This window comes from Arabidopsis lyrata, assembly GCF_000004255.2.
Source record: "Arabidopsis lyrata subsp. lyrata unplaced genomic scaffold ARALYscaffold_2, whole genome shotgun sequence".
Taxonomy (NCBI): Eukaryota; Viridiplantae; Streptophyta; class Magnoliopsida; order Brassicales; family Brassicaceae; genus Arabidopsis; species Arabidopsis lyrata.
In genome coordinates this window covers 3751527-3819966 of record NW_003302554.1, presented here as the reverse complement: position 1 = coordinate 3819966, position 68440 = coordinate 3751527, and the positions used below count along the sequence as shown (strand labels likewise).

Genomic DNA, 68440 nt, shown 5'->3' with positions numbered 1-68440 from the left:
GTAGAACCAATGAAACTTTCAGAAAAATTTGGCCGAATATCAACTATATAATTTGGAGGCCACAAGCAGATGCTTCATCTGCCTGTGTCAAGGGCCGGCTCTGTCTCTTTATAAGTTTTAGTTTCTTTGGTTTTGGCTTTTCTATTTGTGGATTTTTGCCTCTCTAACTAGTTTTGGATTCGGTCTCTTTCTTTTGGGATTAGTTTTCCAAAGATTTTACCACATTCCGCCGATCTTTTATAATTCTTTTCAAAACTTATTTTTTTGTGCTATTATATACCATATTTTTTTTTGACTTTTCAGCATGCTTGTGTTTTTCCGGTGTCAAATGGGTCAGCCTATATCTATTTGGGCCGGCCCGCAATGGTCACTTTTTATTTTTGGAGCGCAACGGACCAACTGTTAGGAACACAAGCGAAAAAGTAATATCTAGACTTGTCTCTCTAAATCCAAAGATTAGCAGACTAACATGCATGCTTAAATTATTTATTTTTAAAAGAATTGAAATTAATCTTTAGAAATTTAAATTAACAATTTTTAAATTTAAAATAGCTTTAATATTACTCTTTTTTTGTAAATGTTATAATTTTTATACATTACGTTTTTTTAATTTTATTTTATCACATATTTCATATATTTTATCACATTAAATTTCCTTATTAAATTTCTACATATTTATTCATTTTTGGTTAAATGTCGTATTTAATCAAAAAGGATAAAAGTTGACCCCAAAAATCATCTACTAATAAAGGATAAAAAAGTTGAGGCCAAAAAAAGAAATAAAATTGGAAAAAGAAAAGTAAAAAATCGTAAAACAATTAAAGAAACCGAAAAAAATAAATTCACGCGGGCGAACCGGGAGGAAATGAACCATAATTCGAGTCGGTCCAATCAATCCCAGTTTACAAACCGAGCGTTTGAAAGACGCTAAATTAACTTGAATACAACGTGAGCCGGTCGAACCGGCCAAATCAATTCCGGTTAACAAACCGAGCGTCGGAGAGACGCTACATTGACTTGAATACAACGCAGAAACTCCTTGTTTATATACTCAGCCTCCTCCTCCACTTTTCATTGTACGTTAAAAAAAAAACTTTGAGGCTTTTTGATTCCGGCGAGGTCTTTGCTTCTTCCTCCTCCTTCTCCGTCGTCTCCGTCGTCTCCACATTCGTGCTTCAGCCTTCAGGTTACATTCCTCAATTCCTCTCTCTGAGTCTACGACGAACGACACCGCTTTCGTTAACAGTTTCGGCGGTTTCTTCACTCCTGAACCCTAATTTTTCCGACTTCGGACAAACGAGTACGGAAATTTCCGGTTCTTTATCTTGTGTGACATTCGTGAGACGTAGTTTTAGGTTAGTTAGATTGATTTCCATCGGATTCATAGATACTATTTGTTGAAGTTTATGTTATCGAATAGTGTTGGTTTTGATTTTTCGTACTCTGTTTTCGAATTTGATGATTCCTAGTTATGAATTACACGACTTGTGATGTTGCCTTGTTCAATGTCAATCCGATTACGAGTAATTGTGTTGTTAATTGGTGTATTCATGACTATCTTTATCTCTGTTTTGGTTTCAAAATCGTTTTCTTCACGCATGAACCAATTTAATTGGCTGTATCATGTTCATGATTTGGAACTTGATAACTTCCATTATGGTGTTTGCTAATGTTCATGTTTTCTTTTTTGTTGTACCAGGCTAGAAGAAACAATTCCTTTGGCTGAGGTCAGAGTCGTGAATATATAGACGAAGATGTTTGGTTCTTCTAATAATCGTAAGTGATTTTTGTACCTTATTGTTTATTTACTATGGGTTTTGTAGTGCCCTGTTTAGTTTGCACGGATCTTTCCTTTGCTACTTAATCAAATTTGGATATTTGTAGCTTTTGCAATGCTGACATGACCCGTTTAATATGTTTTACAGCTTTTGGACAGTCATCTAACAGCAGTCCATTTGGGACCCAAACTCAATCTTTGTTTGGGCAGACCAATAACCCGAGTAATAATCCTTTTGCTCCGAAACCCTTTGGTACTTCTACTCCTTTTGGCGCACAGACAGGGAGTTCTATGTTTGGGGGCACTTCAACCGGTGTGTTTGGTGCACCTCAAACTTCTTCACCTTTTGGTGCTTCACCACAAGCGTTTGGGAGCTCTACTCCGGCCTTTGGAGCATCTTCTGCTCCTGCATTTGGTAGTTCAACGTCACCTTTTGGTGGTAAGTACCTTATATGTATTTTACTGCATTAACTATACCAGGCCTGGAATAAACTATATGTCTTCATATTATGGGATAGATACATTGATAAGCCTGATGGAATAGGATATCCTTTCTCTCAGTAGGACTTAGATTGTAAAAATACACTTTTGCTACTCGTTTCTGATTTCTTCAAGCGTTTGATTACCTGTTAGTTTCAGGGTAGCAATATCCAAGTTTTATGGTGTTCATGAGATTTGTTACTACTTCCAAAATTAGTAGTCTTTTGGGTTTTCATCGTGACAATACTAGCTCCTGATCTGGTCTAGTTTGTTTGTTTTCTTTAGCCTACAGGGTCTCATTAGTCTTTTAATATATCTCTTTTGTGCACCTTTTCTAACGAAGAATGATAAATCTTTTCTTACAGGCACTTCTACGTTTGGTCAGAAGTCTTTTGGCCTCTCAACACCTCAGTCAAGTCCTTTCGGAAGCACCACACAGCAATCACAGCCTGCCTTTGGAAACAGCACTTTTGGTTCGTCTACACCTTTTGGTACCTCTAGCACGCCTGCCTTTGGTGCCTCAAACACTTCCGCATTTGGCGCCTCAAACACTTCCGCATTTGGCGCCTCAAACACTTCCGCGTTTGGAGCCACAAGCACACCCGGGTTTGGTGCCACAAGCACACCCGGATTTGGTGCCACTAGCACACCTGGGTTTGGTGCATCAAGCACGTCTGCCTTTGGCTCCAATAACACACCTGCTTTTGGTGCTGCAACTACTCCTTCATTCGGCTCCTCGAGCTCACCTGCATTTGGCGTGTCACCTGCTCCAGCCTTTGGTAGCTCTGGCAATGCATTTGGTAACAATGCCTTCAGTTCTGGAGGTGCTTTTGGTGCATCAAGCACTCCTGCGTTTGGGGCATCTAACACTCCTGCCTTTGGGGCATCAAGCACTCCTGCGTTTGGGGCATCTAACACTCCTGCCTTTGGGGCATCAAGTACCCCATCTTTTAATTTCGGTTCTTCCCCAGCTTTTGGACAGTCTACCTCAGCATTTGGTAGCAGTTCCTTTGGTTCTACACAATCTACCTTTGGAGCCCAAGGTTTTCTAGCTAGTCCTATTCAATTACAGCTTAGAAGTGAAAGTTCCCACCCATTTAATGGTAACTAATTATGTTCACATGTTTTGTTTTGCAGGTGCACAGGCTTCGACCCCAACATTTGGGGGTCAATCAACTATTGGGGGTCAACAAGGGGGGAGTAGGGTCATGCCTTATGCACCTACAACTGAGCCAGCATCGGGCACTAGTAACCAGACTGAGAGGCTACAATCTATATCTGCCATGCCTGCATACAAAGAAAAAAACCAGGAGGAGCTTAGGTGGGAGGACTACCAGCGAGGAGATAAAGGTCATATGCCAAACAAATCCATGTTATGCGTTTGTCTTAAGGTTAGATGTTTGTACTTTATTTACCAAAATATTGATTCTCTTGCTGTTTAATTTTCAGGTGGACAACGTCCTGTTGGTCAATCTCTTGGAGGTACTGGATTTGGTGTAACAAATTCTCAGCCTATATTCTCTTCGTCATCAGCTTTTAGCCAGACACCTGCAAATCCAGCAAACCCTTTTTCAAGCTCAATAGCCACTAGCGGTTTTGCACAGACGACTCCAACAACTAACACAATTTTTCCCCCTTCCTTTGGTCATCCCACTACCCCATCCTTTGGTCAACCCACTACCCCATCCATGTTTGGGTCAACTGTATCAAATACTACATCCGTTTTTGGACCATCCCCTAGTTTTGCAACAAACACATCACAGCCAGTTGGTTCATCAATATTTGGTTCAGCTCCTGCACATGGGTCAACTCCAGCATTTAACAATGGTGGAAATTTTAACAACAGTCAGTCATCTCCGCTGTTTGGTTCAAACCCCTCATATGCACAGAATACCACTCCTGCATTCAGCCAGACTAGTTCTTTGTTTGCACAGAATACCACTCCTGCATTAGGACAGACTAGTCCTGCACTTGGACAGAGTAACTTTCTCAGTACACCTATCACTGGCTCTGCGAACATGTTTTCAAGCTCTGCATCCCTAACTACAAACATCTCTCCCTTTGGTCAAACAACAGTGAGTTTCTTTTTAACTAATTTAAATGCCAGTTCACTTCAGAGTTGATGTCCCTTTCACTGCCGTTTTGAGTTATGTAGGGATTTCTAATATTAGTTTATTTTTGCAGCCTGCTGTTACACCCTTTCAATCAGCTCAGCCAACTCAACCATTAGGTGCTTTTGGTTTCAACAACTTTGGTCAAACCCAAATAGGTATGTCAATCAATCAAAGCACCCTGAATATTATCGTCTTGAATACTAGAAGCTAAGTCTTTTATGTTTATGTTCTGAAGCTAATACCACTGACGTTACAGGTGGAATGGGAACTTTTAGCCAAGGCAACTTTAAGCAAGTGTATGGTCTTTCTGACATCAGTGTTTCGACTCTTATTTCTTCTTTTAGATAATTTATTAACCCAGTAGTTTTATTGTACTTAGGAAGTTGCATCTCTGGAGCTTCATTCTTTTTTTTTTTTGTTTTGCTTTGACAGGCCTGCGATGGGTAACTCTGCTGTTATGCAACCAACTCCTGTTACAAACCCATTTGGAACACTTCCTGCTTTGCCTCAGATTTCAATTGCTCAAGGTGGAAATTCACCTTCGATTCAGTATGGTATCTCCAGCATGCCTGTAAGTTATTTCTGCCTTTTTCAACACCCACACACCACCTTTTTTTCTTTATAACTTTTTTCCAAATTTGAAGCAAATAAAATACATCTCCTCTCATAGATACAATGATACAGAAACAAATGACTGCTCCATGGTATTAACCCGTATATTTTCCTTTCTTCATAGGTCGTTGATAAGCCTGCTCCAGTTAGAGTATTACCACTCCTAACTTCTCGACACTTTTTACAAAGACGGGTCAGGCTACCTACAAGAAAATACCGTCCCGGTGATGATGGTCCAAAGGCATGTTTTCTGTTTTCTGAATTTTGGCTTTGTCTTGAATATATCTGTCTTTAGTTTTGTTACTGAGGTTCTTTCTACCTGTTTGTTCAGGTTCCATTCTTCAGCGATGAAGAGGAGAATTCCAGTACACCAAAGGCTGATGCGTTTTTCATTCCAAGGGAAAACCCTAGAGCTCTATTTATACGCCCAGTTGAAAGGGTAAAATCAGAACGTCCAAAGGATAGCCCGACCCCACTGCAGGAGAACGGTAAGCTTACCTTTTTATTGGCTTATTTATTGCAAGATTAGAGCCTTCGTTCAATTGCAAAAAGAAGCTTTCCGTTGTCCCAATAGCCCCCTTTTTTTCTAGACATGGCTCCAATAGTTTCTCTTAGATAAGAAGTAAGAAGTTTCCACTTAGAACATCTTACTTGATGCTACCTCTATAGCTGAACTTTCTATGGATACTTGGGACTCGGGAAATGACCTGTTTGCATATTAATATAGTGGCTTAATTTGATCATATCTGACCTTATTTTACATGTAAATTTCAGGTAAGAAGTCGAATGGGGTTACTAATGGAGCCAACCATGAGAGTGAGTATTTAAAATATGCATATGTAACAAAATAGTGATTAACGTTTGTGCATTGGTGAGGCCCATTCACTGACTCTACTGTTAATATTTGCAGAAAAGGATAACGGTGAAATTCGTGAAGCTACCCCGGCCAAAGCCAATCAGAAAACAAAGGGGACACATGAAAATGAAATTCGTGAAGCTACCCCGGCCAAAGCCAATCAGAAAACAAACGGGACACATGAAAATCATGGAGGCAACAAAGAAGGTTCACACAGTTCACCAAGTGGAGCAGATATCGAGTCATTGATGCCGAAGTTGCATCACTCTGAATATTTCACAGAGCCTCGGATCCCAGAACTGGCTGCAAAAGAAAGGGTTGAACCGGGTTATTGCAAGCGGGTAAAGGACTTTGTTGTTGGGAGACACGGTTGCGGGAGTATAAAGTTTCTAGGAGAGACGGATGTGTGTAAACTCGACCTGGAAATGGTGGTTCAGTTCAAAAACCGAGAAGTGAATGTGTACATGGACGAGAGCAAAAAACCACCAGTGGGTCAAGGATTGAATAAGCCGGCGGTAGTAACTTTGCTGAACATAAAATGTATGGACAAGAAGACTGGTACGCAAGTGAAGGAAGGCGAGAGATTGGACAAGTACAAGGAAATGCTGAAGAGGAAAGCTGAGGAACAAGGAGCTCAGTTTGTGTCTTATGATCCTGTGAATGGCGAGTGGACTTTCAAGGTCGAACATTTCAGTTCCTACAAGCTTGGAGATGAAGATGATGTGTAGTAACTAGAAAGATCATATGTAGACTAGTGTCCCGTTTTTTTTTGGTTCTGTTTTTACTTTTTGGGGTTTGTCTATTGGTCTGTTTTTGCAATATAATGTCAAAATGATGTCTTTTGCAATATAATGTCAACCTCTCTTTTCTATCAGTTTTATTAGGAAAAATTTACTTAGTTCTTGGATTATAAAAATTTCAGAGACCAATGAATAAAGATGTGTATATATCATTAATGATCAACCGGTTGAGTTGAATTGTCAAATTTTAGAAAATTCATATTGACTAAGTCACTAAGAAGACAAAAGAAGAAGAAAAGAGCCGTGGAGGAATACAAAACTAGCCTCACCACTAATATCTTCTTGTTTCTTGGTCTATTTAAACGATTAATTACTGACCTAAACTAAAAATAATTTAGACAAAACAAAGATGGGAGAGGAAGAGGAAGTGAAACTGTTGGGAACATGGTACAGTCCGGTCGTGTTAAGAGCAAAGATAGCTCTTCGTCTCAAATCGGTTGATTATGATTACGTTGAAGAAGATTTGTTCGGATCAAAGAGTGAGCTTCTTCTCAAATCGAACCCGGTTTACAAGAAAGTCCCGGTTCTCATCCACAAAAGTAAACCGGTTTGCGAGTCTCTTAACATCGTAGAGTACATCGATGAGACGTGGAGCTCATCTGGACCGTCCATTCTTCCTTCTCACCCTCATGATCGAGCTCTTGCTCGCTTCTGGTCTGCCTTCGTTGATGACAAGGTCAGTTTTTGGTGTCTTTTATCTGAAGTCCATCAAATTTAATTTTTCTTTTGTTGGGATCCTCTTTCAGTCTTTTGTCAAGAATTTGTAATGCGTGACCATTAATTTTATGCGATGAACTTTTGATATTTTAGCGAGATACTAATTAAGTAATTATATCTTTCTTTTGTTGGGATCCTCTTAATTTTAGGGGGTGTTATTGGTTCCTAATTTTCAAGGAATTTTGATGACTTCAATCAAATCCTACAAAGTCAATAAATAAAAGATTCTAAACTATTGATAGAGAGTTTTTTATAATCTTGTTGATTAGTTTTTCATAATCTTGTAAAGTTTCTCAAACAATTTCTCTATTTTGATAATACTTTTCATGACTTTCTATGACTTTATTTTGTGAAGAAAAGTGTACAAAGTCATGAACCAATAACATAATAATTTAATTCATTAACAGTCAGAGATTCTTTTGTTTTAATTGAATAACACAAAATTTTTACTGACTTTATAAGAGTATGAATCTAATAACCCCAAATTTACGATGATTTTACATTACTTTTTACAAATCTTAAATGAATAACACAAAACTTTAACATACTTTAAAAAAATCTTGATTGAATAACAACATATTCTACATGACTCTTTAAGTCACTAAAACTCTTTTGAAATCATAAACCAATAACACCCCCTTATTGTTTAGGCAGTATCTAGATTGTTGAAAACTTGAAATTAAATGGACCATGCAATATGAATTGTGAATACTTGAAATCTAGTCCTTTTTTTCTTGTTGCAACAAAAACTGAACTATTTATTTATCACTCTAAATAATTTGATGGATGATTGAAATTGGTCCGAAATATTTTCAATGAGTTAAAACTTGATCATTAGGATGATTTTACCATGAAATAATCATTATTTATTAAGAAGAAAACCGTTAAGCTTAATTTGTTTAAGATTTATAACAAATTTGTATTACAATATTTTTGCTAATTTTCCATTTCAAGAATGCAGTGGTTTCCGGCTTTGATGACAGCGGTGGTCACTAAATCGGAAGACGCAAAAGCAAAAGGCATGGAAGAAATGGAAGAAGGGTTGTTGCAACTCGAGGATGCGTTTATTTCTCTTAGCAAAGGGAAATCTTTTTTCGGCGGTGAAACAATCGGGTTCATGGACATTTGTCTCGGAAGCTTTTTAGTTTTCTTTAAAGCTAGAGAAAAGCTTAAAAAAGAAAAGGTTTTAGACGAATTAAAAACTCCTTCTCTTTATAGATGGGCCAACCAGTTTTTGTCAGATGAAACGGTGATGAATGTGGTGCCGGAGATAGATAGAGTTGCCAAGTTTATAGTAGAACTTGAGGATAGAGCTCAATCCGTTGCTCCTTAGCTCCTAGATCGGAAGACTACCGTAGAAATGTATTGTAATGCAAGGGTGCATGTAAATGTAAGAAGAAAATAAGTTGAAGTTTTAAAGTTTTAATTTGTAAGATATACTTTTTTGGCATTTATAATATGATGTAATGTATGCAGTATATGCAGTCTATTGTTCAAATTGACTCTTGTGTATCTTCAATTTACTATGCCTAGGAATTTCAGGTTTTTAAAATAAACTTCATAAGCTAAAGGTAAAGAGTAGTCTCGCCTCAAACATATACTCCCTCCGTTTCATAAAGAGTGTCGTTTTAAGGTTTTATTTTTGTTTCACAAAGAGTGTCGTTTTAGGTTTTCAATGAAAATTTAATGATTTTTTATGTTTTATGACCATTAGTATTCTGCAGATTGCTTTACTATTGGGCTGGGCAGATTATGTTTAGGTATATAGTTAATGATGTTTTTGTTTAGAAAAAATAAAAAATTTAATGTTTTCTTAATCTGTGTGCAAAACTCTAAAATGACACTCTTTGTGAAACAGAGGGAGTAGTTTTCTTCTTGGTTATTTTTTTGAGATTCATCTAAGTTTTACATGAATTCAACAATAATATTTTCACTAAGAAATGGCAAACAAAATCTATTACCAGAGAAAAACTTACAACACAACTTATCCTATAAAATGCGATATTTTTTTTTTATCTTTCATCAAAACTATCATTGGCTTTTAACTTAATACCAAAATTTACTTACTACTGATTGCTCGAATAATTATCCGATACACTTAACCACAATGTTGTATATGCGGAGTTGATCCACAAAGACCAAAAATACTCTAAAGATTTTCGAGACTCGTTCTTAACTAAAACGACAATGGTTATTTGGTTTTTGGATTATCAAGCAAAACAAGAAAACAAACAATTACTAACCAATTGATTAAACAAACGACAAGTGTTGGGTCTTAAGAAAATTTTCAGGGATTGAATAATAAAAATTGAATATGTCAAAAAGAATATATATATATATATAAAGAATTGGTTGGAAAAGTAACACATTTTGGAAATTGAAAAAGATTTGTGACAAAAATGAAGGAAGAAATAGATTAAGATTAGTGAAGATATTTTTTCTCACCGCTAAGATAGAAAACAAACCACTTTGGTTTCATAAAAGTTTGGTTTTAGAAATGTAAAAGAACTTTCAATTTTGGGCCCTCAAAATTCATGGGCCCTTTCTTACGTGCTGGTCTTCCTCTTGCAAAGAGACACCGCTGTACTTTCACGACATTAGTTGAGATTCGAAACAAAAATCAATCAGCTCTAAATTCTCCCGAAGAGCGAAGACGGGTGAGTACTTTATGACATTTCACTTTCTTCTTCGGAATATTATCCAATAATTTCTAATTTTGGGATCTTCTGGTCAGTATGTATCGGGTTTTGTTCAAACGAATCTGGTAGGGACTTTAAGAGCTAAAATTTTTTGTTTGACATTTGACTTTGTTCTTGACTTTATGCATCCTTCTTGGGAAAATTCTTGAATAATTCCATATAGGGGTCCTTTGGTCTGCCTTGGTAATCTTTAGTATTTATTTTGTTCTATAGATTCTGATGGGGGCTTGGTAGTGACTTTAGGAGCTAAAAACAAATCTCTACTTTGAACCTTTAAGAGACTCTTTTTGGCTTGATAATACTACTTGTGCAGGAGACTTATGGCTGAGACACTTTTGTCGTTTGGAGTCGAGAAGCTTTGGGACCTCCTTGTCCGAGAATCTGAGCGATTCCTAAGAGTAAAAGAGCAATATAATGAAGTTAAAGAACATCTACAAAGGTTAAGGGGTTTTTTGAATGATGCAGATGCCAAGAAACATACAAGTGCAATTGTGAGAAAAACTGTGGAAGACATCAAAGAAATTGTTTATGACGCAGAAGATATAATCGAAACCTTTCTTCTAAAAGAAGAAGCTGGAAAGACAAGTGGCATTTGGAACCGTGTGAAAAGATTGGCCTTGGTTATAGTGGACCATAGGGAACTTGGTTCCGATCTAAGAGCCATAAGTAAGAGGATCGATAAAGTGATTCACGATATGCAGATTCTTGGCGTACAACAGGTCATGGTCAATGAAAGGTATACGCAGTCTCTACAGGACGGACAAAGAGAAATGCGACAAAAGTTGTCCAGCGATTATGAAGACCATCTTGTGGGGTTGGAGAAGACTGTTGAGCAATTGGTTGGCTATTTAGTGAAGGAAGATAGCAGCCAAGTGGTTTCTATAACTGGAATGGGCGGTATTGGTAAAACCACCCTCGCAAGAAAAGTTTTTAATCGTAAGACTATACAATGTCATTTTGCAGGACTCGCGTGGGTATTTGTTACACAAAAGTTTACAAGGAAGCATGTGTGGCAGATGATCTTGCGGAAACTAAGGCCAGAATACAAAGTGTTAGAGATGCTAGAAAACGAACTTCTAGAAAAACTCTTTCAAGTGTTGGAAACACAAAACACTTTGATTGTCCTTGATGATATATGGAGAGAAGAAGATTGGGACATAATTAAACCAATGTTTCCACGGAAAAAAGGTGACACTCTATCATACATACATGAATTTATTCTCCTTTTTAATATAAGTACAAAAAAAGAGAAAGGGCATGCAGAACGAGACACACATATTGGTCATAAAGCATTATGTTCTTTTCGGTTAAGGAGGTATATAAAAAATAGTTATATTTTGTTTAGGTTGGAAGGTACTTCTTACTTCTCGCAACGAGAGTGTGGGATTGCGAGCAGATCGAAGATGTGTCACCTTCAAACCAACACTCCTAACCCCTGAAGAAAGTTGGACAATGTTTCAAAGGATAGCATTTCCTAGAGAAAACTCTACCGGTAAGCTTTAGGACTGTTTAATTAATTTTTGTTTTCTATATCGATCATAATCGAGCACTTTTTACTTAGGATGATCACTGTCCGAATTTCCTAAATAATATTTCTCGAATAGACATCATGTAATTTCACCATATCTTGATGATGTCATGTGTAGAATATAAGATTGATGAAGAAATGGAAGAGCTGGGTAAGAAGATGATCGAACATTGTCACGGACTACCATTGGCCATCAAAGTGTTAGGAGGGTTGTTAGCTGTCCAACACACATTAAGTGAGTGGAAAAGGGTATGTGCGAATATTAAATCTCACTTCAATGACAGCAATAACACTCCTGTTGACCAAATATTGTCTCTGAGCTATGAAGAGCTGCCTATTTCTCTGAAGCACTGCTTCCTCTACCTTGCCCGTTTTCAAGAAGATTATGCAATAGATGTCAGAGAATTGTCCTATTATTGGGCCGCAGAAGGAATACCAAAGTCGAGGTATTATGATGAAGCGACCATTCGAGAGGTCGCAGATGAATACATAGAAGAATTGGTGAAGAGAAATATGGTTATTTCAGAACGAGACATTCATACTTCGAGATTTGAGACATGTTGCTTGCATGAGATGGTGAGAGAGATTTGTTTGTATAAAGCTAAAGAAGAGAATTTCCTACAAATTATTGATGCAAGTAGCATTACCTCAACTTCAGACTCTTGGTATCATAGTGAACCTCGCAGACTCGTCATACATTCGTGTGATCATACATTTCTTATAAAGAATCCAAAAGTTAGATCTCTCTCATTGCGAGGCTCAATGTGGATGGCATCAGGTTTATGCTTTACAAAGGTACATTTGATGAGGGTGTTAGATCTTTTTGGAGTGGAGTTTAAAGGAGGGAAGTTACCCTCTAGCATTGGAAAGCTCATCCACTTGAGATATTTGAGTTTATATATGGCGAAGGTATCTTATCTACCCTCTTCTCTGGAGAACCTAACGTTACTCCTCTATTTGAATCTGAAAGTAAAAGCGGGATCTCCACTGAATGTGCCTAATATCTTGAAAGAGATGAAAGAACTGAGATACCTTTGGTTACCGGATGAAATGCATGATAAGACAAAGTTGGAATTAGGTAATCTAATCAACTTGGAGACGTTGGAGAATTTCTCAACAAAGCATAGCAGCGTGAGGGATCTTCACTGTTTGACAAAGCTCGAGACTCTCTCAATCTTATTCAACGGCAAGGGGTGTACTAAGAAAACCCTATCTTCATCTCTAAGTGAACTTAGACACTTGGAAAATCTTACTATTGATGGTTACACGAGTGATGAGGAAGGATTAATTTTTGATTGTGTTCATCTTAAACACCTGCAGTTGAGCATATATATGCCAAAGTTACCTGATGTGCAATATTTTCCTTCTCACCTTACAACCATAAATCTGAAGATTTGTCATTTGGAGGAGGATCCGATGCCGATTCTAGAGAAGCTGCTTCACTTATCTCGGGTCAAATTATCATTTAAATCTTTTTGTGGGAAGAGAATGGTTTGTTCGGGCGGCGGGTTTCTTAAATTGCATATGCTTTCAATATGGGGACTACTGGAGTGGGAAGAGTGGATAGTAGAAGAAGGCTCCATGCCCCTTCTTCACACTCTGAATATTAGTGACTGTAAGAAATTAAAGGAGTTCCCTAATGGGCTGCAATTCATCTTTTCTTTAAAGGATCTGATTATGGGAAAGGAATGGAAGGAGAGACTGTCGAAAGGAGGAGTAGATTATTACAAAGTCCAGCACATCCCTTTTGTTAAATTTACTAGCGGGTGTACTACGGAAACTCTGTCTTCATCTCTAGGTGAACTGAGACACATAGAAAATCTTACTATAAGCGATCACAGGGCTGAGACAAGTGAAGTTTTTTTGGATAATGCCATGCGTGAGGCATTAGACACAAAACGGAAGGAAAATACTTTTCGCAGCCATGATTCTACGAAAGAGATGGCTCAACCAGAATGCGTATCAGTCTTTTCATGCAATGACAGCCATGATGTGGACGAGACACAGTTCATGGAAGCCATCTTAAAAGAGTTGCACGAGCGAGGGATCACACCTTTGACGTATAATCTTTCAGGAAGAGAGAACTTGAACGTAGAAATGTTAAACAGATCTAGTGTTGGTATTATGGTATTTTCAAATAGTTACGTTTGTTCTAAACAGTCCTTGGATCATCTTGTGGCAATCATGGAGCATTGGAAAGCGAAAGACATTGTAATTATCCCTATATATTTTAAAGTGACACTTCAACACATTTGTGGGTTGAAAGGCATGTCTGAAGCAGCATTTCTGCACCTTCAGAGTTCTGTCCAGGAAGACAGAGTTCAGAAATGGAAGATGGCTCTGGCTGAAATAGAATCCATTGATGGACATGAATGGACAAAAGGGTAACTTGATTTCTTTTAATTTTGCCTTTACTATTTGACAATTTTTGCAATGGGGAAACTGTTCCTTTGGAAACTTTTCTAGGATTCAATGTACTTATTAACACTTTCTAGTTTTTGTGTGCGTTTTGCAGGACTGAGGTTATGCTTGCTGAGGAAGTTGTTAGAAACGCATGCTTAAGGTTATATTCGAAAAATAGCAAGAATCTGGTCAGAATCTTAGCATTGTTAAATCAGTCCCATCCTTCAGATGCTGAAATTGTGGGAATTTGGGGTATGGCAGGAATAGGTAAGACATCTATTGCTAGAGAAATTTTTGGAATTCTAGCTCCACAATATGATATGTGTTACTTTCTGCAAGACTTTGATCTAACATGTCAAACAAAAGGGCTGAGGCAAATGCGTGATGATTTATTTTCTAAAATATTTGGGGAAGAAAAACTAAGTATAGGCGCTTCTGATATAAAAACGAGTTTCATGAGGGACTGGTTCCAGGAAAAAACGATTCTTCTTGTTCTCGATGACGTGAGTAATGCTAGAGATGCAGAAGCTGTAGTTGGAGGGTTTTGTTGGTTTTCTCATGGACACAGAATCATCTTAACCTCTAGGAGAAAACAAGTTCTTGTACAATGCAGGGTTAAAGAGCCATACGAGATCCAAAAGTTATGCGAGTTTGAATCTTCTCGTCTCTGCAAGCAATATTTGAATGGAGAAAATGTGGTCATCTCAGAGCTTATGAGCTGCAGTAGTGGTATTCCATTGGCTCTCAATGTTCTGGGTTCCTCTGTATCAAAGCAGCATAGAAGCAATATGAAGGAACATCTCCAAAGCTTGCGGAGAAATCCTCCAACTCAGATTCAAGACGAATTCCAGAAAAGCTTTGGTGGACTAGACGAAAACGAAAAGAACATATTTTTGGATCTTGCATGTTTTTTCACAGGGGAGAACAAAGATCATGTGGTGCAATTACTTGATGCTTGCGGGTTTCTTACATATTTGGGAATCTGTGATCTCATTGACGAGTCTCTCATTAGCGTTGTAGACGATAAAATCGAGATGCCTGTTCCTTTTCAAGATATTGGTCGATTTATAGTTCATGAAGAAGGCGAGGATCCATGCGAACGTAGCAGATTGTGGGACTCTAAAGACATCGCTAATGTATTGACACGCAATTCCGTAAGTTGACATTTGCTTAGTTCTTTTAACCTCCTGATACTTCATAATTATCCTTACTTTAGTTTTTATTGTCTTCGTCAGGGAACTGAAGCGATTGAAGGCATTTTCCTGGATGCTTCTGACTTGAACTATGAGCTTAGTCCTACTATGTTTAGTAAGATGTATAGACTAAGATTGCTGAAGCTCTATTTTTCCACCCCTGGGAACCAGTGCAAGCTAAGTCTATCTCAAGGCCTCTACACTTTGCCCGATGAGCTCAGGTTACTTCATTGGGAGAATTACCCTCTGGAATGCTTGCCTCAGAAATTTAATCCTGAGAACCTTGTAGAGGTAAACATGCCCTATAGCAACATGGAGAAGCTATGGGAAGGGAAGAAAGTAAGTATTGACATTATGGTGTTTTAAGATGCTTACATTAATTTATAAGCTTGCATTTGATGACTCATTTCGGTTATTGATGTTTTAAACAGAATCTCGAGAAGCTAAAGAGAATTAAACTGAGTCACTCCAGAAACTTAACTGACGTCATGGTGTTATCAGAAGCCTTGAACCTTGAACATATTGATCTCGAAGGATGTATTAGTCTGGTTGACGTTAGCACATCTATTCCTAGTTGTGGGAAGCTTGTTTCATTAAATTTGAAAGACTGTTCTCAGTTGCAAAGTCTGCCTGCCATGTTTGGGTTAATATCTCTCAAGCTTCTTCGTATGTCTGGCTGCTCAGAGTTCGAGGAGATTCAGGATTTTGCACCAAACTTGAAAGAGTTATATCTAGCTGGGACTGCCATAAAGGAACTTCCATTGTCAATCGAGAATCTCACTGAACTTATTACGCTTGATCTTGAGAACTGCACAAGGCTTCAGAAACTACCAAATGGAATAAGCAACTTGCGATCTATGGTGGAGCTTAAGCTGTCTGGCTGTACAAGTCTTGATCCCAGAAGCATGGAAGCTACATTGGACGACACATGATTCACGCATGGTAGGGGAGGTCTCTCATAACAAAACAAAAGGTGTTTCACTGTTGGTAATTTTGTATTGCATTTCACTTAGTATTAGGTTCGCGTAGCTAATGTGTTAAAACTCGTTGGTACACTTGTTCCATAAAGTTGCAGTGACCATCATGGTAGCTTCATTGGTTTATTATCCCATCACCAATTGATTTTTATTCGTACAAAAAAGTTGTTAGTAAAAATTCATGTTACATTATCATTAATCCATTATGCTAGCTGCATTGCTTTAGCATCTTATTACCAAATTGATTGTGATAATTAGAATGAAACTGTTAATCTCTAATTGTTAACCACAAGGAACTGATACATCGTATAGAAGAGTGAACCTTCATAGCACATCACTAGAAACTATAGAATGCATACTTTTATAATAGTTTTTCCTCTGTATTTATAGCTATTCAGCCCACTAATTCTGTTACATTTCTATTTCAACCCAATAATTTTCTTCAGCCACGCTTGTTACCCTCATGTGCGTAAACTAACCCATCTTCAGGTCCCACCAAAACTGAAGCTGGACCATTTTATTATATAAAGGTCTCACCTTAGTTTCCTTTTTTTTTTCTGAACCAATGCAAAAATAACAAGTGGCCAAAGGTTGCCTTGAAGACTTTCTGGCCAAAAGTAGGTGCTGACTTGGAGTCAACTCTTATCCTTAGAAAACAAACAGATCAGTTGATTGAGAAGCAAATTTCCGGAGGCGATTATTACTTTTCTCTCTTTAGTTTTGGTGGTGGAAGGTACTTCGATTTTTTTGTATTCCTTTTTTTTTTTTTTTATATCAGTATTGTTCATGTCTTTGTAGAAAGATCTGTTGATTAGATCCAACAAAACTAGTATAGTTATTCGGTAAATTTTGCAAAAGAATATATCTGAATTGTGAACTCATGGATCCTCTTCAAGTGATTATTGACTACTACTTTCATTGTTAAGCAGGAGACTAATTATGGCTGAGACACTTTTGTCGTTTGGAGTTGAGAAGCTTTGGGACCTCCTTGTCCGAGAATCTGAGCGATTTCAAGGAGTTAAAGAGCAATTTAATAGATTAAAAAGTGATTTGAATATGTTAAGGTGCTTTTTGGAAGATGCAGATGCCAAGAAACATACAAGTGCAATGGTGAGGAACACTGTCAAAGAGATAAAGGAAATTGTTTATGACGCTGAAGATATAATCGAAACCTTTCTTCTAAAGCAAGAATTGGGAAAAACAAATGGCATGATCAGGAACAGTGTGAGAAGGTTTTCTAAACGCATGGGGCTTGCTTTCGATATTAGAGCAATAAGCGAGAGGATCTCTAAGGTGATTCGGGATATGCAGAGTCTTGGCGTACAACAGGTCATTGTCAATGAAAGGGATACAAAATCTCTACAGGAAAGACAAAGGGAAATGCGACAAACGTTTTCTAGCGATGATGAAGATCATCTTGTGGGGCTGGAGAAGAGTGTTGAGCAATTGATTGGCTACTTGGTGGAGGAAGATAGTAGTCAAGTGGTTTCTATAACTGGAATGGGCGGTATCGGTAAAACAACCCTCGCAAGACAAGTTTTTAATCATGAGACAGTAAAAAGTCATTTTGCAGAACTCGCGTGGGTATGTGTTTCACAACAACTTTCAAGGAAGTATGTGTGGCAGTCGATCTTGCGGAAACTTGGGCCAGAGTATAAGGTGTTAAAGATGACAGAAGACGAACTTCAGGAAAAACTTATTGAAGTGTTGGAAACACAAAACACTTTGATAGTCCTTGATGATATATGGAGGGAAGAAGATTGGGACATAATTAAACCAATGTTTCCACGGAAAAAAGGTGACATTCTATCATACATAATTACATACATTAAATAATTCTCTCTTTAATATATGTAATTTTCACCTTCTGAGTAAAAAAAATATAAGGTCAGAACCAGACACACATATTGGTCATAAAGCAATATGTTATTTTCTGTTAGAAATTATATAAAAATTAGATATGTATAGGTTGGAAGGTACTACTTACTTCTCGTAACGAAGGCGTGGGATTGCGAGCAGATCCAAAATGTTTCACCGCTAAACCAAATTGTCTAGCTCTCGAACAATGTTGGACAATTTTCCAAAGGATAGTGTTTCCTAGAGAAAACTCCACCGGTAAGCTTTAAGACAGTTTTATTAATAAAACTCTACTAATTAAGATTATCACAATCTACTTTTCCTTAATAGTATCTCTCTAATACTTACGGGTATTCATGTAATGTCACCATATCTTGATGATGTCGTGTGTAGAATATAAGGTCGATGAAGAAATGGAAGAGATGGGTAAGCAGATGATCAAACATTGTGGAGGTCTACCGTTGGCTGTAAAAGTGTTAGGAGGGTTGTTATCTGCGCAATACACATTTCATGAGTGGAAAAGGGTATATGAGAATATTAAATCGCACATTGTTGGAGGAACTAGCTTCGACGACAGAAATATTAGTTCGGTTTATCATATATTGTCTCTGAGCTTTGAAGAGCTGCCTATTTATTTGAAGCAATGCTTCCTCTACCTTGCCCATTTTCCCGAAGATTTCCAAATAGATGTTGGGAAGCTGTCCTATTACTGGGCTGCAGAAGGAATACCAAAGCCGAGGTATTATGATGGAGCGACCATTGGAGAGGTCGCAGATGGATACTTAGCAGAATTGGTCAAGAGAAACATGGTAATTTCTGAAAGAGACGTTAGTACTTCAAGATTTGAAACATGTCAGTTGCATGACATGATGAGAGAAGTTTGTCTACATAAAGCAGAGGAAGAGAATTTCGTACAAATTGTTGATGCAAGAAGCTCAACTTCAATATCTCAATCTCCTTGTAAATCTCGCAGACTCGTCATACAATCGTCTTGTGATACAATTGATATGAATCAAAAGCTTAGATCTCTCTTGCAGCTCCATTGGATGGAAACAAAGCTATGTTTCACAAGGCTACAGTTGATGAGGGTGTTAGATCTCTCTGGAGCCGATTTTATGGGATATAAGTTACCGCCTAACATTGGAGAGCTCATTCACTTACGATACTTGAATTTAAACCAAGTAAGGGTAACTCATCTACCTTCTTCTATCCGGAATCTGAAGTTGCTCCTTTATTTGAATATAGATGTATCGCCTGTATTTCCAGTTTACATGTCCAATGTCTTGAATGAGTTGCGAGAATTGAGATACCTCGCTTTACCGAGTAAAATAAAAGGTGAGACAAAGTTGGAATTAGGTAATCTAATCAACTTGGAGAGACTTGGTAATTTCTCAACAAAGCATAGCAGTGTGGCGGATCTTCACCATATGACAAGGCTAAGGGGTCTCTCAATCATATTTAACGGCGAGGATTGTACTTTGGAAATTCTAGCTTCATCTCTTCGTGGATTGACACACCTCGAAAATCTTACTATTAGGTAAGATATAAAGGTGTTTCTAGTGAGAAATCTTCTTTAGCTATCATTTGGCATGTATAATCCAAAGGCTTTGTGTCAGAAATTGATTTTAATACGTCAGTATTAAGTTTGAGTTTAAATATATGTGAAAAAAGAAAAGAAACTTAGACTTTCATTCAGTTATATTAGCATAAAGGTAGTTATATCTAACCAACGAGGAAGGATACTGTCTCTTCTCCTCAAGGACAGTCCACTAGATCAAAACCATCTTCTACTCCTGAAAACTCAAACTCTCTGGGCCCTCCATGTTAATCTAAAAGAAGAACATGGTTCTATTTCTGATTTGCTAAATCTTTTCTAACTAATTAAAGAAAATTATGCTGAGACTTATCCAACAATATAACAAGTGGCTGTCACTATGCAGCAAAATAGTAAAGTCTCTTACTATACATGCTTCTTTCCTTCTTATAGTGGAAAAATCATTTTAACTTTTATAGAGTGAGAATATATGACATGCTTCTTCTTCTTTCTTCACTTATGTATTATCCTTAGTTAGCATGTTTATATTCTCTTCTCTTCGACATATCATCAATCAACATTCATGCCATTTTTCAAAGTAATCTAATTCCTAGAATCAATTAGATATAGGCACACCAAATCAATGATTGATCAAATAAAGATCGCAAAAAAAATCAAAGGACGAACATAGAGAGAATATATATATTAAGGGTCACAAGGGAAAACAAAGAAAACATTGATCGATGAAGGCTCTACTTCACAAAGACCCGAGACTCTCTATGTTATTAGGGTAAACATTCATGGTGTACATATACTCCTCAACAAGTCTAAATTCATCACCGACAGTTTCGACTTCTCTAATACTGTTTCTCCTGGAATCAAAATATAGGATATAAACCGATTTAGAAAACCCCCATGTTGCAAAAGTAAGCTCACCAGTATTACTAACACCTTTGAAGTGTAGCTTTTTCTTCTGTTTTGGTTTCATTTCAGAAAATGGTAAAACAAAGCGTTTATGCGTCCATTTGTGTCTATCTCCATCCATCAAAATCCACAGATCAATAGAAGAGAAAATCAGAGTATCAACTAAGGCTAATCTTCCCTCATACGATATCAAATACGAACACAAATGAGAACTACCCTCCGGATATTTGATCTGATTGAACTTTTCAGATCGGACATTAAAGCTCATTATACGGTGTTTAAAAACATCAACAAGGGCTCCATAGTACATGACTCCATTAATGCATCCACCATAACGTAGAGTAGGTTTATGCCTAGGGACACCGTTGGTTATTATTCTCCATGATCCTTGTCCTTGAGCTCCCAATGTAAGAATGCAAATCTTGGAGTCTACAAAAACACGTAGTACTATGTATTTCTTATCAATCTGATCATATCTCAAAATGCATCCTTTGTAGTATTCCCCTTCAGCCGCTTCAGGTTCAGGTAAAGTGAAGACCCGTTTCAGGTAGGGTTCCAAATCATGAGCTGTTTAGTACCTTCCAAGAAAAACAAGCCGTGCACGTAATAATAATCAAAGAGGTTACCAAAATTAGGTTTTGTAAATTGATAACTTCCCACACAAGAAAATTGACCGTCGGGACTATTCTTGTGTAGGGGAGACGAGAAAACGAACAGAATGTCGCCTTTTTGGACGGTTAGCAGTCCAGAAGGCCCCGATGCCAAGGACCGAGTCGCAAAGGAGTTGATGAAATATTGACTAGTGGTGATGGTGGACCAAAGCTTAGAGACGGAGCGAAATCTCCCAACCGATTTTGCAGGAAGTCTTGAGAGTATCTGGATGGTTAAATCCAGAGGAATATGTTCTGATTGAGATGTATCATTATCACGTGAGGGCCGGCCCTGAGGGTAGCGGAATGAAGCAAATGAATGGGGCCCCCAATTTTTTTAAAAAATTTTGCTAGAAAAAATATTTGTAAATAAGCCTCCAAAAAATATTATTTTTAAGAAAAGACCTCCAGATTTTATAACTGTTTATAATAACCCTAAACAATTATATTTTGTTGCTTTGACCCCCAAATTTCTAGGACCAGTCCTGTGTGAGGACCTTGTCGATGAATATTGTGTTCTTCTCCCCGTCTTCTCTTCCATGGCCGACCGCTCCACTCTTTCACTTTCTCAAAATCCTAATTGAGAATACTCATTTGATTCTTAATATAATATTACAATTTTTATATTATATTTTAAAAATTAGGGAACTTTTGTCGTAAATTTTTACGGAAGAAACTTATTAATTTTTGGAAACTTATCAATTTACATTATAACTATATTCAATTATTAATTATATGTATGTATATCTTCTATAATAGTAACAATAATTAAATAGTTAATATTAATATATAGGACTCCATGATAATAACAAAATATTTATTTGATAAATAAATTTATATTTATAGGAAACAGTCAAAACTCACAAGGAAACGATCGTGCCCTAACTTAACAATTTGTCTCCATATATCGAGAGAGAGAAAAGAGTGGACAAGCTTTGAAAGTGAAAAACTTAGGTTGAAACTTGTAAGAATAATGACGACAATGTCAGATCTTGCTGTGGATTTGATAGGGGAGATACTCTCTAGGGTTCCGCTAACATCTCTGAGCGCAGTACGATGTACTTGCAAATCGTGGAAAGCTTTATCTAAGCATCAGATTGTTGGTAAAGCAGAAGTAGCAGCAACAAAGCAGTTTTTGGGGTTCATGGTAGTGGGTTCTAGGGTTTGTTCCTATTGGAGTGTATATGTGTATATTAATGTATTGGTTTAGTAGCTAGATTAGATCCGGTTAAGTAAACCGAGATTGAGCAATTGTATATAAACCTCTTGGAAAGATTCTTCCTAATCTTAATGAGAAAATTATCTTCATATTAACTTTTCTCTCAACGTTTCTCTTCCGCTAACATGGTATCAGAGCCTTCAAGCTCAGATCTCTATTGATTTCGATCTGATTTCTTCGTTTTCTTTGCGCTAGATCCATCCTCTACAATGGTGAAAGCTGTCATAGCTCGGAAATCCGCTCGATCGAAGTCTGGAACAAGTTCTTCAGCTCGGAAAGTGTCACGATCTACCGGTGTTGCTGAATCTCCTCCGATCTCTCCTCCAGCTACTAGATCTCGTAGTTCTGGAGCATCGCGAGCAAATGCATCATCGGACTTCTCAAATCCATCGCACTCTCCGTTCTTTCTTCACAGCGCCGATCATCCAGGTTTGACTCTCGTTGCTTTTCGTTTAGATGGCACAAACTATGATGATTGGGAAGCTGCTATGCGTATTGCGTTAGATTCAAAAGGAAAATTAGGATTCATTGATGGTTCCTTAACTCGTCCTGCTGAATCTGATAAAAATTTTAGCATCTGGTCTAGATGTAACAGTATGATTAAGTCATGGCTTTTGAATTCGGTATCATCGGAGATCTATCGGAGCATTTTACGTATGAAAGATGCTTCTGATATTTGGTGTGATCTTCACAGTCGTTTTCATATGAGTAATTTGCCAAGAACTTTCAATCTTACTCAAGAGATACAAGACTTGCGCCAAGGAGCCATGTCTTTGTCAGAGTACTACACCAAACTGAAGACCTTATGGGGAAATCTGGAAAGCACAGAAGAACCAGATGATCCGTGTGTTTGTGGCAAGGCTACTAGTCTGCAATTGAAGGCAGAGAGGGCTAAGATTGTTAAGTTTTTGGCAGGACTTAATGATTCTTATTCTATCATACGGAGACAAATCATCATGAAGAAGGTTCTCCCTACATTGGCTGAAGTCTATAACAAACTCGACCAAGATGATAGTCAAAAGGGTTTCTCCAATGTAGTTGCTCCACCTGCTGCTTTTCAAGTATCTGCTATTGAGTCTTCTGGTCAGGATCCCACTGTGTGTTATGTGCAAAGTGGACCAAACAAAGGAAGACCTATTTATTCCTTTTGTAACAGGGTGGGACATATAGCTTAGGTGATGCTATAAGAAGCATGGATTTCCTCCTGGATTCACACCTAAGGGAAAGACACCTGATAAGAATGTTAAACCCCGTCCCATTGCTGCTCAGGTTACTTTGGCTTCACCTTCTCCTGATTCTGAGAATAACAGTCTAGATGCAGTCATTGGTAATCTTAGTAAGGATTAGATTCAACAGTTCATCGCTCTGTTTAGTTCTCAGCTTCAACCTCAGTCAAGTTTTGGTTCTCCTGCAGCTAGTACATCTCAGACTGATAACACTGGTATCTCGTTTTCCTCTTCTACATATTGTTTCATTGGTATATTGACAGTATCCAGAAATACTATTTCCCCTAAGACATGGGTTATAGATTCTGGAGCAATACATCATGTCTCACATGATAGAAGCTTGTTTCTTACTCTGGATACTGCTATTGTTAGCTGTGTAAACTTGCCTACAGGACCTACTGTTAAAATTAGTGGTGTAGGAACCATTAGGATCAACAAACACATTTTGCTCCAGAATGTGTTATTTATCCCGGAATTCAGGCTAAATCTCATCAGTATTAGTTCTCTCACTACTGATCTTGGTTTCCGAGTGGTGTTTGATCCCTATTCTTGTGAAATTTAGGATCTTACCAAGGAGTTGACCATTGGAAAGGGTAGAAGAGTGGAAAATCTATATGTTTTGGATATTAAGGAGACAGAGATTTCAGTGAATGCAGTGGTGGATGTTAGTATGTGGCACAAGAGACTGGGGCATCCTTCATTCAGCAGATTGGATGTTATTTCTGAGTCTTTAGGCACTACTAGACATAAGAATAAGGGTTTAGCTTACTGCCATATTTGTCATTTGGCTAAGCAGAAGAAGTTATCTTATCATTCTCAGAATAATATTTGTAATACAAACTTGGAGTTATTACATATTGACATCTGGGGACCATTTTTAGTTGAATCTATTGATGGATATCGATATTTTTTAACTATAGTGGATGATCTTTCAAGAGCAACCTGGGTATATTTGCTGAGGAACAAGTCAGAGGTTCTTACAGTTTTTCCAGCTTTTATCACTCTTGTTGAGAATCAGTTTAATCTCAAAGTTAAATCAGTTAGGTCAGACAACGCACCTGAATTGAACTTCACAAGTTACTATCAAGATAAAGGTATACAGTCCTTCCATTCCTGTCCAGAGACACCTGAACAGAACTCAGTAGTTGAGAGGAAGCATCAACATATCTTGAATGTAGCTCGTGCTCTCATGTTTCAATCTCAAGTTTCTCTGCCTTTCTGGGGTGACTGTATCTTGACCGCAGTATTTCTTATTAACAGAACTCCATCTCAAGTTCTATCTAATAAGACTCCTTTTGAAGTTCTTACAGGGAAAGCACCTGCATATGATCAATTAAGGACTTTTGGTTGTCTTTGTTATGGATCAACATCTCCTAAACAGAGAACTAAGTTCCAAGAAAGATCTAAAGCTTGTGTGTTCTTGGGTTACCCTGCAGGCTACAAAGGATATAGGTTGATGGACTTGGAGAGCAATAAAATTTTCATTTCCAGAAACGTCATATTTCATGAAGATGTGTTTCCTCTGGCAAAAGATAAGAAGTCTGATCACTCTTTGGATTTCTTTACATCAATGTCCTAAGGTAAGCTCACTATACCATCACAAATTTCTCCATCTTCTATCTCTCCATCACAAATTTCTCCATTAAAACACTCCACCACTAGAGCCAAGAAAACTCCGGCTTATCTCAAAGATTTTCATTGTTACTCACTTAACTCTGATGTTCAATATCCCATTTCATCAACTCTTTCTTATTCTAAACTTTCACCTTCTCATCTCATATATATCAACAACATCACAAAAATTCCTATTCCCCATACTTATTCTGAGGCACAGGAATCCAAAGAGTGGTGTGATGCAGTTGATGCAGAGATTGGTGCGATGGAATCTACTGATACTTGGGAAGTTACAACATTGCCTCCGGGAAAGAAACCTGTAGGTTGTAAGTGGGTTTTCACAGTGAAATTCTTGGCAGATGGTAGTCTTGAGAGGTATAAGGCTCGCTTGGTTGCAAAGGGGTATACACAGAGAGAAGGAGTTGATTTTACAGAAACTTTTTCACCAGTTGCTAAGATGGCTACTATCAAGTTGTTACTCAAGGTGTCTGCTTCCAAGAAATGGTCATTAACACAACTTGATATCTCTAATGCTTTTCTCAATGGTGAATTAGAGGAGGAAATTTTTATGAAGCTTCCTGAGGGGTATGCAAAACGCAAAGGTATTTGTTTACCTCCTAATGCTGTTTGTAAGCTTAAGAAATCAATCTATGGGCTTAAACAGGCATCTAGGCAATGGTTTAAGAAGTTTTCCAGTTCATTATTGCATATGGGATTTGTTAAAGGCCATGGGGATCATACTTTGTTTGTGAAGAGTTGTGGTTCAGATTTTCTAGTAGTATTGGTTTATGTTGATGATATTGTCATTGCAAGTACCTCTGAAGCTTTGGCTGGTTCATTAACACAAAATTTGAAGCAACAGTTTAAACTAAGGGATCTAGGAGAGTTGAAATATTTTTTGGGGTTGGAGATAGCCCGAAATTCAGATGGTATTTCACTTTGTCAGCGTAAGTATGCATTGGAGTTATTGACTGCTATTGGTATGCTTGCGTGTAAGCCATCCTCTGTTCCAATGATCCCTAATGTTAAGTTGCTGAAGACTGATGGGGATTTATTGGGTGATAAAGAAGAATACAGACGTATTGTTGGTAAGCTGATGTACTTGACAATCACTAGACCTGATATTACATACGCAGTGAATAAGCTTTGTCAGTTTACATCTGCTCCTCAAACTGCTCATCTCGCGGCAGTTTACAAAGTTCTCCAGTACATAAAGGGGACTGTAGGTCAGGGTTTGTTTTACTCTGCTTCTCCTGACCTTACTTTGAAGGGTTTTGCTGACTCTGATTGGGCATCATGTCCTGATAGTAGACGCTCCACTACTGGTTTCTCCATGTTTGTTGGGGATTCTCTGATTTCTTGGCGTTCTAAGAAGCAACCCATTGTTTCTAGGTCCTCTGCTAAGGCTGAGTATCGAGCATTGGCATTGGCAACTTGTGAGATCATTTGGCTGCATCGTCTTCTTCAAGATTTACAAGTTAAGTCTCCTGCAGCTCCTATTCTTTTCTCTGATAGTACTTGCTGCAATCTACATTGCTACTAATCCAGTCTTCCACGAAAGAACGAAGCACATTGAGATTGATTATCACACTGTACGTGAAAGACTGGATGATGGTTCTTTAAAGCTACTTCATGTTAGAACAAAGGATCAAGTGGCTGATATCCTCACCAAGCCTTTGTTTCCTCATTCATTTGAACGTCTCAAATCCAAGATGCACATTCTCAACATTTTCCAATGCACATCTTGAGGGGGCATATTGGAGTGTATATGTGTATATTAATGTATTGGTTTAGTAGCTAGATTAGATCCGGTTAAGTAAACCGAGATTGAGCAATTGTATATAAACCTCTTGGAAAGATTCTTCCTAATCTTAATGAGAAAATTATCTTCATAATAACTTTTCTCTCAACGTTTCTCTTCCGCTAACAGTTCCTTGAGATTCGATCTCCAAGGAATCCGCAACGATGATGACTTCGTTGATCCATCTATTGAAGGACTGCAAAAATCCGGTTTGAAAATAAGGAATAAAGTGTTTAAGAAAAATTACGGTAACGGACTTCACCAGAAAATTGACCGAAGCCACATTGTCGAAATTGTAGTTCCGACATTGATAAATTGATGAGAGTAAAGAACACAAAAGTGTTGTGGAAGAATTATAATAGACTCTCATAAGAATAATTGCATAAAATACATTCTCTTATATAGAGATGAGATTTCCTAATCTAAGATAAATATAAATGTAAATAATATATTTAGAGATAATGGTAAATATCATAAACTAAGATATTAACAAATATCATGATCTTCTGGATCCTTCTCGATATTTATGATTTTCTTATTTTTGTGCTTTTCATCTCGACCGTCGATCTCGGTCGATCTCCAGTTCCCTCAATACCCTCCGGCAAGCTCATACGTGGTAACACATGTGAGATTGGACAAATCTTCAAAATAACGGCTTTTATACCTGGCCGTCGGGTCATCATCGACGTTTATACCCGATCGAAGGGTTCAAAGCGGCTACAATACCCAGCCGTTAGGTCATCGACGTTTATACCCGATCGTAGGGTTCAAAGCGGCTACAAAACCCAGCCGTTCGGTCATCGACGTTTATACCCGATCGTAGGGTTCAAGTAATAGAAAATAACACCCGCGATTGCGAGATTCAGATGTAGCTCGCGATGACGAGACTAAAAAAAAAAGCCAACTCACGAGGGCGAGTAGTTTAATCAAAAGGAGAAGTTAAACTCGCGAGGGCGAGAAAACATCATTGTTCCCGAAACAAATTTTTTTTTTTTTTTTTTTTTCTTTGCGGAAGCTAACGTAACGGATCCAAAATCCACAGAAAGGATCTTGGCTCTGATACCATGATAAATTGATGAGAATAAAGAACACAAAAGTGTTGTGGAAGAATTATAATAGCCTCTCATAAGAATAATTGTATAAAATACATTCTCTTATATAGAGATGAGATTTCCTAATCTAAGATAAATATAAATGTAAATAATATATTTAGAGATAATGGTAAATATCATAAACTAAGATATTAACAAATATCATGATCTTCTGGATCCTTCTCGATCTTTATGATTTCCTTATTCTTGTGCTTTTCATCTCGACCGTCGATCTCGGTCGATCTCCGGTTCCGAAAGAAGCAAATATTTGAACTTAACCAAGTTGAAATATATGATGTCTTTCACTGTGACGGATTATTGCTATGCGTTACCAAGGACCGCTGGAGACTCGTGGTATGGAACCCGTATTTGGGGCAAATCAGATGGATTCAAGCCAGAAAACAATTCAGCTCATGTGACATGTTTACTCTGGGATACGACAACAGTAACCGCAAAATCATGAGGTTTCCTTATGTTAATGTCAAAACAGCATGTCCATACTTAGAAATATATGATTTTAACTCTAATTCATGGAGGGTTGTTGAATTCAATCCCCCATGGTTTTTACATACCTGGGGCGTGTCTTTGAAGGGAAATACTTACTTTTTTGCTCAAGATTTACTAAAGACAGAGAATGATGTGAATGTTAAGTTTGAAAATTATTTACTCTGTTTTGATTTTACATCAGAGAAATTTGGACCGCATCTTCCTCTGCCGTTTCACTCTTATGATAATGAGGATGGGGCTGTGACTCTATCTTGTGTCAGACAAGAGCAACTTGCTTTGTTATATCAGAACAGCGAGACAGTTGAGTCATTAGAGATTTGGATTACGAATCAGATTGATCCCAATGCGGTGTCGTGGAGCATATTTTTGAAAGTGGATATCGAACCGCTTATTGGTTTTCCAAAAAACTTTGAACCTGCGAGCTTCTTCATTGACGAAGAGAAGAAAGTCGCTGTGGTTTCCGAAGACGAATATTTATATTTTACCAATGAGACCTGTCGCTACCAAACACTTTACATCATTGGAGAAGATGGATACTTCAAATCTTTCAAAATTAGATGCTCTGACTCACCTGAATTCTCTTCTTATGCTCCCAGTTTAGTGCACATACAAACCAACCAACAAGGCAAAAGGGAAAGAAAAAGGAAGAACAAAAGAAGAAAGAGGCAGATTACTTCTTAGTTCCATTTGCAATACTTTATTTGTTATGTACTTTTTGCATCATCTCCTGTTCTCATTCATTGGCTTTCATTCATGTCCTTTTGATTTTTGAACAATTATTATTTTGTTTTTGCTATTTATCATCTAACAGAGAATTCATATTTTGCATGTTATAGCCCTTTTTTTTTCAATTGTTCATGTCACCTTTTTCAATATCAAACTAATTATATATCACAATGCAGATTCGTCTTGATGTTCTTTGCGATTCTGCATCGGAATCCGTCTCCTTTTAGTTGTATGAAAAAAGAATTCCTTTTGTCAGTTGTTCATGTTACTTGTTCAACGTTTTGTTTGTTGATGTGGCATTCTCTATTTATTTTTGTGGAAACATCGTAGTTTTAGATTAACGTAGGAGTTCATGTGGAAGTAGAGAGATGTGTTGAGAGAATCATTAATTTAGTGTGTTTGTTTATAAAAGAAGCTTCATGATAAGATAGCTCTAGTTGCTTTTCTTCACTTACATGGTTCATAGTCTTTCTTTTCTATTGATGTGCTCTGGTGAATCACAAAGATACCCATGAATTTGTCAATCCCAATTTTGGCATTTGTAAGTTTTTCATTTTTGTTTGCCTTTTAATCAAGGCATTGAATGAAAACAGAGAGAATTCAGAGCTAAAGTAAGCCTTTTTATTTTTTGTCAAAACAGATAAAAACCCTTTGCCTTTTGGGTCGTTTAATTGCTATATGATGCATCAAATCTTGTAAACAGAAGTAATTCCTAGAAACTGGAAGCATTTTTGCATGACAATGGCCGTTGATTCACAAAGTAGGAAACGGCTTGTTTCCTCTGCTGAACCATTGACATGTAAATGTAAATGTTATTAATATTTTGAGTGAAAGATTGATTCAAACAATGGTTGTTGATTATGCAGTCTAATGTCAAAATATTAGGCTAAATATATAAGTAGGAATTTGGGCATATACTCACTTGACAATTGGCTTAGAATTCGGTATAGTGTTCAGATAAATCATAGAGGTAACCGTCTGCAAATCGTTCACATGGATTGCTCAATTGTTCATCTTTTTACCAAGAAAAAGTAAGTGGAAATGTGAAATATAAAATAACTATCTTTTTCAACTCATCTATGTCTTTGCCAGACTTCTTGATGATTATATTTGCAAAAAAACATAAAAACTTCGAGGATCAAAGGAGATTGTTGGTCAATAATTGAGTTTCTAACTATATTAAGGTTTTATGTATTAAGTCATGATTCATATTAAGGTAGTTATTTGTCAAGAGGCACAAGTAGGAAGAGACACAACTCATTGTGTTGTAGTGTCTGTTTCTTTTATATTTAAACTCATTTTCTCGTCATGTAAATAGCAACAAGTTTCAGTTTTCATAATTATGATCCTCTCTCTTTCGTCAAGTCTCTCTGTCTTTTAATTATCAAAGTTCTTCAATAAACCAACAGAGATGACATGTTAGCTCTTCTTCTTCTCTTACATTCAATTCTTAATTAGAATCGTTTATATTCTCTTCTCCATATCGTCAACTAACATTCATGCCATTGTTCTATGAGATTTAGTCGCTGGCATCATTTCATATATATGCAATAGTATGTAGAGGCACACAGATAAAGGATTGATCAGCTAAAGATCGATCATTAGAAAAATCAAAGACATAAAGAGCATCATATAAAACAAATGTAATCGAAAGGGAAAAAGAAAAACAAAGAAAACATTGATAAGCATTGACCGATGAAGGCACTTCACAAAAACATGAGATTCTCTATGTGATTTGACACGCTTCTTCTTCTCTTATCCGTATCGTCGTCAACTAACATTCATTCCATTGTTATTTATTCAGCTAGCAACTAACATAAAAAAATCAAAGACATATAGAGAATCATATCAAAAGAAAGTGTAATTGAAAGGGAAAATATTCATAAGCATTGAATGATGAAAACGCTACTTCAAAAAGACATGAGACTCTCGATGTGATTTGGGTAAACCTTTATGCTGTTAATATAGTCTTTACTAAATCCATAGCGGCTTCAAAATTCATCACCCACAATTCCTTCAAACGAGACTTCTCTAATACTGTTTCTCCTCGGATCGAAATATAGAATATTAAACGATTCAGACAACATCCATGGTGCAAAAAAAAGCTCACCAGCATTACTAACACCACAAAAGCGTGGCTCTTTGCGTCGTATTGGGTCCATTTCAGAAAGAGGCAAATCAAAGCAATTATGCGTCCATTCGTGTCTATCTCCATTCGTCAAAATCCATATATCAATAGAAGGGAAGTTAAGAGTCTCAACTAAGGCTAACCTTCCCTCATAAGTTACCATATGATAATTCGCACTAGAACGACCCTCTGGAAATTTTATCTGGTTGAACTTTTCAGTTCTAACATCTAAGCACATTATATTGTGTTCTAATAAACCATCCCCAACATCAACTGTTGCTCCATAGTACATGACTCCATTAATACATTCCCCACAACGTATAATAGATCGATGCCTAGGGACACCGTTGGTTATTATTCTACATGATGTTTTTCCTTGAGCTCCCAATGTAAGAATGCAAATCTTCGAGTCTCTAAGAACGCGTAGTACTATGTATTTTCCATCAATCTGATCATATCCCAAAATCCCTCCTAGGTAGTTGCTATTATTGTCTTTGGTCCCTTCAGGTTCAGGTAAAGTGAGGAACCGATTGACGGTAGGGTTCCAAATCACGAGCTGTTTAGTACCTTGCAATAAAATCAAGCCGCGCAAGTAATCAAAACGACGGTAGCAACCATAATTCGGTTTGTATGTTGGTAACTTCCCACGCAAGTAACAGGACTATTCTTGTGTAGCGAGAAAACGAACAGAATGTTGCCTATATAGAAGGCTAGCAGTACAGAAGGCCGCGATGCCAAGGACCGAGTTGGAAAGGAGTTGATGAAATCTTGACTGGTGGTGATCGCCGACCAGAGCTTAGAGACGGAGCGAAATCTCCCAACCGATTTAGCAGGAAGTCTTGAGAGTATCTCAGTGGTTAAGTCCACAGGAATATGGTCTGATTGAGATGAATCATTATCATGTAAGGATCTTGCCGATGAAGATTGTGTTCTTCTCTGGATTTTTCCCGTCTTCTCTTCTGTTGGGGTCGGATTTCACCCATCCTTTGAGACCGAGCCAAACTTCAACACCTCGGGTTATCCTGATAGTCAGCTCGGGTACCCTGCCAGTCAATCTGCTAGTCAGCTCGGGTACCCTGCCAGTCAATCTGCCAGTCAGCTCGGGTACCCTGCCAGTCAGTCTACCAGTCAGCTCGGGTACCCTGCCAGTCAATCTGCCAGTCAGCTCGGGTACCCTGCCAGTCAGTCTACCAGTCAGCTCGGGTATCTTGCCAGTCAGTCTGCCAGTCAGCTCGGGTACCCTGCCAGTCAGTCTGCCAGTCAGCTCGGGTACCCTGCCAGTCAGTCTGCCAGTCAGCTCGGGTACCCTGCCAGTCAGTCTGCCAGTCAGCTCGGGTACCCTGCCAGTCAGTCTGCCAGTCAGCTCGGGTACCCTGCCAGTCAGTCTGCCAGTCAGCTCGGGTACCCTGCCAGTCAGTCTGCCAGTCAGCTCGAGTACCCTGCCAGTCAGTCTACCAGTCAGCTCGGGTACCCTGCAAGTCAGTCTGCCAGTCAGCTCGGGTACCCTGCCAGTCAGTCTGCCAGTCAGCTCGGGTACCCTGCCAGTCAGTCTGCCAGTCAGCTCGGGTACCCTGCCAGTCAGTCTGCCAGTCAGCTCGGGTACCCTGCAAGTCAGTCTGCCAGTCAGCTCGGGTACCCTGCCAGTCAATCTGCCAGTTAGCTCGGGGTACACAGTCAGCTCGGGGTACACTGCCGAGCCTTATACTACAGTTACCCCGAGGCAAAGTCTCAGTGCTACCCGAGGTAAAATGTGTATTGTTCCCGAGGCGAAGTCTGCAAAGTCACCCGAGGCGAAGTCTTCAGTGTCACCCGAGGCAAAGTCTACAGACTGACCCGAGGCGAAATCTGCAAAGTCACCCGAGGCGAAGTCTTCAGTGTCACCCGAGGTGAAGTCATCAGAGTCACCCGAGGTGAAGTGTTCAGAGTCACCCGAGACAAAGACTTGGTTAAAAATTCACTTCCATAGAATCACTTCCGAATAGAACGGCATCATTTCCGAAAAAGAGGGATCATTTTCGAAATGCCCGGAAATGATAAGGGAGAATCTCGAAGAATCAACTCAAATCAGGAAAACTTCCGAAAACCCCAAAGAATAAGGAAACTATCCTAATCCGCGATATTCTAAGCGGACTTCAAGATAAATGGAAATCTTCCGAGAATATCGCTAGAGAGACGGTTTACCATCCCTATATAAGAAGACTCAAGGCTCTCACAGAAGGGAAAGGAATATCGCTCTAGAATTTACACTACGCAAAGCTCTCACAGCACAAACATCTTTTCTTTTACGATCAAACTCTTGTACGATCAAAACAACTCTTTTCCTAAATTACAATTGATTCTGTTGTTCTTTGAGAATTCACATTTATCGTATCCCTAAATTAAAACTCTAGACAAATCTCGATTGTGTTAGTTTCGACTTCCACAGTTTGGCGCCGTCTGTGGGGATTACTTTAGAATTCTCTTACCCTAAGACGCAGAACTCGATTACCGAAAAGGACGATGAACAAAGACGGTCGTCAGACACCACCAGCTGGAGGAGGGAACCCGAACCCTCCGAACCCTCAGAATCCTCAAGCCGATCCGACGATCATAGCGACTCTAGCCGAACTGAAAGACCTGATGGTTAAATTCCGGAAGAAAGCTGACGACCAAGAGAAAGCTAACAAAACCTTGGCGCAGCGAGTCGACGAAATCGCAACACGTGGGCAACAAAAAACCACGCGTTTCCAGACTCGGCCGCCACGAGCTCGGAGGGACTTGCCTGGCATCAACCCAACAAGACTCACGTTTGCGACGCCAACCGACAACACCAAAGTCGCAACCCGAGCCGACCCTGCCAGACGCGAGAACCAAGATGATCCCACCGAGCCAGACGCAGTGGACTTGACGGACGAGCCAGATGATCTGCAAGATGAGCGTACACGAGCCAGAGCTAACTCCGCCGAGCGAACAGATCTCACTGACGATGAAGAAACTGAGGAGAACATAAGATGGGCCGAAGAATCCGAAAGGGAGGACGAGCTCAGCAAGATCCGAGCCTCCCTAGCTAAGGCGGAAGCTGATATGAAGCTCGTCAAAACCCAGATACATAGCGTTTCATCCTCTGCACCAAACATCGACCGAATTTTAGAAGAATCTCGGAATACGCCCTTCACCAAAAGAATTTCCGAAACGACGATGTCCAATCTGGGGAAGTTCAAAATCGACTCCTACAACGGGTCAACCGACCCGAAGTGTCACATTAAATCTTTCGTGATATCCGTAGCCCGAGCCAGGTTCAAGCCCGGGGAGAAGAATGCAGGTCTATGCTTGCTGTTCGTGGAACACCTCAAAGGACCCGCATTAGAGTGGTTTTCTAGATTGGAACGAAACTCGATTGACAGTTTCGACGAGCTGTCGACATTATTCCTCAAATAATACTCTGTCCTCATCGACCTCGGAACCTCCGACGCGGATCTGTGGTCCCTATCTCAACAGCCCGCCGAACCGTTGAGAGATTTCCTCACAACCTTCAAATCGACGCTAGCCAAGTTCGAAGGAATTACAGATGTAGCCGCTCTTTCGGCTTTGAAGAAAGCTCTCTGGTACAAGTCAGAATTCAGGAAAGAGTTGAACCTGTCTAAACCGACAACAATTCGCGACGCGCTGCATCGAGCCTCGGATTTCGTCGCCCACGAATAAGAGATGGCGCTGCTAGCAAAGAGGCATGAGCCAACGAAACAGGCGCCCCGAGCCGAGAAAACCGAGAAAGCCCAAACAGGGCCGCAGAGCCAGAAGAAGCCGGATCAGAGTGAAACGTACACGCACCACGAGGGGAACGTTTTCTCAAGAGCCCACAACTATCAAGACGACGTAGGCCGTGGGCGAGGAAGAGATTCATTCACTTGGACAAGATGTCAACCCCCAGGCGACGAAAAAGAATACTGCGAGCATCACAAGACCATCGGGCATCACACTTCCAGATGCAGGAGTCTCGGAGCAATATTAGCGGCCAAATTTCTAGCCGGAGAGCTTGGGACGAACATAACCCTCAAAGACCTACAGCCAGAACAAGTTCAGCCCGAACAGGTGGACACAGCAAGGGGTCCCGAGCCAAGGGAGCCAGAGGCTCCGAAGAGAACCCGGAGAACACCCGACGAGGAGCGTGACGAAACACGACAAAGAATCCACACGATAATGGGAGGATCAGCGTTTTTCCCCGATACCGTAGCCGCGATCAAAGCCTATCAGAGACGAGCCGAAGCACCCAGCAACTGGTTAAGGCCATTCGACCAACCTAACGATGTAATCATGTTCGAAGAAAGTGAGACAAATGGGCTCGACATGCCTCATAACGACCCTCTGGTCATCACGCTTGCCATCGGAGATCACGACGTATCAAGGGTGTTGATCGACACCGGCAGCACTATTGACGTAATTTTCCGCGAGACGCTTCGGCAAATGAACATCAGCATGTCGCAAGTAAACCAGACTCCTAGGCCAGTACTTGGATTCTCTGGAGAAACCCTAATGACACTCGGAACTATTCAGATGCCAGTTCAGGCCAGTGGAATAACGAAGATAGATGATTTTTCTGTCACAGATCAGCTGACCATCTACAACGCCATTATGGGCACCCCATGGTTAAACCTAATGCGAGCTGTCTCCTCGACATACCATCTCTGCTTGAAATTCCCGACGCCTAACGATGTGAAAACGATATGGGGAAGCCAAAAGAATTCCAGGATGTGCTTCATGGCAGCACATAAACTTCGAAACATCGTCGCCGAATCTAAAGTCGAGGTCAATCATAAAAAGGCGAAGATTGGCCGAAGCAAGGAGAAGTACCTTGCAGAAAAGAAGGCGGCCGTAGAGAAGAAAGCTCTGGAGGCCATTCTCGGAACTCTTGCTCCTCCCAAAGCGACCGATGAGCCTGAGGTGGAGATGACGAATCCTAACCCCACTGCCGTCACAACTGGTCCCGAGGAAGCCGAGACTATCCCAGTTGTGGAAACACCTCCGGAAATACTACCGCTAAAAATCTAAGGTACGCATAAGCTTGAACTACGGGGTGGCTTGATCCCCGAAAAGGGTACGAAGGCAGCTCGTCCTCGGACGAGTTCAGCTACCTCCCCTTATCAAAAAAGGGGGGGGAGAGTGGGGTCCGTATATCCATACTCCCACTCAAACTTTATCAATTATACGTTTCATATACTCCTATTCAAATTTTATCAAACTATATTTCTAAGTATACACTTCGGGTTTTTATCCGATCAAATCCACCTCGGTCTTTACCCCGAAACTCGCCTCGGGAAATCAACACGGTCTAAACTCCGTTCGGTTCGTTTGGGCGATGGCCACGCCCGCGAACTAAATTCATCTACACCTCCACGGTTACAGCGCGCTATATAAGCATTCGAGACAATCTGGTCGAAGATATCCGACCAAAGATGAAATTGTCTTCAGAAACCCCAGTAAAATCTTAACACTGGTGCCCCAGTTCGCTTCTAAGCACTGGTTATCGATTGAATCGAATCGGGTCGCGACCGTGAACGTTCAAATCTTTCTGCTAAAACCCAGTTTATCTTAACACTGGTACCTATCTTTCGCTCCGGCTACTAAAACCCAGTTTATCTTAACACTGGTATCTATCTTTCGCTCCGGCAACATAATACTTAGGACAAAAAGATGTTTCGATACGGAAACTATTCAAAATCATTGTATTCTCTTCGAAGACAAGGATCTTTGAAAATAGCGTTTGTATTTACTTTGCAAAAATACAACGACAAAGTCATCCATGCACAATCTTACACTACAACCAAAAAAGAAGAAAAAGGACGGTTCTAAGAGTGCCGCCTCAGGTTCACTGGCGACTCGAAGCAGAAGTTAACAGCTCGGTCTGCTCGTTCATGAAGCTCGTTACACTTGATCCCTAAGTCGGTGACACCTACTTCAACTGCGTTGCCTTTAATCGATCTATTTCCGAGGTTTTCGTGGACAGAGTCCGGAGACCCTGGGAAAACTTTCAGATCCTCCTGTAGCTCAAGAACCAAGTCTGATGTATTCAGCCTCAACATCGGCGTACTCCGCTTTTCCACTTCAGCACTTCTTCCTTCTCATCCTCAATCTTCTTGCCGCTCTCCAGCTCGGCGATCAACTCATCGTACGCTTTCTCCTGCATAAAGTGCATGTATCGGTCTCACACTTGGTCAAATAGAGCGACTTTCACCTTGGCCACCTTGACTTCCTGGGTAAATTCGGCGGCGACCTCCCTCTTCGCGGCCTTCTTCGCACAAGCCACCTCAGTCTCCCAAAGAGATGCGAACCGTCAGGGATGAAGCACCAAGAATGGTAAACGGCTCGGTCGACTCATTCATGAAGCTCGTCACACTTGCTCCCCAAGTCAACGAGCTGGGGGGCTAACTGTTGGGGTCGGATTTCACCCATCCTTTGAGACCGAGCCAAACTTCAACACCTCGGGTTATCCTGCTAGTCAGCTCGGGTACCCTGCCAGTCAATCTGCCAGTCAGCTCGGGTACCCTGCCAGTCAGTCTACCAGTCAGCTCGGGTACCCTGCCAGTCAATCTGCCAGTCAGCTCGGGTACCCTGCCAGTCAGTCTACCAGTCAGCTCGGGTACCCTGCCAGTCAGTCTGTCAGTCAGCTCGGGTACCCTGCCAGTCAGTCTGCCAGTCAGCTTGGGTACCCTGGAAGTCAGTCTGCCAGTCAGCTCGGGTACCCTGCCAGTCAGTCTGCCAGTCAGCTCGGGTACCCTGCCAGTCAGTCTGCCAGTCAGCTCGGGTACCCTGCCAGTCAGTCTGCTAGTCAGCTCGGTACCCTGCCAGTCAGTTTGCCAGTCAGCTCGGGTACCCTGCCAGTCAGTCTGCCAGTCAGCTCGGGTACCCTGCCAGTTAGTCTGCCAGTCAGCTCGGGTACCCTGCCAGTTAGTCTGCCAGTCAGTTCGGGGTACACAGTCAGCTCGGAGTACACTGCCGAGCCTTATACTGTAGTTACCCCGAGGCAAAGTCTCAGTGCTACCTGAGGTAAAATGTGTATTGTTCCCGTGGCGAAGTCTGCAAAGTCACCCGAGGCGAAGTCTTCTGTGTCACCCGAGGCAAAGTCTTCAGACTGACCCAAGGCGAAATCTGCAAAGTCACCCGAGGCGAAGTCTTCAGTGTCACCTGAGGTGAAGTCATCAGAGTCACCCGAGGTGAAGTGTTCAGAGTCACCCGAGACAAAGACTTGGTTAAAAATTCACTTCCATAGAATCACTTCCGAATATAACGGCATCATTTCCGAAAAAGAGGAATCATTTCCGAAATGTCCGGAAATGATAAGGGAGAATCTCGAAGGATCAACTCAAATCAGGAAAACTTCCGAAAACCCCAAAGAATAAGGAAACTATCCTAATCCGCGATATTCTAAGCGGACTTCAAGATAAATGGAAATCTTCCGAGAATATCGCTAGAGAGGCGGTTTACCATCCCTATATAAGAAGACTCAAGGCTCTCACAGAAGGGAAAGGAATATCGCTCTAGAATTTACACTACACAAAGCTCTCACAGCACAAACATCTTTTCTTTTACGATCAAACTCTTGTACGATCAAAACAACTCTTTTCATCAATAAGATCAAGAACACCATCTTTGGTTACAATTGTTTCTGTTGTTCTTTGAGAATTCACATTTATCGTATCCCTAAATTAAAACCCTAGACAAATCTCGATTGGGTTAGTTTCGACTTCCACATCTTCCATGGCCGACCGCTCCACTTTTCACTTTCTCTAAACTCTAATTTGTTATTAAACCCATTCCAATTTCTTTATCCCCGTTACTTTTTTTTCTTTTTCCCTAATGATTGAATTATATCTTCTTCTTTTTTTGGGGCTAAATTTAGTGAATTATATCTATAAAATCAAAATTAGAAGATCTCTTATTTATTCTCAAACCCATTATCGGTCTCTTAATTAAAATCGTTGTAATTGAAAACGAAATAAGGAAAGTTAATATAGGAAAATTTTAAATATTGATTAGGGAGTGATATATTCATAAATTAACGAGAAAGCCATTGGTATGGCTTCATCAATCATTGACAATACATTTACATCATGGATTGTCGTCTTAATCTTCTCCTTCTTGCCTTTTTGTGGACATATTTAGCTTCCACTTTTGATTAGATGCTTATAAAAAAACTGTCCTTTTAAGTCTTTAAGTTTGTTTGACAAAGACTCTACAATGAGTCTTTTATCCAAAAAAAATATAAAATAACAAAAAAAGTAAGAACGGGAATAAAATGAGTCTCTCAATAGAAAGACTTTGAGAATCTTGTGAGAGACTCATTTGACACATATCTCAACATAATTGGTTATGAGTTTGATTTATAGTTTAAATTTTAAATACAAAAGAAATCTACTTAAAAATTATTAAAATAATATATTTGAGAGACTAAAAGGGGTTCTCCCCACCGCACATGATCTTATGTTCTTGGACCGCATTGACCGGCACGTTAAGACTGTGAACTAAATATATGTCTGTACAATCTCCACAAAGTCCATCGAATAACGGGCCGGCCCGCGGACTTACAATGCATAATTTTTAACGAAAGTTTATTTTTGTTGTTATTATTTTAACTTATTAACTAGATTTTAACCCGCGATACACCGCAAGATGATTTAATTTTAAAGTTAGTATAAAAATATTTTGTAAATTGTATCTCCTTATAACATATTTATTTATATTATAGTTTACAATTGTTATTAAGTAACGGTATATCACGAGTCCACAAAACAATTTTTAATAAACTAAGGATTTAACTCGTACTAAAGCGGTATATAAATATTGATTCAAATTCGTTCGCCATATAAATCCTTTCCAAAATATAACCCGTTCCATAATTTCTTAACCCGTCCCGTGATTTGTTTTTATTTTAAAATTTAATGATTATTTATTATATATAAAAGTTTACAAATCATATCATTCTCTAAGATATTTATATTTTAATAAACTAAAAATTTAATATGTATTAAAGCGGCATGTTAATGATATTTTAAAATTTTATAAATATTGTTATTAAGTAACACTAGGTTATGAACCCCGCGATGTCGCGGGGGAACTCATTTTCAACAAATATATTTGATTTTGTTTATGTATTAAATTATTATGATAATATATTCAAATATATGAATTATTATATAAAATTAACTATGTTTTAAAGTTATATCATAAATATTTTCCAAAGATGTTAAAACAATTTATGAATAAAAATACAAAAAGAAGAATGATGATTAAAAACACATTTGAAATATTTTTTATGATTGTAAATTATTTATAAGTGAAAAAATACATAACGAAGAGTTATAATATAGAGATGAAAAATTATAGCAGGTCAAAACTCAAAAATTCGGATGGAGTTAGTACTCAGAATGACTTGTGGATGACTAAGAACTTCGCCAGAGAATTGGTATTTTTTTTATTGCCCACTGTTCTTTAAATATAAAGTTAATATTTATTTTATTATATATATTAGAGAAAATATAAAATTTGATGACGTAAATTACATCTATAACAAAAAAATAAATATTTACAAGATCTCATAAATTTGTATTTATATTGATAAATTAGCTGACTAAAAAACTTCTTCCTTGAATAACATTTGACGAATTGGAAGCATTGTTTTTTTCCTAATAATGTAAAAGATTTCTGGATTACCATACCATTTGAAACAGTTCATTTGACGCTTACCAAATTTAAAACGCCCAATCACAAGATCTCATATTCGGACTTTGTATTAGTGTTAACGCAACATCAATATTTCTTTTTATATAACCCATATATATTGCCTTAAAATAGAAAACATCATTGTTACTATATAAAGTAGTTAAATAAAAAAATTCACTATATAATCCGTCCAATTGTTGGTACTTCATTAGAATGTTATATGTAAAGTCGATTAAAACTTCTCCATTTTTATAATCATTCCAAAAAAACTTAAGTTAGATCAAGAATGTGAAGAATTTCTTTAATATTAAAATAATGTATGTTTAGAAATAGTTTAGAGAATAAAGAATTTGGAGTCATTTTACATATTATTTTTTTAAAATTCATCATAAAATAAATAATCTATGTTAAAGATCAAAAATTTGGGAACTACTTAGGAAGAAGGAAAAATATATAGAGTTCAAAAGTCATGAAAATTTAAATAGACAACTATTCATACAAAAAGTTGTGATGAAAAAATACAATGAAATATAGTGAAGAGACGTATTTAAATGAATAGATGCAACTATAAAGACACAACCGTAAACTGAAAAAATACGATTATAATTGACCAAATAGAACTATCCCAAAAAAATAACTGTCAATATTTTAACAAAAATATGCGATAAAAAGTTACAACTTAGAAAAAATAACTGTAAATATTTTAACGGAAATTTACGATAAAAAAAAAACACAGACGAAAAAAATAACCGTTAATATTTTCACAAAAAGTTACGATAAAAAGACACAAAAAAAAAAATAACCATCAATAAAAAATATAACCGTCAATATTTTAACAAAGAATTGCGATAAAAAGACACAACCGAGAAAAAATAACCGTCAATATTTTAACGGAAGGTTGCGATAAAAAAGATACAGCCGAAAAAATAACCGTCAACGAAAAAAGTAACTATCAATATTTTAACGGAAAATTGCGATAAAAGACCAAAACATAAAAAGTAACCGTTAATTTTTAACGGAAAGTTGCAATAAAAAGACATAGCTGAAAAAATAACCGTCAACGAAAAAAGTAACCGTCATTATTTTCACGAAGAGTTGCGATATAAAGACACAATCGAGAAAAAATAACTGCCAATATTGTATCGGAAAGTTGCGATAAAAAAACACCACAAAAAATAACCATCAACAAAAAAGTAACCGTCAATAATTTAACGAAGTGTTGCGATAAAAAACACAACTGCAAAAATAACGGTCAATATTTTAACGGAAAGTGAAGATAAAAAGACACAACCGAAAAAGTATTCGTCAACGAAAAAAGTAACCGTCAATATTTTAACAAAGAGTTGCGATAAAAAGATACAACTAAGAAAAAATAACCTTCAATATTTTAACAAAGGGTTGCAATAAAAGGACACAACCGAGAAAAAATAACCGTCAATATTTTAAAGAAGAGTTGCGATAAAAGATACAACTGAGAAAAAATAGCTTTCAATATTTTAACAGAAAGTTGCGATAAAAAGATATGGCCGAAAAAAAAATAACCGTGGATATTTTTACCGAAAGTTGCGATAAAATACACAAACGAAAAAAGTAACATCAATATTTTAACGGAAAGTTACGATAAAAAGACACAACTGAGAAAAAATAATTGTCAATATTTTAGCGAAGAGTTGCAATAAAAAGACACAACTGAGAAAAAATAATTGTCAATATTTTAACAGAAAGTTACGATAAAAAGACACAACTGAGAAAATTAACCATCAATATTTTAACGAAAAATTGCGATAAAAGACAGAAACGAAAAAAGTAACCGCCAATATTTATCGGAAAGTTGCGATAAAAAAGACACAACTGAAAAATAACCGTAAACAAAAAAAGTAACTGTCAATATTTGTAACGAAGAGTTACGATAAAAAACCCAACCGAAAAAATAACCTCTAATATTTTAAAGAAAAGTTATGATAAAAAGACGCAACCGTTGAAATGTGCAAATGACATTTATTGAGATTGCTATTATATTTGTTTTCCCATGATATCACGTAAATGTTAAATGAATGATATAATTAAGGAGGTTATACTACTAAATATATCCATATGTAAACTATGAAATAAAACCAATTTTATATGTAGTTTATTGGTTTACGTAAGAAGAAATTCAATAAAACAACATGACCGTACAAAAATAACTGTAAGAAAAACAACCATAAATATTTAAACGAAAGATTGCAATAAAAAGACGCAACCGTTCAGATGTGCAAATGGTATTTATTGGAAACGACATAACCGTAAAAAAAATAACCGATTAAAACGAAAATTGCGATAAAAAGACGCAACCAAAATAACCGTAAAAAAATAACCGATTTAAACGAAATGTTGCGATAAAAAGACGCAACCGTTCAGATGTGCAAATGGTATTTATTAGATTGCTATTATATATAGATTATACCACGGGACAATTTTTGGTTTTATACAATCTTTTCTAAATAAGACTGATTTAATATGTCTAATATTTGTGGTATTACAAAAAAAAGGATTTAATCCGTATTGAAGCGGCGGATTAATGATATTTTAATCTTTTTATTATTGTTGATTCAAAAATCCGTCCCGCCAAACCCGTCCGGCCAAAAAACTCATTTATTTTATTAATGTTCTTATTTATGATATGATTCTGAATCATTGTCTAAATATTTTAATCGATGTAGAACGTTGAACACACATTTTCGTCAATTGGATAATATATGTCCGTTTTTAAAATTTCGAATTACAGTATATGGAGAAAAAAAATTGATTTTTTATTTTATTTTATGTATTATATGATGATTAAAAATAGTTAAAAACAAATCAAACAAAGATGATAGGAGAATCATAATTATAAATCATAATCAAATTTTCTAAATATCTAAATTATTAAATATGGAATATCTGGTATATGAGTTGAGTTAAATATAACCCGACCCAACAAATTTTTTTGTGAAGAATTTTTACCCATCTATCACTAAATTATGATATCCGATTAACCCACTGGCATTTTTACTCATCCGTCACCAAAGTGTTGCGAAAATACTAGTATAGATTAGAAAACGAAAAAAAAATGTGTATAGCTTAGTTAGAAATGTATGTAAATTATTAAAAGCTGACCCGGATCACTGCTGCGGAAACCTCCTAGTTAACAATAATTGAAAACCTCCTAGCATCATTTCGACCCTTGCAATAATATTGTGGTGACAAGCAACATTTCCGTATAGAAACCAACAAAAAAAAAAAGAAGAAAAACGAGCCGTGGAGGATTCTTCATTCTTCTTTAACCTCTTCTTTACTGATTAATTAGAACAAAAAAAAAAAAGAAAACGTCTGTACACAAAAAAAATAAAAATAAAATGGGAGAGAGAGAGGAAGTAAAACTATTGGGAGTATGGTACAGTCCATACGCCATAAGACCAAAGATCGCTCTTCGTCTCAAATCAATCGATTATGATTACGTTGAAGAAGATTTGTTTGGATCAAAGAGTGAGCTAGCTTCTTCTCAAATCGAACCCGGTGACACATCAACTTAGGTCAAACGAATCCAGTAACTACTTTTATGTCTTGGTTTACATCAGGTAATTACTTCCTATACTAACATAAGTTTATTCTGGTATTTATACATGCATGTTAGTTTATTCTTAATTAAATAGCATAAGCATGTTCTAACTCTTATCCATAAATTTAATTAAGAATCATCATGCTTAATCTGCCTATGAGGAGGCCCGGTCCTGTAATAGTTGTGGCCCAATGCAAAATAAAAAATTGGGGCCTCTACATATAAAATAATACTGTAAAATTTGCCAAAAACAAAAAATTTCCAAAAATTGGGGCCTCTATATAAAACATCCGGGCCTCTAAAATGCTTTCTTCTAACTAATTCATTTGTTGTCTTTAATAAACATTACAAAAAAAAAAAAAGTTAAAAATGGGCTTATATATGTTGAGGCCCCATACACATGTATCTCAAGAATGTGTAAAGGGCCGGGCCTGCCTATGAGGCTGACACTAAGACCACAATTGTTTATTTCCGTCTTCGTTTGCGTTTCTATGCTATAGTGAAGAGGATATTACAATATAGGGACGCGCGCAAAGCAAACGTAAATAAGCAATTGCAGCTTATATGTTATTCCTAAACTCCTGTTTTAAGAATGCAGTGGTTTCCGGCTTTGAGAGTGGCTGCGATCACCAAATCAGAAGACACAAAAGCGAAAGCCATGGAAGAAGTGGAAGAAGGATTGTTGCAACTCGAGGATGCGTTTGTTTCTCTAAGCAAAGGGAAACCCTTTTTTGGTGGTGAAGCAATCGGGTATATGGACATTTGCTTTGGAAGCTTGGTGGTTCTCTTGAAGGCTAGAGAGAAGTTTAAAGCAGAAAAGCTTTTAGACGAAACAAAAACTCATTCTCTTTGTAAATGGGCCGACCAGTTCTTATCCGATGAAACAGTGAAGAATGTGGTGCCGGAGATCGATAAAGTAGCTGAGTTTCTACAAGATCTTGAAGTTAGAGCTCAATCAGCAGCTTCAAGATCTTAAGATTCTCTTAGAAATGTATTGCAATGCGTACATGTAAAATGAAATAAGCTGAAGTTTGCTAGGATTTATATAATGATGCAATCTATGGACTATTTTCAGTTTATGTTTGTCGAAATTGTACGGGTCCTAGGAAAAATCTATTTTCTCCCTTTAATAGATACCTAAAATTACTATTCAAATTCTCACTAATTCACATTACCAAAAAACAAATCTCACTAATTCATGTAAAATGTCAAATTTGGGATAATTTTGGAATTTTTTTAATAATCTTTTCAAATATTGCTTTATATTTTTATAATTTTGTTTAAATATGAAGTTTTCTATTAGACCTTCGAACCGTCTCACCTCTCTTAACTAATATAAGCCGGCCTGGATAATGCTTTCATATCGAAAGTTAAACGACTTATCTTGACCACTAGTACTAATTTTTCTGTTTTACATTTTTAATTAGTCTACTAGAACTAAATTGTCTTCCATGGACCCTCTTCATTGCATCTGCTCCTGATAAGACAAAAGAATTAAATATCATTGAACCAATCAAAAATTTCTGGTCAGAGATCTAGTAGCGCAAATATATTTATTAACAAAAAAGCAACAATTATTAGAAGAAAATAAGAGTGAAATCGACAAAACACATAACTCAAAAAAGAAAGATATGAAAAATGAATAATTTAATATAAAAATAATAAATACCTTTTCTGAAAAAAGACAAGGTCCCAAAGACCCAGCTCAAGTCCAGCTCTCTTAATTCATTACCTCTCCACATTCACACCATCTTCAACATCTCTTTCTCTAACAATGGAGATTTTTCAGAAGGCGAAAGCGGTTCGTTTGCGTAGCCACCACGACAAGTACCTAGTCGCCGAAGAAGACGAAGAATCTGTAACTCAAGAACGTAACGGCTCAGCAGGTGCAGCCAAATGGACCGTTGAGATAATCCCAGGCTCAACAAATCTCATCCGTCTCAAAAGCGCTTACGGAAAATACTTAACGGCGTCTAATAAACCGTTTCTTCTTGGAGCCACCGGAAAAAAAGTTCTACAGACTAATCCTAGTCGTCTTGACTCGTCTTTAGCTTGGGAACCAATTAGAGACTCTGCTTTGGTTAAGCTTAAGACTCGTTATGGTCACTTCCTTCGTGGTAACGGTGGTTTACCTCCTTGGAGAAACTCTGTTACTCATGATATTCCTCATAGATCGGCGACTCAAGAATGGGTTCTTTGGCATGTTGATGTTGTTGAGATCCTCCCTGCAAACTGCAATCATCACCAGCAGCAACAGCAGCTGCAGCTGCAGCTACCTCCGTCGCCGCTTCATCATTCTGATTCTCTTGATTTCACACCTGGATCTCCTTCCAGATCTAACCGTTTCTTTAGACAAGAGGTGATCTTCTTTTGATCTAAATTGATAGAAAATGGTGTCATGCTTTAGGTCCATCTGAGAATCCGCTCAGTCGGCTACTACACGCATCGCGATTAGGCGGTTTTGGCATGGATTACATCTTGTTATCATGATTTTTTTTTACAAAGTTGATGATTCGTTGACTTGATGTTTTTATGTGGCAGTCAACGGATTCAGTGGCGGTTGGATCGCCGCCCAAATCGGAAGGGAGAGTGATATACTTCCATGTGGCGGATGATGATGGCGATGTTGAAGATGATTCTGTTGAGGTAAGTTCGTTTACTTTCAAAGGCAATGGTGTTGAAGAGCTGACTATGAGATTGAAAGAAGAGAGCAATGTCGAAGATGTTATCGTTTGTACTCGTAGTCCGTTGAACGGGAAGCTTTTCCCGTTGCGTCTTCAACTCCCACCTAACAATGCAGACATGACTGTCGTCTTAGTGCCAAAATCATCAAAAAGTGAGTTTCTTTTGGTCCTATTTTCAAGTCAAAATCGTTGCTTTGTCACTGACATTTGAAGTTGTTCTCTGTTTTTTATGTAACAGTAGCAGAAGAGTTTATCAAGTGAGATCTTTGTTTGAAGCTGAGCTGTGAAATGAAGGCTTTGGCTGCAATTGTTTTTTGTTAATTGAGCTAAGAATGGATTTGGATTGTCTTACAGATACTGCTTGATTACCAAACTTATGATTTATACAAAATTGGTTGCAGCGGTTAGTGATTCACGCTGCCTATACCATTCTTTCCCTTTTGTCCCACTCTAATGCTCAATCTCTTTCAATTACTGCGACTAGGTTTTAGCTACCAGTAGTCTAAACAAGAGCAGGATCCGTCTTTGAAATGATGGAACCGAACACGGTCTCTCACGATGATCTCAGTGTTGAAGACTTTTGATATCAGTTTAGTAACTTCATGGCAATCGCTGCAGACACGTAGATTCTTGAATATACGGATTGGAGTCTGAGGTGGTAAGCTTATCAGACCAAAAGCAATGGCAAGTCTCTCACTGTGTAGCCTGAGGGAATACTCTTTGCTACTGTCATTGGTGGCATCCACTAAAGGTGCTTAAGAGCGATCCGGTAAATAACCAATTGATCTTAGCCTGTCGTCGATCACTTTCAACTGTTGGTATATCTGTTTTGTTTGAGGGTGCGACGTGTCTCCTGCGAAAAACTCGTTGGAGATGCCATTTATCTCAATAGAACTGCATCCGGGCTCTTTTCTAATTCCATGGTCACTCATTAGTTTTCTGACGATTCCAACATCATTCCACCGGTTAGCTGATGCATAAACTCTAGACAACAGTACATATGCGCCACTGCAGTTACTATTGGAGCTTTGATTATCTTCCATTGTTCCGATAATATTTCTAGCAATTTCTTCACTTAGCTCCACACTAGCGCCTTTTTTGCAACAAGCATCAAGGAGACTTCTCCATATCACTGCATCTGGTTTCATCGGCATGCTCATCACCATGTCAATAGCTTCAGTAATGTAGCCTGCACGAGCAAGAAGGTCGATGATACAACCATAATGCTCCAACGCAGGTTCGATACCATATTCCCTGACCATCATGTCAAAATACTGGCGCCCTTTGTTTACCATGCCTCGGTGGTTGCAGGCAATGAGGAGGGCAACAAACGTGACTGAGTTTGGTTTAACATTCTTGCCTTCTTTCACCATACAGTCGAAGCAATTCATAGCTTCCTCAGCTTTTCCGTGTGTAGCAAACCCTAGAATCATTGCATTCCATGAAGCTAAGTCATGTTTTCGCATCCCCTGAAACACTTGCTCAGCCATTCTCAACGACCCGCATTTGCAATACATTTCAATCAACGAGTTTTTAATCAGAACATCCATAGCAACATCGACATCACAATTTCGCAACAGAAACACATGTGACCAAGTACCTAATGATAAAGATCCAAGACCAGCACACGCACTCAAAACACTCTGCATCGTATAACCATCTGGTTCAAACGATTTCTGCATATCTCTAAACAATTGTAACGCAGAATCATACTCCCCAACCCGAACCAGAGCATCAATCATCGAATTCCACGAAACAAGACTTCTCTCAGGCATTTCATCAAACACTTTCCGTGCTAAATCCAAACATCCACAAGATCCATAAAAATGAATCAAACCATTGTTAACATACACATCTCCACTAAACCCATGTTTGACAATCTGACAATGAACTTGTTTCCCTTCCGATAACCCGAATATATAAGCGCAAGCTTTCAAAACAAACGGAAACGTATGCTTATCCGGTGCCGATTCACCTCTCTCTAACATTTTCCGGTAAAGCATAAAGGCTTCTTCTTTCCTTGAAACATCATGAGCACATGCTCTTATAAGAGTGTTCCACATAAAGGAGCTATGGTTTTCAATGGAGTCGAAAACCCGAAACGCGTAATTGACGTCGGAGAAGGAGGAAGAAAGCTGGAGGATTTTGCCGTAGAGAAACAGAGTTGCGGGTTCATCAGGGTAAGTAGTACGGAGAGTGAAGGCGTGGAGTTGCTTGAGCTGAGACATGTCTGAACATGTTTCTGCTAAGGAGAGAATACGTCGGTGATGGTTACCGGCGGTGGAGGCTGAGGGAGAATTAGCCGGTTGGATATGAGGAGATAATGGGTGGAGCAGAAGACTGATAGACATTGGATGATAATAAGTTTAGTTGTTGTAGGGGAAATATTTTAAGTTTGAAATTCATCAAACACCAATGTTTGAAACCCCACCCACATGGCAAACCGGATTATATTTTGGGTCATCAGGTCATTCCATTAACTAGGTTTGACCGCAAATCAATTGATTTAAATTTATTTGATATATTTCTTTACATTATATAATTTTATAAATGTAAAAATAAAACTAATTATAATATATTTAACAAAATATAAAGTCTTAGTAACAATAATTAGCGATTAAATTTTCTAAATCCAACTAAAACTAAAAATACTAAGATAGTATAAAAGATCACGAATGATGAAAAAAAACAAAAAAAAAAAAACTAAATTTAGATGAGACGAGAAAATGTTAGAGATGACGAGAGAATTTTGCTTCGTAGTACTCGTCGTCCAGATAAGGCCTAGACAAAAAAAACCGGACGCGATATCTGAACCGATACCCGGTCCGAAAAAACCGGGTTGGAGCGAATTAGGGTATTCGGAAATTACCTTATTGGGTAGAGTATTGGTCAACCCGTGATATCGGTTCGGGTCGGGGATTACCCGTCACCCATATAGGATACCCATAAACCCAAAGCTGAAGACATGTGTTTATATACGTATATAGATATAGTCATATAGTCTTATATAGTGGTGGAATATGAGCTTATGAGAGGTATTTTTTCAGTCATCACCCATCTATCAACTTCCAACAAGGCTACAATCCTACTTCTATTTCTATCTAGTTCAATGTTTTTGATTTTAGATAATCGGATTTATGTTTTCATATTCATATTCGGGTTTCTCTACTCTTAACTCTTAAGTATTAATCATTGTGAATTTGGATTGGATTTATATGTCATGTTTATGTTCTATTATCTTTATTTGATGTTTTGTGCATGTAAAATAGTTTAAAATTTCGGGTAATGGAGACATATTTCGGGTTTATGGATAATTTACCTATTTAAACCCGAACCCAATGAGAACTCTAAATTTTTGGGTTTTTTTCAGTTCTCATACTTATTACCCAGACCGACCCGGAACCTGACGATACCCAAACTGGAGCGGAACTGAATATTTAGAAATACCCGAATGGGTCGTAAATTTATTACCCATTTAACACGAATCCGAACGGGTTACCCATATGCGTAGGCCTAGTCCAGATAGGCTTTCACGGCCTCTTTCAGCAACCAAATCTCTGGTACCTTGTACATTTTTCTTGACGGTTTTAAATGGTGCAGCTGATGAGCTTCGCGACGTAGAGAAGAGCAGGATTGCGGATTAGGAACTGTTTCCAGGAACCGCTAACAAATGTACTAGAACCTATGGTACTCTAAAATCTGTGTGGTTTTGAGTGAAAATATTTAGAATCAAGTAGGAAGGATAGAGATGAACATGGTGAATAATAGAGAGAAAGATGATTGATTGTAATGTGATAAAAGTTACAAATGATTTGTGGCTGCACACGGTTTATATAGGGAGCTTACTAGGTCTAGATGGGTATGCACATAACCTTAAAAGCATCCTCATTTAGCCTAGTGAGTCACCGTGTGCTTTTGCCACTTTACAGCTCATGACAACGGTCATAAGCAACACGACAAGCCATACACGCGCTTAGCCCCCATCCGGATAAGGATGGCTTCCTTCCCGCGTCCGTACGGTCCAATATGACCGTTGCCACTCTTTCTCTTATTTAAACTAGTTACTTGCGTAACAAGAAACCCATTTCATTCTTCTTGATCAATACTCCCCCTCAACTTTATACTACAATATTCATTGTTATAAACTTGACACTTATGCGAGTGACCTCATTAAAAACCTAAGATTGGAAAACCACGTGGGACAAAACCAATCTTAGGGAAAAAGAGTATCACTGACATAAGTAGGGAAGTTCTCTCAAGGATGTGTGAGGTCTACAAGTCCAAGTTTGCCATGGATAAATTTGCAAACTTGGGTACTGCTGCCTTGGTAAAGATATCGGCCAATTGGTCCGAACTCTCGGTGTAACAAGGTAAGATAGTACCATCTTCGATCTTCTCTCTAGTCTTGTGGCAGTCTATCTCCACATGCTTGGTTCTCTCGTGAAACACCGGGTTGTTGGCAATGTGAATGGCCGCTTGGTTATCGCAATGGAATGTGATGGGCGTCTTTTGTTCTATCCCAAAATCTTTAAGAAGCGCCTTTAACCATGTCAACTCATTTGTAAGCTTCTTCATAGCTCTATATTCCGCTTCAGCACTTGAACATGACACCACCTTTTGCTTCTTTGACTTCCAAGTCACTAAGTTTCCCCCAATGAAGGTGCAAAAGCCGGTTGTCGAGTGTCTATCATTACGATCTCCACCATAGTCCGCATCACAATACCCAACTACCTCCGTGCTTGAGTTCTTTCCCATCCAAATGCCTTGGCCGGGGCTCCCCTTGAGATACTTTAGAATCCTATCTACCATACTCCAATGGTACACCGTGGGCTCTTTCATGTGTTGACTCACTTGATTCACTGCAAAAGAGATATCAGGCCGAGTGTAAGTCAAATAGATTAGCTTACCCACAAGTCTTCTATATTGCTCCGGGCAATGATATGGTCTATCATCCTTCTCCCCCTTTCGATTGACCTTATATCCTGGCTCTAATGGTGTTGAAACCGGTTTGGCTCCAAGCTTTCCCGTAAGTTTTAGAAGGTCGAGTGTGTATTTCCTTTGTGAGAGAAATAGACCCTCCGGTGATATACACACTTCGATACCTAAAAAGTATTTCAACACACCAAGATCTTTAATGTCAAAAGCATTGTGTAAAGATGTTTTGATAGACTTGATACCTTCCTTGTTACTCCCCGAGATGATCAAGTCATCAACATAGATTAAGACAACTACAATGCCTTGATCATTTTGGAGCGTAAACAAGGTGTGATTGGATTCTGACTTCTTGAATCCATTAGCCTTTAACGTGGAGCTTAGCTTGTGGTACCAAGCTCTTGGGGATTGCTTTAGACCATATATAGCTTTGCGGAGTCTTAACACTTTTCCCGAAGCCACCAAGTTCTCTAAACCCGGAGGAGGAGTCATGTAGACTTCTTCTTCTAGCTCTCCTTGAAGAAATGCGTTCTTAACATCTATTTGCCATAATTCCCAATCCAAGTTGACCGCCAAAGAAAGAACCACTTTCACCGTATGTTGCTTGGCTACCGGAGCAAATGTCTCCCGATAATCATCACCATACGTATGAGTAAACCCTCTTGCCACTAGTCTTGCCTTGTATCTTTCTATATCTCCATTACTCTTGTACTTAATAGTAAACACCCATTTCGAACTCACACACTTCTTGCCTTGTGGTAGCTCTTCTTCGTCCCATGTATGATTTCTTAACATAGCTTGTACCTCATCATCAACCGCATTGTCCCATTCCTTGATTCCCTTAGCTTCCTCATATCTTTGTGGGACAAACTCCACATCTAGCTTGCTAATAAAGGCCTTATGTTTTTCGGGAAGAAGGTCAATCGAACATGTCGCTTGAATTGGATGAGCTACGGCTTGACCATTGTAGTACACTCTAGTATGACAACAATTAGATGGAGGTTTCTTCTCTCTCATGCTCCTTCTTGGATTCTCTCTAGTGTAGATAGGGTCTTGTGTTGCTTGTGGAGCTTGATATGTCTCATCATCGCTTGAAGATTCAATAACCTCTCCTTCATTAGATGGATTCTCTTCTACCACTTCTTCACTAGACCTTTCTTCTCTACCAATCCCTTGTTGATTATCCGAAGCTACTTGTGATATATTATTACCCTTTTCTTGAGCTATATCATTACCACTCTCTTGAGCTTCAATAGTACTATCATTTGGTATGGCTTCTCTTTCTTCTTGACGAGAGCATCCATTACTCAAATGTTCAAGAATATGCCTAAGACTTCTAGCTCTATCTGAAGTTGAATTTGGTAAGTCTTTCACACCTTCCCAACTCTTCTCTCCGAAATAGGCCTCATCTTCCATGAACTTTACATCCCTAGATACATAGTACCTATTCATGACCGGATCATAGCACTTATAGCCTCTTTGCATTGTTGAGTATCCAATGAATACACACTTAGTGCTTTTGGGCTCTAGCTTGTTCCTCAAGTCACCTGGGACATGAACAAAACACACACTTCCGAATACCTTTAAATGATCAATGTTAGGACTTTGGTTATTCAAAACTTGAAAAGGAGATTGATCATTAAGGATACGGGTTGGTATTCGGTTTATGAGATAACATGAAGTTAACACGGTATCTCCCCAAAACCGCTTTGGCATGTGTTTCTCAAACAACATCGCTCTTGCCACCTCCATTAGGTGTTTATTCTTCCTTTCAGCAACACCATTTTGTTGAGGGTTGTATGGACAACTTGTTTGGTGTAGAATTCCACATTTTTCCAAGTGTTTTTTGAGCTTAGTGCTTGTGTACTCTCCTCCATTTTCTGTTATAAGGATCTTAATCTTGGCATCAAAGTGATTAGTCACATAATTTTGGAAGTTTATAAATGCATCATAAACTCTATCCTTAGATGGAAGCAAGGTTACCCAAGTATACTTTGATTTCTCATCTATAAAAGTGACAAAATATTTATGATTATCTCTAGATGCACAAGGTGAAGTCCAAACATCCGAATGCACAAGATCAAAGCATTTTTCATAAATAGTATTCGATTTGGGAAAGACTACTTTGCAATGTTTTCCTAAAATGCATGCTTCACATTTAGCACAATCATAAGAGAAACCCGGTAAAAGTAAATTCAAAGCTCTAGAATGAGGATGACCAAGTCTATTGTGCCATAAAACAACCGAAGCTTTAAAATTGTTCGCAATCATATAAGAAGCAACATTATTAGAGATAGAGTTAAGAGAAGTGTCTTCAAGCACGTAGAGATCATCTTTAGTACCACCTTGTCCGAACACATTACCACTCTTAATATCCTGCAATTTCACATCATTAGGACTGAAAATAGCAAGGCAATTTAAATCTCTAGTAGTCTTCTTAACTGAGAGTAAATTCGAATTAAACTTAGGCATATAGAAAGCACTAGAACGTTTACTAAATAGGTTTATACTACCTATTCCTTCAATCGGCACATTATGTCCATTCGCAACTTTAACACTTCCTAAAGCCGATTTAATGTTCTCTAACAACTTAGGATTACTTATCATATGGTGAGAAGCTCCTGAGTCTAATACTAATGACTTTGGATCATGAGAATTAGAAGTGAAGAGAGAAATACCGCCAATACTAAATTTTGATGCGATTGAGTGAATGAGAGATTCGAGGTCCGCCTTGTTCATCACAATGGTTTCTTGAGTTTGAGAAGATGATCCACAGCCCTTATCTTGAATCGTGGCTTGCAACGCCTTCTCTTGTTGTCCATACTGAACAATAGCCCTCTCTTCATTCTCTTGTCCACCGTCACTCACATTGGCCACATTCGCCTTCGGCTTAAGATTCTTGAACTTCTCCGGCTTCAAATGGGGGTGTAGAATCCAGCAATCTTCTTTGGTATGACCCTTCTTGTTACAGTGATCACAAACCAAAGCCTTCTTGTCCTTATGTTTCACGAACCCCGCCTTGTTTGCCGTAGGTTGATTTTCGCCTTTAGTGCCGAATAACCCTTGTGACCCAAACTCTTTTTGTATCTTTGCACACACTTGCTCCAAGGTAGGAATCTTGTCATCCCTTAGAATGTGTTGAATCACATCTGTGTAAGTAGGATTAAGCGTCATCAACAACCCGAAGACACGATCTTGCTCTCGGCGATCTTTAAGTGTTGTGGCTTCGGTGGTGAATGGCCTTAGCATCTCTAGTTCAGCAACTAGAGACCTATACTTCCCAAAATGAGTATTGAAATCATTGTCTTCTTGACTTAGGCTTCCGAGAGTCTTCTTGAGCTCATATACCCTTGTCAAGTTTGACTCGTTACCGAATACATTGGCAAGTGTATCCCATAGTTCTTTAGATGTCTCGCAATAAGAATACCCTTCCGAGAGTGAAGCCTCAAGAGAGCAATGGAGAGCACTCAGAACCGTCAAGTCTTCTTGCGTCCAAGTCTCTTTGACCAAGCTTTCTTCCAAAGCTTTCGCTTCTTCATAGGTAGACTCAATGTATTTTGTGAGCCTTCTCCCACCCAGTACATTCGTCGTTGTTCTCTTCCATAAGAGATAGTTGTTTCCATTCAAAGCAACCGGAAATTTCAGATTTTTGTAAGCCTTGCTCACTTCTTGAACCACAAGCGCCATCTTGCAAGAGTAAAGACTCGATTTTGAACCGTTCAAAACTCAAACCCGAGATAAAGCTTCAACCTTTAGTGATAAAGCTTCAACCTTTAGTTATGAACCCAACCTGAACTACTTAGAAAACCTTTAAATCGCTTCAAAGATATCCTAACTCTTGTGAATGGAATCCTCACCAAAGATTTTAAGAGACTCTACCCCAAGAAAAAGCTAAGCAAAACCCGGAAATAAGATGACACCCGATCTCGCACACCAAAGAATAGAACTCAAAGAAGAAAAATCGAAAAGCTAAGATTAAGAGATAAAAGATTTAAGAACCGAACGCTCTGATACCATGAAAATATTTAGAATCAAGTAGGAAGGATAGAGATGAACATGGTGAATAATAGAGAGAAAGATGATTGATTGTAATGTGATAAAAGTTACAAATGATTTGTGGCTGCACACGGTTTATATAGGGAGCTTACTAGGTCTAGATGGGTATGCACATAACCTTAAAAGCATCCTCATTTAGCCTAGTGAGTCACCGTGTGCTTTTGCCACTTTACAGCTCATGACAACGGTCATAAGCAACACGACAAGCCGTACACGCGCTTAGCCCCCATCCGGATAAGGATGGCTTCCTTCCCGCGTCCGTACGGTCCAATATGACCGTTGCCACTCTTTCTCTTATTTAAACTAGTTACTTGCGTAACAAGAAACCCATTTCATTCTTCTTGATCAATATTGAGAGGGTCCCATATTGTGTCTCGGTGCGAGGCGGGAACCCGTAGATGGCGTCTAATTCGTGGATAGACAGCTTGTAATACTATCTGTCCTAAAAAAACACTGATCCAGTTTTCAGAAATTGTCCAGACCTTACTCATCTCTATTAATTATTAATATATATATATTGGAATTACTAAAAAAAACGTAGAACAGTATTATGAACCCTATCCGACTGGAAAAACCTTGACTGGCTGAGGCTTATATTGGAGGAAATCCGTCGCAACCTCCAAAAACCACTCAAGACATTCCAAGCTTTGTTATGTAGTATCGAATATGTATTCTAAATTTTCATAAAAACAGAATATACATTACTTGGTCTCCAGCTGTTTAATTATTAGATCCATAAAAATGTTATACACTTCTTGGTCTCCAAGTTTTTTATCCTCCATATACATTGTCAAAAAAACAATTCTTAATCTCTTTGCTCATGATACATTTTATTATTTTAAAGTTGTAAGGACATTTTCCATCCATTCATATGAGAACATTATGATATAATTCATACACAAAAATGTTGACTCCAAAATATAATATTACTTTAGTAGTGTGATAGAAAACTAGATATTAATGAGTGTAACGAATCATATCTTTTGGTATTTACGCAGAAATACTATTTTCCCTCGCCAGTCTCATAACAACAAAAAACTGCATGTACTAGTTTTTTTTTTGATACACAATTATACAAGTAAACCAATATAACAAATTTAATCAAGATTCAAAGAAAAATCCAAACACTTCTATAACTATATATATATATATATATATATATATATATATATATATATATATATATATATATTTATTTATTTTTTTTTTCTATTTTGGTCAACCATACTTCTATTTCTATAGGATATACAAATACATAAATAAACAAGATATAAATTAACACCATATCATTATTTGTTTTGAATAAATTAACACCATATCCTTATTTGGGACAAACACAATAAGAACCCCTTTTTCGGTTTAAAAATCTTATCTATCTTCTTTTGTATTTTAACCTCATCAATTCCTTCTCCCTTCACGGTTAGCAAGTCGCTTTGTATATTATATGTTACAGAACTAACTCCTAACAAAAAAAGAAACATACATTTATATAGATTTTTTAATATTTTAATTAGTGTTATTGAAATGTTTTCTATGTCAAAAATGGTTTATTTTGGCTCACAAAACTATTCGATTGTGTTTGTGTACCTTTACGACTATAGATATAGTCTAACATTTTTTCCCTAGCTTTTTCATTAGTAGATCCAAACTTGAATGTATATTCTTCCTAGAAAAAAAGAAATTGTATTAAAATCTTAGTGAATTCATTTTATAAGCAATCCCAGGTGCTAAATATGTAAAACTACATGTATAATTTTCCTTTTTAATTAACGAGCTTTTATAAAAATTAACGAACCATTTATTGAAAAAAAGTTCAGAATTTCAGTAGAGATGATGATCAAAGCAATGTGATTGCGAGTTTTCAACTTAGTAGCCTGCTTATAACATCTTTTTTTATATTTGATCATCAAAATGCACAATTTTGAAACATTTATGTAGTCTTACAGCAATATGACACATAGTAATATTATAATTTAGGTTCTGATATATGTCAAACAAGTGTAAAAAATTATAACATATCTTAAGAAAAACAAAAGGAAAATTGTAATAGATAATAACATAATGAGCAAAATAAATAATAATTGTAAGAATATATTGTATGTTAAAAGAAAAATCCAAACACTTCTATAAACTATATATTTTTTTTTCTGTTTTGGTCAAGCATACTTCTATTTCTATAGGATACAAATACATAAATAAGCAAGACATAAATTAATCAATATTGATGAGGTTAAAATACAAAAGAAGATAGATAAGATTTTTAAACCAAAAAGGGGTTCTTATTATGTTTTAGTCCCAAATAATGATATGGTGTTAATTTATTCAAAACAAATAATAATATGGTGTTAATTTATGTCTTGCTTATTTATGTATTTGTATCCTACAGAAATAGAAGTATGCTTGACCAAAACAGAAAAATATATATATAGTTTATATATCTGAAAGGTTTTGAGAAATTTATATTTAACAATAACATAATGAGCAAAATAAATAATAATTGTAAGAATATATTTTTGTGCTAAATTAACCTTTAAATGGCAAAAAGAAAAATACAATCTTATTGATAGAAAAATATATAAGAAGTTTTCTTTGATCAAATATAAGAAAAAAAAAAACTAAAAGTAAGTATGGCATATAGAAAGAAATCAAAAGTTGTATAAATTTATGAAATTTTAGCATAGCACTGTGAGACGTGTTATCTTGTAAGCTCCGAGATTTTAATTTGTATTTAAAACATAAAAATTTTAATTGAAATTATACAATATTTTAGTTTAGATGTGCTGTCATGTTGGAGTAAGACATACAAGTTAAGATACTACAATAATCGATCAGTCACCTCACCGAGAATAGATAGTTAATACTTATCATGACCTTACAAGTTACTATCATAATCTAAAAGACGGACCCTAAACTATCCTTTGACCGGCGTTTGTAAATGCTCGCGGTAAAAGAATCAGTGGCTCGCAAAAGTGGAGTGTAGCCAGAAACAGTCCAATCATCAGTAAATAGTGTTGAGGAACAATCAAAATCTAGCCAAGAAGGATCCCAAACACCACTGTTGGCGCAGACCCCCCAATTATCTGTGATCTCCATTGGATCCGCGGGGAAGTATTCGCTGCCGGAAAAACCTAACGTGAAAGGATCAAGGCGAGAAGAATCCGGAATAACAACATCCTTAGAAACCTTGGAAGTAGCAGAAGATTCCAAATTGGAACACTTTCGTGGGAGCCACGGAAGGCATAACCCAACTCGTCAAAGACACCACCAAACCCTAGTCTTTGACCTTCGGACGAAACTACCTTTGCGGTTTGAGATGATGGCGCTGTTGTCTGAAACCCTAAGATGATCATTCTCTTCCGTTTCTTTTGGCTTGGGCTTCTTAAGGATACTGCGTTTCAGTATACTTATCTTTTGTTTCTTGACTCCAACTAAGTGTGAGTCAAGGTTAACGAGATGGTTTCTCAACTCGTCACCGGACACACCCTTGAGATTTGGGAACTCGTAGAGATCGCAGGCGTGATGCTTCCTCTTGTAATCAATCAACGCATTGAACTTGGCCACAATCTCAGGTAGGGTTTGTGGGTTATGATCTTGAGGCTGAGGCCAGACATGGAGATCGTCGTCCGGACCGTAGCAGATGAAAGCAACAGAGTTACCGCAGTGAACAGAGAGCTTAGTGGCTTTCTTCTTAAAACAAGGAAATCTCTGTTTGAAAAGTGTCTCTTTCTTCCTCTGCAAATCATCATCATCGGAACAGGACTTGTTTGGTTTTTTTTCACGAGGAGCCATCTTGAAAGAGAGAAAAGACGAAAAACTCGAATGATCGTAAGAGAGAAATAAAAAGTATAAAAGTTTCAATCGTAAATCGTAATGTAGTTGATGAAAAGTGCAAAAGAGAGGGCATTGGTTTTGTAATATATAGAAAGAATCAATAAGGTGATGATTTTTCACAATCCCACAACGGTCATAAATTTTGTGATAGCGCGTATAAAATCTAAGGGAAAAGTGGATTTTCATATCCGTACTTTTTACAAAGTGTATTTTCATACCTAGACAATTTCGTAGAATAATTTACAACCCAAACTTCAAAATAATTTGAATCTTATACCTAATCTTTATTAAATGTGCAAATATCGGAATCAATCTAACGGGTGTTAGTCAACACCGTTACGATGCTGAGTCATCGTACACGTATATGATGACGAGTCTCTAAACAACGTCGTTTTGCTATGTCTTGTTAATGTTTTAAACTTTTTGCAAAATTGGGGACTCGAAGTTGGGATTGAAGGAGAAATTGGGTAATTTGAGTCCAACATCTTCAAAGTCGAGCATTCCACTTACCCAATTTCTTCTTCAATCCAACGAATTTGACATCTACTACATCAACAGTCTCGTAAATTCTCTTATAAACCTTTATTGGATCATAGGTCATGACAATATCAGTCGTTCTCTTGGTGTTAGAGATAGTTGTAAGGAAAATGTTTGTATAGAACTTCTTAGACTTGATGGTTTTGTTTCTATTTGCACTCATATGAGAAAATTTGAGATAATTCATAGATAAACAAAATTTTCTTCATTTATAAATTTATTATTTCAATAGTATGGTAGAAATCAATGAGAGATACATATTACAACAAACTACGATTATTTTTCAAACCATTTTTGTGATAAAAAATGCATCTACTAGATTTCTTTTCGATAATACATTATACGAGTAGAAATATAGAACTTGGGTTTAATAAACAATCAAAGAAAATTCCAAACACTTTTATAACATACGAATGCATAGTTAAGCACCATACAATTATTATGGAGAGAAAGGAACAGTCGGAGGCATGGAGAAACACCGATACCACCACTGCAGCTGCTTCAAACTTTTGACAAACAAGTTCGGAACAGGATCTCCTCGATTCGAAAACAAGGAGATAGGAGGTACGATGGATGCATGGAAGCTTGGTTCGCTTCGAGATAAACACTACAAGGGAATAATTTGTAATTTTATTTGATCACTTATTAACCAAACGATGCACTTGATGTAAAAACGTTTTTTTCGAATAAATTTTACATTTTATTCAAAAAAAAAAAAATTATTAGTCATAATCCAAATACTTTTACAGATAAGAAGAAATTAAAAAAAAAAAACACCATATCATTATTTGGGAATACAACACAATATGAACCTCTTTGGTTTTGGGTTATAAATCTCATCTATCTTCCTTTGAATTTCGGTCTCCTTAATTCCTTCTCCAAACACGCAAAACGCGTTCATTTGTGCATAATAGCTTACGGATATAACTCCTAACAAAAAAAAAAAATACTTTCATAAACATAATTTAAATTTTGAAAGCCCAATTGCAATGTTTTATATGTAATACATATATAAATACATAACCATTAGATTGTGTTAACATACCATCAAAACTATAAATACATGTTAGAGCTTTTTGCTTTAAATTTTGATCAGTATCTCCTAATATGAATGTATAATTTCCCTGAAAAAAAAAAAGAAATTAAGTTAAAGGTTTTATGAATTCATGATATAAGCAAGACATGCTTATGTACGCGTAAGCACACACACATATATAACAGGCTTCTTAAAAATCAACTGACCATTTTTTGAAAAGTTAAAAAGTTTAGAATTTCAGTTGAGATGGTAAAAAAAAGGTCTGATTGCAAGTTTGCAACTTAATGGCTGCTTAGAACATCTATTTATATTGGATTATTAAAATATACATTTTGATATGTTTATGTAGTTACAACAATATGACAAATAGTAATATTAATTAGCTTCCGACATCTGTAAAAGTTTTTTTAAGAATTATAACATGCTTCAAGAAAAAAGAAGAAAACTAGAATAACTAATAAAAACATTTTCTTAAAGGTTAGTTTCCAAACACACAAAGAGCAAATAATAACATTTTCTTAAAACAGTAAGATATATAGCCAAATTAAATAGTAATATATGGTATATTGAAAGAATTTTTTTTAATTGATATATGAAATTTATTCAATATTGACATGTTATCTTGTAATCTCTAAGATTTTAATGTGCACCAAAGTTTAAATGTGAGAAGAAAAATAATTAACTAGTCCAAGATTTTAATTTGCACTATAGGTCTATAGCATTGTCAAATATGACACATGTTATCTTGTAAAACATTAAAACTTTATAAACTTTTCAGAGTTAATAGGGCATTTTTGGAAAGAGACACACCAAAAAGGCATTTCTCAATATCTTACAAACTATCTTCTTTATTTTTATCATCTTCTATTATTAAATTTTGTAACAAATGTAATCACAATGTAACATTTGAAATAGGAAATTTAGAACGAAATAATAAAAAAGGAAATAAGTTTTTGAGGTGTTCTCTGTTTTACTAAAAGATCAGCGGGTTTGGTAGTTTCTCTTCTTACCCATCTAATTTGAGTTGTCTCAAATTTTTTTCTCCAATGCCTAATTTTGCAAATCTAGTTATGTACGCCAAAATTAGTTATCCTACCGTTGATCAATGTTGCAACTTCTTGGTTATCCACTTTTGAATAAAATTTTGTATACCCTTTACACCAATAGCTTTACAAAGCAAAAACTAAGCATGAAGTTCACTTTCTTATGCATAACCTGTTATGAATCTATTGCTTTACCAGATAAATTCCGTGATCATCACGCATTATCCATCATGCTCTTGAAGGTAAGTTCATGTTAATTAAAATTTCATCATAATTGCCCTTGATTAATACTTTCTCAGATGTAATCTAATGTTGACCTGATTTTCTACTTGGGAGACCTCTATTATGAGCCCCTTGCAAATTATTTTAGTACATAAAATATCTAATCACTCTTCTGTATCCTTACCAAGCATGTTAAGGCTTTGTTTCTATTGGATATCTTTTTGTTGAAAGATCAGAATATATCTACTCGTCCAAAGTCTACTAGAACTCTATTAAGGTTGCTTTTCTTTTGTTCTCTGAAAAAGAAATTAAATAAAAAAAGGTAGGGTTTGGAGAGCTCCGACTGATCTTATATAAATACTATGTAACCTATAATCGCAGAGGCATACCTTTTTGTTCGATTGTCTAGTATTCTAAGGTCGTTTTTCTCTTAGAATACTAGAAATGGTGCTAAATCGATGGATTTATTATTAGATGTGCAAAATTTCCTTAACCAACCAACAATTGATGTTATGGTGCTTTGTGAATTGATTAAATTCTTAATATTTGTTAGAATTACTTGAAACAAACCATAGCTTAATTCTTAGATAATCTCTCATAATTAATAGTTAGTAATGAATAAATTAAAATTGTGCCCATTAGCACAAACAACTTTCTTATCCCCCGTAAAGGTATCTGTATTGATATTATAAAAGATTACAAATACAATAACGACAATAAAATAGAAGAAAGGTTCCAATTAAAGTATTAAAAGATTATGCTTGTCATGTTCTTCTTCTACCTTACTTTACATACACGGACTCCACTACTCTCTTCTTCATTATCTCCTTCCTCACGCTTTCTCTTCATTTTTGATTCTTCTCATTACTCTGTCTTTGTCTTTCTCAACTCGTCCTCTAAAGTTTCGTGGCGATTTCGAACTGTTCTTGTCAATGGGGGTTGATTACTACAATGTACTCAACGTGAATCCAACCGCAACCGAAGACGATCTAAAGAAATCGTATCGAAGACTTGCGATGAAATGGCACCCTGACAAAAACCCAGCTTCAAACAAGAAAGAAGCTGAAGCTAAGTTCAAACAAATCTCCGAAGCTTACGATGTTTTAAGCGATCCTAATAAACGTCAGATCTATGATCAATACGGTGAAGACGGACTTACGGCGACAGAAACGGCGTCGTCTCAACAACAGAATCACTCTTCTGGTAACAACAATAACAATGCGGGATTTAGGTATTATCCACGTGATGCTGAAGATATTTTTGCTGAGTTTTTCGGTGCATCTGAGAAAGTCTTTGGTGGTGGTGGCGGCGGTGGCGGGAGATTTAAAAGTGCGGAGGCGGGAAGTCAGACGAATAGGAAAACTCCGGTGAATAGGAAAGCTCCAGCGATTGAAAGTAAATTGGCTTGTACGCTTGAGGAATTGTATAAAGGTGGGAGGAGGAAGATGAAGATTTCCCGCGTTGTTCCTGATGGTCTTGGGTTAGTATTTCATTACTTATGATCTCGATGAAATCGCCATTTTCGATTCAGTTTCATTCGTTATATTAGTAGTTCTTGATTTGGTAAATGAAATTTGGAAAAGTGTTGAAACGTTGATCCAATTATTTTGTGGTTTCTTTTGTTATTCAATGGATGATCCTCTGTATACGTTTCTTGTTGCTCTGTTTTTGTGATCAATCTTGATGGTAAAATTCGGTAATCAAGACGAAACATTGATCCAAATTGTTGTGTTTTTTTGACATTTTTCTTTGTTCAATTGTGTTTTTCTCTATTTAAGGTTGATATTCTTGTTGCTCTGTTTGTGACTGATCTTGAAGATAAAATTGAGAATTAAGGTGAAATATTAATCCAAATTATTGTGTTTTGGGCAATCTCTAATCATGTTCTGATTGCAGAAAGACAAAACCAGTGGAAGAGATCTTGAAGATAGACATAACACCAGGATGGAAGAAAGGAACAAAGATAACTTTTCCAGAGAAAGGAAACCAAGAACCAGGTGTTACTCCAGCTGATCTCATCTTTGTTATCGATGAGAAACCGCATTCGGTTTACAATAGAGACGGTAACGATCTGATTGTAGACAAGAAAGTTTCACTGTTGGAGGCTTTAACAGGGATCACTCTTAGCTTAACAACTTTAGACGGGAGGAATCTGACTATCCCGGTATTGGATATTGTTAAACCGGGGCAGGAGATAGTAATTCCTAATGAAGGAATGCCCGTTTCTAAAGAAGTTTCAAAGAGAGGAGATCTAAGAATCAACTTTGAGATTTGTTTCCCCTCGAGGCTAACATCAGAACAGAAGACAGATCTCAAGAGAGTTCTTGGTGGTAGCGGAATTGGCGCTTCTTGAATTTAAAAGTCAATTCAGTGTACATACATATACAGAATTGATCGGTTTTCGATTTTGATCTCCTCTCTTGATGGCGAAATAGTAAAGAGGATTGAGTGTTTTTGGTTGTCTAAGCTCTCCTTGTTGTAATCTAATTTATTCGGATTCTGTTTTCATAAGTTATATATGTAACTTTGAACTTTTTACAAGCTATTCGAATATGTTCTGTATCCTTTTGTTTTTTCATTTAGTACTTTAACATATACTTAGAATGGGACTCTTTTTTTTTTATGGTATAGTTCTTTTAGTTGCCATATTCACCTTACCATTGTTATATTTTTTTCAGAAAACAACAAACCAAAAACTCAACTTCAAACAATCAATTCACAACACACATTCAAAAGTATAATCTTTTGTTTTGTAAGGGGAAAAACAAATCTTAAACCCTATGTTTTTCAACCTTCTTCACGAGCTCATCAGGTTTGGCTCCAACAACCCTATCAATCTCTTCTCCTCTCTTCACAAAAACAAAAGCTGGAAGTGTAATAGCTCTATATGTCCCAGCCACATCCTGGAATACATACCAAATAGCTTAGTCTTGAAACTTAACGTTCATGGTTTCGGTTACAATCAAACCATTGATAATTCTTCTTCAAGTAATAGAAAGAGAGCAACTACCATTAGCCTATCCACATCAACCCTAGAAAACACAGCTTCTGGGTACTTTGAAGCAATCTCCTTAACTCTAGGTTCCATTGCTTTACAAGGCCCACACCATGCAGCTGTAAAATCAATTACTAGCTTCAAAACCACAAGAAATTTTTCCAGTTAGCTTAAGAGCAAAACTATTTCATTTACATGTAAACAAGATTAGGAAACACAAATAGTATAAGATTTACTACAAACATTAGTTTGGTTAGATAATTGAAATACATTATATGTAGTTTTCGAGTAATGTATACCAATTTGTTTGAGCCTTTCATGGAATCAAAGAGAGATTTCCATTGTCTTCTTGATTCGATTTCCACAACCAATCCATTGTTGGTTTCCATTGATGAATGAACATCATGCACAGATGAAACATTGGAACCCATTGTCTTCCGAATGTGTCTGTATGGAGAAATGATATTCATTTATTTGCTAGTGGTACTGATATGCATAGAAGAGAGACATGGAGGAGCTTTATATAGCGTTTAGTCGGAGGAGTTAACGTGTTGGTTATATAAATAAGTAATTGCAATGGAATATGATTCAATTTGCAATCCTTCTTTAGTTCTAGCCGTTGATATTTTTTTTTTCTATTCAAGAATATAAAGCTTATCCCAATTTAGTTTCGCTTTGTGTTTTTAAAGTTCCAGTTAGTTGTTAAATATTCTCCACTATATAAAAATAAAGGTAGTTGCAATAAACAAGTTCATTTTATTTTTTGGGTGGATAACAATCTGCGGCGGATCGATTTTCTAATATAAAAATGGTAGCCGTATAGGTAGTTGATTTTTATCATAAATTTATTTTAGTTTATTTTTTGTCAATGCTATAAATAACCAATTAGTTATAAGTGATTTTATTTAAATAATATGCACCATCCACTTCAAGGATCCAATACCTAAATAATCTTTATGCTATAAGTTATTATATTTCATCACAAAGAAATTTATACCCCTGATTAAAAAAACTTTACATATATACATATTGATTTTTGTTTGTTAGTACATATATACCTATTGATGTAAATGGGCTGTTTGATATTATTTACTTATCTTTCCATTTTTTTTGGTTGGAGGCAATGTTATCTTGCTTATAGCTTATTCCTGTTATCTTCCTATTTGTGGATTACTTAGAGCATCTCAATCGACTGCATGAGTCTCTAAATAATACTCTCTCCGTTTTCGAATAGTTGTCGTTTTAGAGAAATTTTTTTGTTTTTAATTAGTTGTCGTTTTCAGTTTTCGATGCAAACTTTATTACTTTTTTATTTTTTATATTTATTTTTATTATGCAACTTGATTTACTATTGGTTAAATTATGTTTAGGTAGATAATTAATGATATTTTTATATTAAAAACTAACAACATTAATAGTTTCTTAATTTGTGTGCATATAGTTAAAACGACAACTATTCGAAAACGGAGGGAGTATTATTCTTTTAATTTAAGTTAAATAAATAATTAAATTTTAATTTTAAAAATAAAAATAAAAGTAAACCATTTAAAAGATGTCACATTGCAAGAGAATATCTTATGGGTTTTCGTATAAGAACTAATTTTTCTTATTTCTTAAGTAACTGATGGAGATGTTCTTATATCTTTACTTAAGTCTTTAATTTACATTTACATACAAATTTACAGAACGAAATTAGAATAAAACGAGAAAAAAAAATTGAAAAAGACCATGCATGTCATTGTAAATATGTAATGTTGTTTGGTGTCACTACAAGAATATTGAGTTTTAATAGCATTATAGAATAGCGTTTCTGTGTGTTTTGCTATTGTTGACTTATTCCTAATTTTTCTATAGCGTTTTTAAATAGACAAACGCTATAATATATTGGGCTCGTAAAAATATTGGGCTTCCGCTTATTTTATCTATATATACATTTTTGAATGACTTTTAGCAAAAAATCCTGGAGTTGGACCTTATTTACGGATGAATGCCATTGGCATTAATTATTTAAATTTGAAAAATATTAATTAAAGATATTACCAATACGATTTCGAGAATCATAAATTCATATCTTCCTTAATTTTCTGAGTCATTAATGTGATAATCTTTAGGAAATATTTCTCTGTAAAAAAAAAAATCCACATTAATGAAGGCATTAAAATCGACACTAACAATTAAATTATTTAGATGTTCAATTATTTTAAGATTCTTATATCTTATTTGATATTTTTTTTTTAATATCTCATTCTTTAATTACTGCGTTTAGAATTTATTGGTTGTTACCTATTTTTTGGTGAAATTTATTGGTTGTTACTTAATAAGTAATTATGGTGCGTTTATTTTAGTTAATATCTAATTTAAAGGATTTGTTTTCTTTTATTATTAATAAATGAATAAC

The 68440-nt window shown here is 37.1% G+C and overlaps 14 protein-coding genes across 18 annotated transcripts; 8 read left to right on the top strand and 6 right to left on the bottom strand.

Moving 5' to 3' along the window:
• The first annotated feature begins 761 nt into the window (after window positions 1-761).
• Window positions 762-6731, top strand: LOC110230773 (nuclear pore complex protein NUP98B). 3 transcript variants are annotated; one of them, XM_021034622.1, is made up of 13 exons: window positions 762-1186; window positions 1700-1776; window positions 1926-2216; window positions 2623-3300; window positions 3395-3607; window positions 3707-4332; window positions 4442-4526; window positions 4628-4667; window positions 4804-4942; window positions 5108-5224; window positions 5315-5471; window positions 5758-5799; window positions 5894-6731. In XM_021034622.1, the coding sequence occupies exons 2-13, from the start codon at window positions 1755-1757 to the stop codon at window positions 6565-6567; spliced, it is 3084 nt and encodes a 1027-aa protein (XP_020890281.1). In that variant the 5' UTR covers window positions 762-1186; window positions 1700-1754; the 3' UTR covers window positions 6568-6731. The 3 variants fall into 3 exon arrangements, with proteins under 3 accessions (XP_020890281.1, XP_020890279.1, XP_020890280.1); XM_021034620.1 differs by having other exon boundaries at window positions 762-1300; XM_021034621.1 differs by having other exon boundaries at window positions 762-1355.
• A 210-nt stretch (window positions 6732-6941) lies between these two features.
• LOC9324256 (glutathione S-transferase U15) lies at window positions 6942-8791 on the top strand. The gene is made up of 2 exons (XM_002888147.2): window positions 6942-7315; window positions 8318-8791. Exons 1-2 carry the CDS (start codon window positions 6989-6991, stop codon window positions 8687-8689), a joined length of 699 nt encoding a protein of 232 aa, XP_002888193.1. The 5' UTR covers window positions 6942-6988; the 3' UTR covers window positions 8690-8791.
• A 1164-nt stretch (window positions 8792-9955) lies between these two features.
• Window positions 9956-16814, top strand: LOC9322735 (probable disease resistance protein RXW24L). Of its 2 annotated transcripts, XM_002888146.2 has the most exons (8): window positions 9956-10013; window positions 10369-11243; window positions 11401-11547; window positions 11702-13967; window positions 14099-15140; window positions 15222-15518; window positions 15611-16152; window positions 16738-16814. In XM_002888146.2, exons 2-7 carry the CDS (start codon window positions 10376-10378, stop codon window positions 16109-16111), a joined length of 5121 nt encoding a protein of 1706 aa, XP_002888192.2. In that variant the 5' UTR covers window positions 9956-10013; window positions 10369-10375; the 3' UTR covers window positions 16112-16152; window positions 16738-16814. The 2 variants fall into 2 exon arrangements, with proteins under 2 accessions (XP_002888192.2, XP_020890273.1); XM_021034614.1 differs by lacking the exon at window positions 16738-16814 and having other exon boundaries at window positions 15611-16397.
• Window positions 16804-19704, top strand: LOC110230778 (probable disease resistance protein At1g59620). The gene is made up of 4 exons (XM_021034629.1): window positions 16804-16889; window positions 17086-17954; window positions 18125-18271; window positions 18407-19704. The coding sequence occupies exons 2-4, from the start codon at window positions 17096-17098 to the stop codon at window positions 19552-19554; spliced, it is 2154 nt and encodes a 717-aa protein (XP_020890288.1). The 5' UTR covers window positions 16804-16889; window positions 17086-17095; the 3' UTR covers window positions 19555-19704.
• Window positions 19705-20264: 560 nt separating this feature from the next.
• LOC9324255 (putative F-box protein At1g59675) lies at window positions 20265-21662 on the bottom strand. Its single transcript, XM_021035082.1, is given in 4 exon segments — window positions 20265-20419; window positions 20497-20550; window positions 21085-21413; window positions 21585-21662. Coding segments are annotated over 4 exon segments (576 nt in total). The 3' UTR covers window positions 20265-20304.
• Window positions 21663-28387: 6725 nt separating this feature from the next.
• LOC9322734 (F-box protein At1g59680) lies at window positions 28388-29316 on the top strand. Its single transcript, XM_021034663.1, has one exon. The coding sequence runs from the start codon at window positions 28493-28495 to the stop codon at window positions 29258-29260; it is 768 nt and encodes a 255-aa protein (XP_020890322.1). The 5' UTR covers window positions 28388-28492; the 3' UTR covers window positions 29261-29316.
• A 1828-nt stretch (window positions 29317-31144) lies between these two features.
• Window positions 31145-32387, bottom strand: LOC110230785 (F-box protein At5g18160). The gene is given in 3 exon segments (XM_021034676.1): window positions 31145-31482; window positions 31485-31514; window positions 31594-32387. Coding segments are annotated over 3 exon segments (429 nt in total). The 5' UTR covers window positions 31726-32387; the 3' UTR covers window positions 31145-31215.
• Window positions 32388-44469: 12082 nt separating this feature from the next.
• On the top strand, window positions 44470-45797 carry LOC9324253 (glutathione S-transferase U16). The gene is given in 3 exon segments (XM_021034675.1): window positions 44470-44641; window positions 44643-44725; window positions 45229-45797. Coding segments are annotated over 3 exon segments (675 nt in total). The 5' UTR covers window positions 44470-44503; the 3' UTR covers window positions 45683-45797.
• A 452-nt stretch (window positions 45798-46249) lies between these two features.
• Window positions 46250-47821, top strand: LOC9322733. Of its 2 annotated transcripts, XM_002888143.2 has the most exons (3): window positions 46250-47065; window positions 47248-47542; window positions 47629-47821. In XM_002888143.2, exons 1-3 carry the CDS (start codon window positions 46481-46483, stop codon window positions 47649-47651), a joined length of 903 nt encoding a protein of 300 aa, XP_002888189.1. In that variant the 5' UTR covers window positions 46250-46480; the 3' UTR covers window positions 47652-47821. The 2 variants fall into 2 exon arrangements, with proteins under 2 accessions (XP_002888189.1, XP_020890318.1); XM_021034659.1 differs by lacking the exon at window positions 47629-47821 and having other exon boundaries at window positions 47248-47622.
• Window positions 47738-49946, bottom strand: LOC9322732 (pentatricopeptide repeat-containing protein At1g59720, chloroplastic/mitochondrial). The gene has a single exon (XM_021034634.1). It carries the CDS (start codon window positions 49739-49741, stop codon window positions 48146-48148), a length of 1596 nt encoding a protein of 531 aa, XP_020890293.1. The 5' UTR covers window positions 49742-49946; the 3' UTR covers window positions 47738-48145.
• Window positions 49947-59028: 9082 nt separating this feature from the next.
• Window positions 59029-61168, bottom strand: LOC9324252. The gene is made up of 2 exons (XM_021034677.1): window positions 59649-61168; window positions 59029-59594 (listed from the first exon to the last, which is right to left on the bottom strand). Exons 1-2 carry the CDS (start codon window positions 60423-60425, stop codon window positions 59271-59273), a joined length of 1101 nt encoding a protein of 366 aa, XP_020890336.1. The 5' UTR covers window positions 60426-61168; the 3' UTR covers window positions 59029-59270.
• A 333-nt stretch (window positions 61169-61501) lies between these two features.
• Window positions 61502-63896, bottom strand: LOC110230878. The gene is made up of 3 exons (XM_021035081.1): window positions 63843-63896; window positions 61792-61870; window positions 61502-61676 (listed from the first exon to the last, which is right to left on the bottom strand). Exons 1-3 carry the CDS (start codon window positions 63894-63896, stop codon window positions 61531-61533), a joined length of 279 nt encoding a protein of 92 aa, XP_020890740.1. The 3' UTR covers window positions 61502-61530.
• LOC9322731 (dnaJ homolog subfamily B member 1) lies at window positions 63713-65609 on the top strand. The gene is made up of 2 exons (XM_002888142.2): window positions 63713-64527; window positions 64944-65609. Exons 1-2 carry the CDS (start codon window positions 63980-63982, stop codon window positions 65398-65400), a joined length of 1005 nt encoding a protein of 334 aa, XP_002888188.1. The 5' UTR covers window positions 63713-63979; the 3' UTR covers window positions 65401-65609.
• Window positions 65610-65687: 78 nt separating this feature from the next.
• On the bottom strand, window positions 65688-66578 carry LOC9324251 (thioredoxin H7). The gene is made up of 3 exons (XM_002886618.2): window positions 66342-66578; window positions 66058-66180; window positions 65688-65950 (listed from the first exon to the last, which is right to left on the bottom strand). The coding sequence occupies exons 1-3, from the start codon at window positions 66510-66512 to the stop codon at window positions 65819-65821; spliced, it is 426 nt and encodes a 141-aa protein (XP_002886664.2). The 5' UTR covers window positions 66513-66578; the 3' UTR covers window positions 65688-65818.
• Window positions 66579-68440: the final 1862 nt, after the last annotated feature.

Bases quoted from the DNA above. Each gene is read 5' to 3' on its own strand.
- LOC110230773 (XM_021034622.1), top strand. From the start codon at position 1,755: ATGTTTGGTTCTTCTAATAATC. The intron at 3,301-3,394 runs GTTTTCTAGCTA...TTTGTTTTGCAG, and splicing joins ATCTACCTTTGGAGCCCAAG to GTGCACAGGCTTCGACCCCA. The intron at 4,527-4,627 runs GTATGTCAATCA...CTGACGTTACAG, and splicing joins CTTTGGTCAAACCCAAATAG to GTGGAATGGGAACTTTTAGC.
- LOC9324256 (XM_002888147.2), top strand. From the start codon at position 6,989: ATGGGAGAGGAAGAGGAAGTGAAACTGTTGGGAACATGGTACAGTCCG. The intron at 7,316-8,317 runs GTCAGTTTTTGG...TCAAGAATGCAG, and splicing joins CTGCCTTCGTTGATGACAAG to TGGTTTCCGGCTTTGATGAC.
- LOC9322735 (XM_002888146.2), top strand. From the start codon at position 10,376: ATGGCTGAGACACTTTTGTCGTTTGGAGTCGAGAAGCTTTGGGACCTC. The intron at 11,548-11,701 runs GTAAGCTTTAGG...TGTCATGTGTAG, and splicing joins TCCTAGAGAAAACTCTACCG to AATATAAGATTGATGAAGAA. The intron at 15,141-15,221 runs GTAAGTTGACAT...TGTCTTCGTCAG, and splicing joins ATGTATTGACACGCAATTCC to GGAACTGAAGCGATTGAAGG.
- LOC110230778 (XM_021034629.1), top strand. From the start codon at position 17,096: ATGGCTGAGACACTTTTGTCGTTTGGAGTTGAGAAGCTTTGGGACCTC. The intron at 17,955-18,124 runs GTGACATTCTAT...AGATATGTATAG, and splicing joins AATGTTTCCACGGAAAAAAG to GTTGGAAGGTACTACTTACT. The intron at 18,272-18,406 runs GTAAGCTTTAAG...TGTCGTGTGTAG, and splicing joins TCCTAGAGAAAACTCCACCG to AATATAAGGTCGATGAAGAA.
- LOC9322734 (XM_021034663.1), top strand. From the start codon at position 28,493: ATGTTTACTCTGGGATACGACAACAGTAACCGCAAAATCATGAGGTTT.
- LOC9322733 (XM_021034659.1), top strand. From the start codon at position 46,481: ATGGAGATTTTTCAGAAGGCGAAAGCGGTTCGTTTGCGTAGCCACCAC. The intron at 47,066-47,247 runs GTGATCTTCTTT...TTTATGTGGCAG, and splicing joins ACCGTTTCTTTAGACAAGAG to TCAACGGATTCAGTGGCGGT.
- LOC9322732 (XM_021034634.1), bottom strand. From the start codon at position 49,741: ATGTCTATCAGTCTTCTGCTCCACCCATTATCTCCTCATATCCAACCG.
- LOC9324252 (XM_021034677.1), bottom strand. From the start codon at position 60,425: ATGAAAATACACTTTGTAAAAAGTACGGATATGAAAATCCACTTTTCC. The intron at 59,595-59,648 runs GTTTGGTGGTGT...CTCCCACGAAAG, and splicing joins TCCGAAGGTCAAAGACTAGG to TGTTCCAATTTGGAATCTTC.
- LOC110230878 (XM_021035081.1), bottom strand. From the start codon at position 63,896: ATGAAGAGAAAGCGTGAGGAAGGAGATAATGAAGAAGAGAGTAGTGGA. The intron at 61,871-63,842 runs GTATGTAAAGTA...TTTTTTTTTCAG, and splicing joins AAGAGAGTAGTGGAGTCCGT to GGAAATTATACATTCATATT. The intron at 61,677-61,791 runs GTATGTTAACAC...TTTTTTTGTTAG, and splicing joins ATGTATTTATAGTTTTGATG to GAGTTATATCCGTAAGCTAT.
- LOC9322731 (XM_002888142.2), top strand. From the start codon at position 63,980: ATGGGGGTTGATTACTACAATGTACTCAACGTGAATCCAACCGCAACC. The intron at 64,528-64,943 runs GTTAGTATTTCA...TTCTGATTGCAG, and splicing joins GTTGTTCCTGATGGTCTTGG to AAAGACAAAACCAGTGGAAG.
- LOC9324251 (XM_002886618.2), bottom strand. From the start codon at position 66,512: ATGAATATCATTTCTCCATACAGACACATTCGGAAGACAATGGGTTCC. The intron at 66,181-66,341 runs GTATACATTACT...GTGGTTTTGAAG, and splicing joins TGAAAGGCTCAAACAAATTG to CTAGTAATTGATTTTACAGC. The intron at 65,951-66,057 runs GTAGTTGCTCTC...TATGTATTCCAG, and splicing joins TTGATGTGGATAGGCTAATG to GATGTGGCTGGGACATATAG.